Here is a 72,089-nt window from a genome sequence, read left to right on the forward strand (position 1 = left end):
CTTCAAACACTATTTTCTTCAATTTTCTTCAAAACTGTACTATTTGGTATAAATATGTTGTTAGGTAACATCTCAACAATATAATATATGTCATTTTTATATATATTATATTGTTGGGCATTGCACCTAACTACTATATACTAAAGGCTATATCTCCGAAACTTCTGCACATATTTCAACGAATTAAATCTCAAATTGAAGAGCATTGCCCCCTTTATGATGTGAGTGCAAGCAGAGTCCTCTACCGTAGAAGGGAAGTTACCTTGTATATATCATATTTGGTACTTTCTAACTGTTTTTTGCAGAATATAACAGATTTTATACCATAATATGTCTCATTGCCTCATAACAATATGGCTGACGAATGAGAACCGAGGGGTAAGAACATGTACCATTCAGAACTACATACAGCGCACTCGGTATATGGTGCATTTTCTTCATTTCTTGATGAAAAAACAATAATTTTATACTATTAAGGGTTGAAGTTTTGGATCACCCTGTATATTTTTTCAACACAACTACCAAATATACTACCTAAGTGTTGCACACATGACGAAGGGGAAAGAAAATCTATAGATTACAACAAAAAATGTAAAAAATGAAGTTAGTACCTGTTGTTATACTTGAAGCCCTTGCGGGATTGATGAGACCACCTGACACTCATCTTAAGTCGAAAAAGTATGTCTTCAAACACTATTTTCTTTAATTTTCTTCAAAACTGTACTATTTGGTATAAATATGTTGTTAGGTAACATCTCAACAATATAACATATGTCATTTTTATATATATTATATTGTTGTGCATTGCACCTAACAACTATATACTAAAGGCTATATCTCCGAAACTTCTGCACATATTTTAACGAAATAAAGCTCAAATTGGAGAGCATTGCCCCTTTATGATGTGAGTGCAAGCAGAGTCCTCTACCGTAGAAGGGAAGTTACCTTGTATATATCATATTTGGTACTTTCTAACTGTTTTTTGCAGAATATAACAGATTTTATACCATAATATGTCTCATTGCCTCATAACAATATGGCTGACGAATGAGAACCGAGGGGTAAGAACATGTACCATTCAGAACTACATACAGCGCACTCGGTATATGGTGCATTTTCTTTATTTCTTGATGAAAAAACAATAATTTTATACTATCAGGGGTTGAAGTTTTGGATCACCCTGTATATTTTTTCTACACAACTACCAAATATACTACCTAAGTGTTGCACACATGATAAAGGGGAAAGAAAATCTATAGATTACAACAAAAAATGTAAAAAATGAAGTTAGTACCTGTTGTTATACTTGAAGCAATTTAACCCTTGCAGGATTGATGAGACCACGTGACACTCATCTTAAGTCGAAAAAGTATGTCTTCAAACACTATTTTCTTCAATTTTCTTCAAAACTGTACTATTTGGTATAAATATGTTGTTAGGTAACATCTCAACAATATAATATATGTCATTTTTATATATATTATATTGTTGGGCATTGCACCTAACTACTATATACTAAAGGCTATATCTCCGAAACTTCTGCACATATTTCAACGAATTAAATCTCAAATTGAAGAGCATTGCCCCCTTTATGATGTGAGTGCAAGCAGAGTCCTCTACCGTAGAAGGGAAGTTACCTTGTATATATCATATTTGGGGCTTTCTAACTGTTTTTTTTCAGAATATAACAGATTTTATCCCATAATATGTCTCATTGCCTCATAACAATATGGCTGACGAATGACAACCGAGGGGTAAGAACATGTACCATTCAGAACTACATACAGCGCACTCGGTATATGGTGCATTTTCTTTATTTCTTGATGAAAAAACAATAATTTTATAGTATTAAGGGTTGAAATTTTGCATCACCCTGTATATTTTTTCTACACAACTACCAAATATACTACCTAAGTGTTGCACACATGATGAAGGGGAAAGAAAATCTATAGGTTACAACAAAAAATGTAAAAAATTAAGTTAGTACCTGTTGTTATACTTGAAGCAATTTAACCCTTGCAGGATTGATGAGACCACGTGACACTCATCTTAAGTCGAAAAAGTATGTCTTCAAACACTATTTTCTTCAATTTTCTTCAAAACTGTACTATTTGGTATAAATATGTTGTTAGGTAACATCTCAACAATATAATATATGTCATTTTTATATATATTATATTGTTGGGCATTGCACCTAACTACTATATACTAAAGGCTATATCTCCGAAACTTCTGCACATATTTTAACGAATTAAAGCTCAAATTGAAGAGCATTGCCCAATTTATGATGTGAGTGCAAGCAGAGTCCTCTACCGTAGAAGGGAAGTTACCTTGTATATATCATATTTGGGGCTTTCTAACTGTTTTTTTTTCAGAATATAACAGATTTTATCCCATAATATGTCTCATTGCCTCATAACAATATGGCTGACGAATGACAACCGAGGGGTAAGAACATGTACCATTCAGAACTACATACAGCGCACTCGGTATATGGTGCATTTTCTTTATTTCTTGATGAAAAAACAATAATTTTATAGTATTAAGGGTTGAAATTTTGCATCACCCTGTATATTTTTTCAACACAACTACCAAATATACTACCTAAGTGTTGCACACATGACGAAGGGGAAAGAAAATCTATAGTTTACAACAAAAAATGTAAAAAATGAAGTTAGTACCTGTTGTTATACTTGAAGCAATTTAACCCTTGCAGGATTGATGAGACCACGTGACACTCATCTTAAGTCGAAAAAGTATGTCTTCAAACACTATTTTCTTCAATTTTCTTCAAAACTGTACTATTTGGTATAAATATGTTGTTAGGTAACATCTCAACAATATAACATATGTCATTTTTATATATATTATATTGTTGTGCATTGCACCTAACAACTATATACTAAAGGCTATATCTCCGAAACTTCTGCACATATTTTAACGAAATAAAGCTCAGATTGAAGAGCATTGCCCCCTTTATGATGTGAGTGCAAGCAGAGTCCTCTACCGTAGAAGGGAAGTTACCTTGAATATATCATATTTGGTACTTTCTAACTGTTTTTTTTTCAGAATATAACAGATTTTATCCCATAATATGTCTCATTGCCTCATAACAATATGGCTGACGAATGACAACCGAGGGGTAAGAACATGTACCATTCAGAACTACATACAGCGCACTCGGTATATGGTGCATTTTCTTTATTTCTTGATGAAAAAACAATAATTTTATAGTATTAAGGGTTGAAATTTTGCATCACCCTGTATATTTTTTCAACACAACTACCAAATATACTACCTAAGTGTTGCACACATGACGAAGGGGAAAGAAAATCTATAGATTACAACAAAAAATGTAAAAAATGAAGTTAGTACCTGTTGTTATACTTGAAGCAATTTAACCCTTGCAGGATTGATGAGACCACGTGACACTCATCTTAAGTCGAAAAAGTATGTCTTCAAACACTATTTTCTTCAATTTTCTTCAAAACTGTACTATTTGGTATAAATATGTTGTTAGGTAACATCTCAACAATATAACATATGTCATTTTTATATATATTATATTGTTGTGCATTGCACCTAACAACTATATACTAAAGGCTATATCTCCGAAACTTCTGCACATATTTTAACGAAATAAAGCTCAAATTGGAGAGCATTGCCCCCTTTATGATGTGAGTGCAAGCAGAGTCCTCTACCGTAGAAGGGAAGTTACCTTGTATATATCATATTTGGTACTTTCTAACTGTTTTTTGCAGAATATAACAGATTTTATACCATAATATGTCTCATTGCCTCATAACAATATGGCTGACGAATGAGAACCGAGGGGTAAGAACATGTACCATTCAGAACTACATACAGCGCACTCGGTATATGGTGCATTTTCTTTATTTCTTGATGAAAAAACAATAATTTTATACTATTAAGGGTAGAAGTTTTGGATCACCCTGTATATTTTTTCTACACAACTACCAAATATACTACCTAAGTGTTGCACACATGATGAAGGGGAAAGAAAATCTATAGGTTACAACAAAAAATGTAAAAAATTAAGTTAGTACCTGTTGTTATACTTGAAGCAATTTAACCCTTGCAGGATTGATGAGACCACGTGACACTCATCTTAAGTCGAAAAAGTATGTCTTCAAACACTATTTTCTTCAATTTTCTTCAAAACTGTACTATTTGGTATAAATATGTTGTTAGGTAACATCTCAACAATATAATATATGTCATTTTTATATATATTATATTGTTGGGCATTGCACCTAACTACTATATACTAAAGGCTATATCTCCAAAACTTCTGCACATATTTTAACGAATTAAAGCTCAAATTGAAGAGCATTGCCCCCTTTATGATGTGAGTGCAAGCAGAGTCCACTACCGTAGAAGGGAAGTTACCTTGTATATATCATATTTGGGGCTTTCTAACTGTTTTTTTTTTCAGAATATAACAGATTTTATCCCATAATATGTCTCATTGCCTCATAACAATATGGCTGACGAATGAGAACCGAGGGGTAAGAACATGTACCATTCAGAACTACATACAGCGCACTCGGTATATGGTGCATTTTCTTTATTTCTTGATGAAAAACAATAATTTTATAGTATTAAGGGTTGAAATTTTGCATCACCCTGTATATTTTTTCAACACAACTACCAAATATACTACCTAAGTGTTGCACACATGACGAAGGGGAAAGAAAATCTATAGATTACAACAAAAAATGTAAAAAATGAAGTTAGTACCTGTTGTTATACTTGAAGCAATTTAACCCTTGCAGGATTGATGAGACCACGTGACACTCATCTTAAGTCGAAAAAGTATGTCTTCAAACACTATTTTCTTCAATTTTCTTCAAAACTGTACTATTTGGTATAAATATGTTGTTAGGTAACATCTCAACAATATAACATATGTCATTTTTATATATATTATATTGTTGTGCATTGCACCTAACAACTATATACTAAAGGCTATATCTCCGAAACTTCTGCACATATTTTAACGAAATAAAGCTCAAATTGGAGAGCATTGCCCCCTTTATGATGTGAGTGCAAGCAGAGTCCTCTACCGTAGAAGGGAAGTTACCTTGTATATATCATATTTGGTACTTTCTAACTGTTTTTTGCAGAATATAACAGATTTTATACCATAATATGTCTCATTGCCTCATAACAATATGGCTGACGAATGAGAACCGAGGGGTAAGAACATGTACCATTCAGAACTACATACAGCGCACTCGGTATATGGTGCATTTTCTTTATTTCTTGATGAAAAAACAATAATTTTATACTATTAAGGGTAGAAGTTTTGGATCACCCTGTATATTTTTTCTACACAACTACCAAATATACTACCTAAGTGTTGCACACATGATGAAGGGGAAAGAAAATCTATAGGTTACAACAAAAAATGTAAAAAATTAAGTTAGTACCTGTTGTTATACTTGAAGCAATTTAACCCTTGCAGGATTGATGAGACCACGTGACACTCATCTTAAGTCGAAAAAGTATGTCTTCAAACACTATTTTCTTCAATTTTCTTCAAAACTGTACTATTTGGTATAAATATGTTGTTAGGTAACATCTCAACAATATAACATATGTCATTTTTATATATATTATATTGTTGTGCATTGCACCTAACAACTATATACTAAAGGCTATATCTCCGAAACTTCTGCACATATTTTAACGAAATAAAGCTCAAATTGGAGAGCATTGCCCCCTTTATGATGTGAGTGCAAGCAGAGTCCTCTACCGTAGACGGGAATTTACCTTGAATATATCACATTTGGTACTTTCTAACTGTTTTTTGCAGAATATAACAGATTTTATACCATAATATGTCTCATTGCCTCATAACAATATGGCTGACGAATGAGAACCGAGGGGTAAGAACATGTACCATTCAGAACTACATACAGCGCACTCGGTATATGGTGCATTTTCTTTATTTCTTGATGAAAAAACAATAATTTTATACTATTAAGGGTTGAAGTTTTGGATCACCCTGTATATTTTTTCAACACAACTACCAAATATACTACCTAAGTGTTGCACACATGATAAAGGGGAAAGAAAATCTATAGATTACAACAAAAAATGTAAAAAATGAAGTTAGTACCTGTTGTTATACTTGAAGCCCTTGCAGGATTGATGAGACCACCTGACACTCATCTTAAGTCGAAAAAGTATGTCTTCAAACACTATTTTCTTCAATTTTCTTCAAAACTGTACTATTTGGTATAAATATGTTGTTAGGTAACATCTCAACAATATAATATATGTAATTTTTATATATATTATATTGTTGGGCATTGCACCTAACTACTATATACTAAAGGCTATATCTCCGAAACTTCTGCACATATTTTAACGAATTAAAGCTCAAATTGAAGAGCATTGCCCCCTTTATGATGTGAGTGCAAGCAGAGTCCACTACCGTAGAAGGGAAGTTACCTTGTATATATCATATTTGGGGCTTTCTAACTGTTTTTTTTTCAGAATATAACAGATTTTATCCCATAATATGTCTCATTGCCTCATAACAATATGGCTGACGAATGACAACCGAGGGATAAGAACATGTACCATTCAGAACTACATACAGCGCACTCGGTATATGGTGCATTTTCTTTATTTCTTGATGAAAAAACAATAATTTTATAGTATTAAGGGTTGAAATTTTGCATCACCCTGTATATTTTTTCAACACAACTACCAAATATACTACCTAAGTGTTGCACACATGACGAAGGGGAAAGAAAATCTATAGATTACAACAAAAAATGTAAAAAATGAAGTTAGTACCTGTTGTTATACTTGAAGCAATTTAACCCTTGCAGGATTGATGAGACCACGTGACACTCATCTTAAGTCGAAAAAGTATGTCTTCAAACACTATTTTCTTCAATTTTCTTCAAAACTGTACTATTTGGTATAAATATGTTGTTAGGTAACATCTCAACAATATAACATATGTCATTTTTATATATATTATATTGTTGTGCATTGCACCTAACAACTATATACTAAAGGCTATATCTCCGAAACTTCTGCACATATTTTAACGAAATAAAGCTCAAATTGGAGAGCATTGCCCCCTTTATGATGTGAGTGCAAGCAGAGTCCTCTACCGTAGAAGGGAAGTTACCTTGTATATATTATATTTGGTACTTTCTAACTGTTTTTTGCAGAATATAACAGATTTTATACCATAATATGTCTCATTGCCTCATAACAATATGGCTGACGAATGAGAACCGAGGGGTAAGAACATGTACCATTCAGAACTACATACAGCGCACTCGGTATATGGTGCATTTTCTTTATTTCTTGATGAAAAAACAATAATTTTATACTATTAAGGGTTGAAGTTTTGGATCACCCTGTATATTTTTTCTACACAACTACCAAATATACTACCTAAGTGTTGCACACATGATAAAGGGGAAAGAAAATCTATAGATTACAACAAAAAATGTAAAAAATGAAGTTAGTACCTGTTGTTATACTTGAAGCAATTTAACCCTTGCAGGATTGATGAGACCACGTGACACTCATCTTAAGTCGAAAAAGTATGTCTTCAAACACTATTTTCTTCAATTTTCTTCAAAACTGTACTATTTGGTATAAATATGTTGTTAGGTAACATCTCAACAATATAATATATGTCATTTTTATATATATTATATTGTTGGGCATTGCACCTAACTACTATATACTAAAGGCTATATCTCCGAAACTTCTGCACATATTTCAACGAATTAAATCTCAAATTGAAGAGCATTGCCCCCTTTATGATGTGAGTGCAAGCAGAGTCCTCTACCGTAGAAGGGAAGTTACCTTGTATATATCATATTTGGGGCTTTCTAACTGTTTTTTTTTTCAGAATATAACAGATTTTATCCCATAATATGTCTCATTGCCTCATAACAATATGGCTGACGAATGACATCCGAGGGGTAAGAATATGTACCATTCAGAACTACATACAGCGCACTCGGTATATAATGCATTTTCTTTATTTCTTGATGAAAAAACAATAATTTTATAGTATTAAGGGTTGAAATTTTGCATCACCCTGTATATTTTTTCTACACAACTACCAAATATACTACCTAAGTGTTGCACACATGATGAAGGGGAAAGAAAATCTATAGGTTACAACAAAAAATGTAAAAAATTAAGTTAGTACCTGTTGTTATACTTGAAGCAATTTAACCCTTGCAGGATTGATGAGACCACGTGACACTCATCTTAAGTCGAAAAAGTATGTCTTCAAACACTATTTTCTTCAATTTTCTTCAAAACTGTACTATTTGGTATAAATATGTTGTTAGGTAACATCTCAACAATATAATATATGTCATTTTTATATATATTATATTGTTGGGCATTGCACCTAACTACTATATACTAAAGGCTATATCTCCGAAACTTCTGCACATATTTTAACGAATTAAAGCTCAAATTGAAGAGCATTGCCCAATTTATGATGTGAGTGCAAGCAGAGTCCTCTACCGTAGAAGGGAAGTTACCTTGTATATATCATATTTGGTACTTTCTAACTGTTTTTTTTTCAGAATATAACAGATTTTATCCCATAATATGTCTCATTGCCTCATAACAATATGGCTGACGAATAACAACCGAGGGGTAAGAACATGTACCATTCAGAACTACATACAGCGCACTCGGTATATGGTGCATTTTCTTTATTTCTTGATGAAAAAACAATAATTTTATAGTATTAAGGGTTGAAATTTTGCATCACCCTGTATATTTTTTCAACACAACTACCAAATATACTACCTAAGTGTTGCACACATGACGAAGGGGAAAGAAAATCTATAGTTTACAACAAAAAATGTAAAAAATGAAGTTAGTACCTGTTGTTATACTTGAAGCAATTTAACCCTTGCAGGATTGATGAGACCACGTGACACTCATCTTAAGTCGAAAAAGTATGTCTTCAAACACTATTTTCTTCAATTTTCTTCAAAACTGTACTATTTGGTATAAATATGTTGTTAGGTAACATCTCAACAATATAACATATGTCATTTTTATATATATTATATTGTTGTGCATTGCACCTAACAACTATATACTAAAGGCTATATCTCCGAAACTTCTGCACATATTTTAACGAAATAAAGCTCAGATTGAAGAGCATTGCCCCCTTTATGATGTGAGTGCAAGCAGAGTCCTCTACCGTAGAAGGGAAGTTACCTTGAATATATCATATTTGGTACTTTCTAACTGTTTTTTTTTCAGAATATAACAGATTTTATCCCATAATATGTCTCATTGCCTCATAACAATATGGCTGACGAATGACAACCGAGGGGTAAGAACATGTACCATTCAGAACTACATACAGCGCACTCGGTATATGGTGCATTTTCTTTATTTCTTGATGAAAAAACAATAATTTTATACTATTAAGGGTTGAAGTTTTGGATCACCCTGTATATTTTTTCTACACAACTACCAAATATACTACCTAAGTGTTGCACACATGATAAAGGAGAAAGAAAAACTATAGATTACAACAAAAAATGTAAAAAATGAAGTTAGTACCTGTTGTTATACTTGAAGCAATTTAACCCTTGCAGGATTGATGAGACCACGTGACACTCATCTTAAGTCGAAAAAGTATGTCTTCAAACACTATTTTCTTCAATTTTCTTCAAAACTGTACTATTTGGTATAAATATGTTGTTAGGTAACATCTCAACAATATAACATATGTCATTTTTATATATATATTATATTATTGGGCATTGCACCTAACTACTATATACTAAAGGCTATATCTCCGAAACTTCTGCACATATTTTAACGAATTAAAGCTCAAATTGAAGAGCATTGCCCCCTTTATGATGTGAGTGCAAGCAGAGTCCTCTACCGTAGAAGGGAAGTTACCTTGTATATATCATATTTGGGGCTTTCTAACTGTTTTTTTTTTCAGAATATAACAGATTTTATCCCATAATATGTCTCATTGCCTCATAACAATATGGCTGACGAATGAGAACCGAGGGGTAAGAACATGTACCATTCAGAACTACATACAGCGCACTCGGTATATGGTGCATTTTCTTTATTTCTTGATGAAAAAACAATAATTTTATACTATTAAGGGTTGAAGTTTTGGATCACCCTGTATATTTTTTCTACACAACTACCAAATATACTACCTAAGTGTTGCACACATGATAAAGGAGAAAGAAAATCTATAGATTACAACAAAAAATGTAAAAAATGAAGTTAGTACCTGTTGTTATACTTGAAGCAATTTAACCCTTGCAGGATTGATGAGACCACGTGACACTCATCTTAAGTCGAAAAAGTATGTCTTCAAACACTATTTTCTTCAATTTTCTTCAAAACTGTACTATTTGGTATAAATATGTTGTTAGGTAACATCTCAACAATATAACATATGTCATTTTTATATATATTATATTGTTGTGCATTGCACCTAACAACTATATACTAAAGGCTATATCTCCGAAACTTCTGCACATATTTTAACGAAATAAAGCTCAAATTGGAGAGCATTGCCCCCTTTATGATGTGAGTGCAAGCAGAGTCCTCTACCGTAGAAGGGAAGTTACCTTGTATATATTATATTTGGTACTTTCTAACTGTTTTTTGCAGAATATAACAGATTTTATACCATAATATGTCTCATTGCCTCATAACAATATGGCTGACGAATGAGAACCGAGGGGTAAGAACATGTACCATTCAGAACTACATACAGCGCACTCGGTATATGGTGCATTTTCTTTATTTCTTGATGAAAAAACAATAATTTTATACTATTAAGGGTTGAAGTTTTGGATCACCCTGTATATTTTTTCTACACAACTACCAAATATACTACCTAAGTGTTGCACACATGATAAAGGGGAAAGAAAATCTATAGATTACAACAAAAAATGTAAAAAATGAAGTTAGTACCTGTTGTTATACTTGAAGCAATTTAACCCTTGCAGGATTGATGAGACCACGTGACACTCATCTTAAGTCGAAAAAGTATGTCTTCAAACACTATTTTCTTCAATTTTCTTCAAAACTGTACTATTTGGTATAAATATGTTGTTAGGTAACATCTCAACAATATAATATATGTCATTTTTATATATATTATATTGTTGGGCATTGCACCTAACTACTATATACTAAAGGCTATATCTCCGAAACTTCTGCACATATTTCAACGAATTAAATCTCAAATTGAAGAGCATTGCCCCCTTTATGATGTGAGTGCAAGCAGAGTCCTCTACCGTAGAAGGGAAGTTACCTTGTATATATCATATTTGGGGCTTTCTAACTGTTTTTTTTTCAGAATATAACAGATTTTATCCCATAATATGTCTCATTGCCTCATAACAATATGGCTGACGAATGACAACCGAGGGGTAAGAATATGTACCATTCAGAACTACATACAGCGCACTCGGTATATGGTGCATTTTCTTTATTTCTTGATGAAAAAACAATAATTTTATAGTATTAAGGGTTGAAATTTTGCATCACCCTGTATATTTTTTCTACACAACTACCAAATATACTACCTAAGTGTTGCACACATGATGAAGGGGAAAGAAAATCTATAGGTTACAACAAAAAATGTAAAAAATTAAGTTAGTACCTGTTGTTATACTTGAAGCAATTTAACCCTTGCAGGATTGATGAGACCACGTGACACTCATCTTAAGTCGAAAAAGTATGTCTTCAAACACTATTTTCTTCAATTTTCTTCAAAACTGTACTATTTGGTATAAATATGTTGTTAGGTAACATCTCAACAATATAATATATGTCATTTTTATATATATTATATTGTTGTGCATTGCACCTAACTACTATATACTAAAGGCTATATCTCCGAAACTTCTGCACATATTTTAACGAATTAAAGCTCAAATTGAAGAGCATTGCCCAATTTATGATGTGAGTGCAAGCAGAGTCCTCTACCGTAGAAGGGAAGTTACCTTGTATATATCATATTTGGGGCTTTCTAACTGTTTTTTTTTTCAGAATATAACAGATTTTATCCCATAATATGTCTCATTGCCTCATAACAATATGGCTGACGAATAACAACCGAGGGGTAAGAACATGTACCATTCAGAACTACATACAGCGCACTCGGTATATGGTGCATTTTCTTTATTTCTTGATGAAAAAACAATAATTTTATAGTATTAAGGGTTGAAATTTTGCATCACCCTGTATATTTTTTCAACACAACTACCAAATATACTACCTAAGTGTTGCACACATGACGAAGGGGAAAGAAAATCTATAGTTTACAACAAAAAATGTAAAAAATGAAGTTAGTACCTGTTGTTATACTTGAAGCAATTTAACCCTTGCAGGATTGATGAGACCACGTGACACTCATCTTAAGTCGAAAAAGTATGTCTTCAAACACTATTTTCTTCAATTTTCTTCAAAACTGTACTATTTGGTATAAATATGTTGTTAGGTAACATCTCAACAATATAACATATGTCATTTTTATATATATTATATTGTTGTGCATTGCACCTAACAACTATATACTAAAGGCTATATCTCCGAAACTTCTGCACATATTTTAACGAAATAAAGCTCAAATTGGAGAGCATTGCCCCCTTTATGATGTGAGTGCAAGCAGAGTCCTCTACCGTAGAAGGGAAGTTACCTTGTATATATTATATTTGGTACTTTCTAACTGTTTTTTGCAGAATATAACAGATTTTATACCATAATATGTCTCATTGCCTCATAACAATATGGCTGACGAATGAGAACCGAGGGGTAAGAACATGTACCATTCAGAACTACATACAGCGCACTCGGTATATGGTGCATTTTCTTTATTTCTTGATGAAAAAACAATAATTTTATACTATTAAGGGTTGAAGTTTTGGATCACCCTGTATATTTTTTCTACACAACTACCAAATATACTACCTAAGTGTTGCACACATGATAAAGGGGAAAGAAAATCTATAGATTACAACAAAAAATGTAAAAAATGAAGTTAGTACCTGTTGTTATACTTGAAGCAATTTAACCCTTGCAGGATTGATGAGACCACGTGACACTCATCTTAAGTCGAAAAAGTATGTCTTCAAACACTATTTTCTTCAATTTTCTTCAAAACTGTACTATTTGGTATAAATATGTTGTTAGGTAACATCTCAACAATATAATATATGTCATTTTTATATATATTATATTGTTGGGCATTGCACCTAACTACTATATACTAAAGGCTATATCTCCGAAACTTCTGCACATATTTCAACGAATTAAATCTCAAATTGAAGAGCATTGCCCCCTTTATGATGTGAGTGCAAGCAGAGTCCTCTACCGTAGAAGGGAAGTTACCTTGTATATATCATATTTGGGGCTTTCTAACTGTTTTTTTTTTTCAGAATATAACAGATTTTATCCCATAATATGTCTCATTGCCTCATAACAATATGGCTGACGAATGACAACCGAGGGGTAAGAATATGTACCATTCAGAACTACATACAGCGCACTCGGTATATGGTGCATTTTCTTTATTTCTTGATGAAAAAACAATAATTTTATAGTATTAAGGGTTGAAATTTTGCATCACCCTGTATATTTTTTCTACACAACTACCAAATATACTACCTAAGTGTTGCACACATGATGAAGGGGAAAGAAAATCTATAGGTTACAACAAAAAATGTAAAAAATTAAGTTAGTACCTGTTGTTATACTTGAAGCAATTTAACCCTTGCAGGATTGATGAGACCACGTGACACTCATCTTAAGTCGAAAAAGTATGTCTTCAAACACTATTTTCTTCAATTTTCTTCAAAACTGTACTATTTGGTATAAATATGTTGTTAGGTAACATCTCAACAATATAATATATGTCATTTTTATATATATTATATTGTTGTGCATTGCACCTAACTACTATATACTAAAGGCTATATCTCCGAAACTTCTGCACATATTTTAACGAATTAAAGCTCAAATTGAAGAGCATTGCCCAATTTATGATGTGAGTGCAAGCAGAGTCCTCTACCGTAGAAGGGAAGTTACCTTGTATATATCATATTTGGGGCTTTCTAACTGTTTTTTTTTTCAGAATATAACAGATTTTATCCCATAATATGTCTCATTGCCTCATAACAATATGGCTGACGAATAACAACCGAGGGGTAAGAACATGTACCATTCAGAACTACATACAGCGCACTCGGTATATGGTGCATTTTCTTTATTTCTTGATGAAAAAACAATAATTTTATAGTATTAAGGGTTGAAATTTTGCATCACCCTGTATATTTTTTCAACACAACTACCAAATATACTACCTAAGTGTTGCACACATGACGAAGGGGAAAGAAAATCTATAGTTTACAACAAAAAATGTAAAAAATGAAGTTAGTACCTGTTGTTATACTTGAAGCAATTTAACCCTTGCAGGATTGATGAGACCACGTGACACTCATCTTAAGTCGAAAAAGTATGTCTTCAAACACTATTTTCTTCAATTTTCTTCAAAACTGTACTATTTGGTATAAATATGTTGTTAGGTAACATCTCAACAATATAACATATGTCATTTTTATATATATTATATTGTTGTGCATTGCACCTAACAACTATATACTAAAGGCTATATCTCCGAAACTTCTGCACATATTTTAACGAAATAAAGCTCAGATTGAAGAGCATTGCCCCCTTTATGATGTGAGTGCAAGCAGAGTCCTCTACCGTAGAAGGGAAGTTACCTTGAATATATCATATTTGGTACTTTCTAACTGTTTTTTTTCAGAATATAACAGATTTTATCCCATAATATGTCTCATTGCCTCATAACAATATGGCTGACGAATGACAACCGAGGGGTAAGAACATGTACCATTCAGAACTACATACAGCGCACTCGGTATATGGTGCATTTTCTTTATTTCTTGATGAAAAAACAATAATTTTATACTATTAAGGGTTGAAGTTTTGGATCACCCTGTAAATTTTTTCAACACAACTACCAAATATACTACCTAAGTGTTGCACACATGACGAAGGGGAAAGAAAATCTATAGATTACAACAAAAAATGTAAAAAATGAAGTTAGTACCTGTTGTTATACTTGAAGCCCTTGCAGGATTGATGAGACCACGTGACACTCATCTTAAGTCGAAAAAGTATATCTTCAAACACTATTTTCTTCAATTTTCTTCAAAACTGTACTATTTGGTATAAATATGTTGTTAGGTAACACCTCAACAATATAACATATGTCATTTTTATATATATTATATTGTTGGGCATTGCACCTAACAACTATATACTAAAGGCTATATCTCCGAAACTTCTGCACATATTTTAACGAATTAAAGCTCAAATTGAAGAGCATTGCCCCCTTTATGATGTGAGTGCAAGCAGAGTCCACTACCGTAGAAGGGAAGTTACCTTGTATATATCATATTTGGGGCTTTCTAACTGTTTTTTTTTCAGAATATAACAGATTTTATCCCATAATATGTCTCATTGCCTCATAACAATATGGCTGACGAATGACAACCGAGGGGTAAGAACATGTACCATTCAGAACTACATACAGCGCACTCGGTATATGGTGCATTTTCTTTATTTCTTGATGAAAAAACAATAATTTTATAGTATTAAGGGTTGAAATTTTGCATCACCCTGTATATTTTTTCAACACAACTACCAAATATACTACCTAAGTGTTGCACACATGACGAAGGGGAAAGAAAATCTATAGATTACAACAAAAAATGTAAAAAATGAAGTTAGTACCTGTTGTTATACTTGAAGCAATTTAACCCTTGCAGGATTGATGAGACCACGTGACACTCATCTTAAGTCGAAAAAGTATGTCTTCAAACACTATTTTCTTCAATTTTCTTCAAAACTGTACTATTTGGTATAAATATGTTGTTAGGTAACATCTCAACAATATAACATATGTCATTTTTATATATATTATATTGTTGGGCATTGCACCTAACAACTATATACTAAAGGCTATATCTCCGAAACTTCTGCACATATTTTAACGAAATAAAGCTCAAATTGGAGAGCATTGCCCCCTTTATGATGTGAGTGCAAGCAGAGTCCTCTACCGTAGACGGGAATTTACCTTGAATATATCATATTTGGTACTTTCTAACTGTTTTTTGCAGAATATAACAGATTTTATACCATAATATGTCTCATTGCCTCATAACAATATGGCTGACGAATGAGAACCGAGGGGTAAGAACATGTACCATTCAGAACTACATACAGCGCACTCGGTATATGGTGCATTTTCTTTATTTCTTGATGAAAAAACAATAATTTTATACTATTAAGGGTTGAAGTTTTGGATCACCCTGTATATTTTTTCAACACAACTACCAAATATACTACCTAAGTGTTGCACACATGACGAAGGGGAAAGAAAATCTATAGATTACAACAAAAAATGTAAAAAATGAAGTTAGTACCTGTTGTTATACTTGAAGCAATTTAACCCTTGCAGGATTGATGAGACCACGTGACACTCATCTTAAGTCGAAAAAGTATGTCTTCAAACACTATTTTCTTCAATTTTCTTCAAAACTGTACTATTTGGTATAAATATGTTGTTAGGTAACATCTCAACAATATAACATATGTCATTTTTATATATATTATATTATTGGGCATTGCACCTAACTACTATATACTAAAGGCTATATCTCCGAAACTTCTGCACATATTTTAACGAATTAAAGCTCAAATTGAAGACCATTGCCCCCTTTATGACGTGAGTGCAAGCAGAGTCCTCTACCGTAGAAGGGAAGTTACCTTGTATATATCATATTTGGGGCTTTCTAACTGTTTTTTTTTTTCAGAATATAACAGATTTTATCCCATAATATGTCTCATTGCCTCATAACAATATGGCTGACGAATGACAACCGAGGGGTAAGAACATGTACCATTCAGAACTACATACAGCGCACTCGGTATATGGTGCATTTTCTTTATTTCTTGATGAAAAAACAATAATTTTATAGTATTAAGGGTTGAAATTTTGCATCACCCTGTATATTTTTTCAACACAACTACCAAATATACTACCTAAGTGTTGCACACATGACGAAGGGGAAAGAAAATCTATAGATTACAACAAAAAATGTAAAAAATGAAGTTAGTACCTGTTGTTATACTTGAAGCAATTTAACCCTTGCAGGATTGATGAGACCACGTGACACTCATCTTAAGTCGAAAAAGTATGTCTTCAAACACTATTTTCTTCAATTTTCTTCAAAACTGTACTATTTGGTATAAATATGTTGTTAGGTAACATCTCAACAATATAACATATGTCATTTTTATATATATTATATTGTTGGGCATTGCACCTAACTACTATATACTAAAGGCTATATCTCCGAAACTTCTGCACATATTTTAACGAAATAAAGCTCAAATTGGAGAGCATTGCCCCCTTTATGATGTGAGTGCAAGCAGAGTCCTCTACCGTAGAAGGGAAGTTACCTTGTATATATCATATTTGGTACTTTCTAACTGTTTTTTGCAGAATATAACAGATTTTATACCATAATATGTCTCATTGCCTCATAACAATATGGCTGACGAATGAGAACCGAGGGGTAAGAACATGTACCATTCAGAACTACATACAGCGCACTCGGTATATGGTGCATTTTCTTTATTTCTTGATGAAAAAACAATAATTTTATACTATTAAGGGTAGAAGTTTTGGATCACCCTGTATATTTTTTCTACACAACTACCAAATATACTACCTAAGTGTTGCACACATGATGAAGGGGAAAGAAAATCTATAGGTTACAACAAAAAATGTAAAAAATTAAGTTAGTACCTGTTGTTATACTTGAAGCAATTTAACCCTTGCAGGATTGATGAGACCACGTGACACTCATCTTAAGTCGAAAAAGTATGTCTTCAAACACTATTTTCTTCAATTTTCTTCAAAACTGTACTATTTGGTATAAATATGTTGTTAGGTAACATCTCAACAATATAATATATGTCATTTTTATATATATTATATTGTTGGGCATTGCACCTAACTACTATATACTAAAGGCTATATCTCCGAAACTTCTGCACATATTTTAACGAATTAAAGCTCAAATTGAAGAGCATTGCCCCCTTTATGATGTGAGTGCAAGCAGAGTCCACTACCGTAGAAGGGAAGTTACCTTGTATATATCATATTTGGGGCTTTCTAACTGTTTTTTTTTCAGAATATAACAGATTTTATCCCATAATATGTCTCATTGCCTCATAACAATATGGCTGACGAATGACAACCGATGGGTAAGAACATGTACCATTCAGAACTACATACAGCGCACTCGGTATATGGTGCATTTTCTTTATTTCTTGATGAAAAAACAATAATTTTATAGTATTAAGGGTTGAAATTTTGCATCACCCTGTATATTTTTTCAACACAACTACCAAATATACTACCTAAGTGTTGCACACATCACGAAGGGGAAAGAAAATCTATAGATTACAACAAAAAATGTAAAAAATGAAGTTAGTACCTGTTGTTATACTTGAAGCAATTTAACCCTTGCAGGATTGATGAGACCACGTGACACTCATCTTAAGTCGAAAAAGTATGTCTTCAAACACTATTTTCTTCAATTTTCTTCAAAACTGTACTATTTGGTATAAATATGTTGTTAGGTAACATCTCAACAATATAACATATGTCATTTTTATATATATTATATTGTTGTGCATTGCACCTAACAACTATATACTAAAGGCTATATCTCCGAAACTTCTGCACATATTTTAACGAAATAAAGCTCAAATTGAAGAGCATTGCCCCCTTTATGATGTGAGTGCAAGCAGAGTCCTCTACCGTAGAAGGGAAGTTACCTTGTATATATCATATTTGGGGCTTTCTAACTGTTTTTTTTTTTCAGAATATAACAGATTTTATACCATAATATGTCTCATTGCCTCATAACAATATGGCTGACGAATGAGAACCGAGGGGTAAGAACATGTACCATTCAGAACTACATACAGCGCACTCGGTATATGGTGCATTTTCTTTATTTCTTGATGAAAAAACAATAATTTTATACTATTAAGGGTTGAAGTTTTGGATCACCCTGTATATTTTTTCTACACAACTACCAAATATACTACCTAAGTGTTGCACACATGATAAAGGAGAAAGAAAATCTATAGATTACAACAAAAAATGTAAAAAATGAAGTTAGTACCTGTTGTTATACTTGAAGCAATTTAACCCTTGCAGGATTGATGAGACCACGTGACACTCATCTTAAGTCGAAAAAGTATGTCTTCAAACACTATTTTCTTCAATTTTCTTCAAAACTGTACTATTTGGTATAAATATGTTGTTAGGTAACATCTCAACAATATAACATATGTCATTTTTATATATATTATATTATTGGGCATTGCACCTAACTACTATATACTAAAGGCTATATCTCCGAAACTTCTGCACATATTTTAACGAATTAAAGCTCAAATTGAAGACCATTGCCCCCTTTATGATGTGAGTGCAAGCAGAGTCCTCTACCGTAGAAGGGAAGTTACCTTGTATATATCATATTTGGGGCTTTCTAACTGTTTTTTTTTTCAGAATATAACAGATTTTATCCCATAATATGTCTCATTGCCTCATAACAATATGGCTGACGAATGACAACCGAGGGGTAAGAACATGTACCATTCAGAACTACATACAGCGCACTCGGTATATGGTGCATTTTCTTTATTTCTTGATGAAAAAACAATAATTTTATAGTATTAAGGGTTGAAATTTTGCATCACCCTGTATATTTTTTCAACACAACTACCAAATATACTACCTAAGTGTTGCACACATGACGAAGGGGAAAGAAAATCTATAGATTACAACAAAAAATGTAAAAAATGAAGTTAGTACCTGTTGTTATACTTGAAGCAATTTAACCCTTGCAGGATTGATGAGACCACGTGACACTCATCTTAAGTCGAAAAAGTATGTCTTCAAACACTATTTTCTTCAATTTTCTTCAAAACTGTACTATTTGGTATAAATATGTTGTTAGGTAACATCTCAACAATATAACATATGTCATTTTTATATATATTATATTGTTGTGCATTGCACCTAACAACTATATACTAAAGGCTATATCTCCGAAACTTCTGCACATATTTTAACGAAATAAAGCTCAAATTGGAGAGCATTGCCCCCTTTATGATGTGAGTGCAAGCAGAGTCCTCTACCGTAGAAGGGAAGTTACCTTGTATATATCATATTTGGTACTTTCTAACTGTTTTTTGCAGAATATAACAGATTTTATACCATAATATGTCTCATTGCCTCATAACAATATGGCTGACGAATGAGAACCGAGGGGTAAGAACATGTACCATTCAGAACTACATACAGCGCACTCGGTATATGGTGCATTTTCTTTATTTCTTGATGAAAAAACAATAATTTTATACTATTAAGGGTAGAAGTTTTGGATCACCCTGTATATTTTTTCTACACAACTACCAAATATACTACCTAAGTGTTGCACACATGATGAAGGGGAAAGAAAATCTATAGGTTACAACAAAAAATGTAAAAAATTAAGTTAGTACCTGTTGTTATACTTGAAGCAATTTAACCCTTGCAGGATTGATGAGACCACGTGACACTCATCTTAAGTCGAAAAAGTATGTCTTCAAACACTATTTTCTTCAATTTTCTTCAAAACTGTACTATTTGGTATAAATATGTTGTTAGGTAACATCTCAACAATATAATATATGTTATTTTTATATATATTATATTGTTGGGCATTGCACCTAACTACTATATACTAAAGGCTATATCTCCGAAACTTCTGCACATATTTTAACGAATTAAAGCTCAAATTGAAGAGCATTGCCCCCTTTATGATGTGAGTGCAAGCAGAGTCCACTACCGTAGAAGGGAAGTTACCTTGTATATATCATATTTGGGGCTTTCTAACTGTTTTTTTTTTCAGAATATAACAGATTTTATCCCATAATATGTCTCATTGCCTCATAACAATATGGCTGACGAATGACAACCGAGGGGTAAGAACATGTACCATTCAGAACTACATACAGCGCACTCGGTATATGGTGCATTTTCTTTATTTCTTGATGAAAAAACAATAATTTTATAGTATTAAGGGTTGATATTTTGCATCACCCTGTATATTTTTTCAACACAACTACCAAATATACTACCTAAGTGTTGCACACATCACGAAGGGGAAAGAAAATCTATAGATTACAACAAAAAATGTAAAAAATGAAGTTAGTACCTGTTGTTATACTTGAAGCAATTTAACCCTTGCAGGATTGATGAGACCACGTGACACTCATCTTAAGTCGAAAAAGTATGTCTTCAAACACTATTTTCTTCAATTTTCTTCAAAACTGTACTATTTGGTATAAATATGTTGTTAGGTAACATCTCAACAATATAACATATGTCATTTTTATATATATTATATTGTTGTGCATTGCACCTAACAACTATATACTAAAGGCTATATCTCGGAAACTTCTGCACATATTTTAACGAAATAAAGCTCAAATTGGAGAGCATTGCCCCCTTTATGATGTGAGTGCAAGCAGAGTCCTCTACCGTAGAAGGGAAGTTACCTTGTATATATCATATTTGGTACTTTCTAACTGTTTTTTGCAGAATATAACAGATTTTATACCATAATATGTCTCATTGCCTCATAACAATATGGCTGACGAATGACAACCGAGGGGTAAGAACATGTACCATTCAGAACTACATACAGCGCACTCGGTATATGGTGCATTTTCTTTATTTCTTGATGAAAAAACAATAATTTTATACTATTAAGGGTTGAAGTTTTGGATCACCCTGTATATTTTTTCTACACAACTACCAAATATACTACCTAAGTGTTGCACACATGATAAAGGAGAAAGAAAATCTATAGATTACAACAAAAAATGTAAAAAATGAAGTTAGTACCTGTTGTTATACTTGAAGCAATTTAACCCTTGCAGGATTGATGAGACCACGTGACACTCATCTTAAGTCGAAAAAGTATGTCTTCAAACACTATTTTCTTCAATTTTCTTCAAAACTGTACTATTTGGTATAAATATGTTGTTAGGTAACATCTCAACAATATAACATATGTCATTTTTATATATATTATATTATTGGGCATTGCACCTAACTACTATATACTAAAGGCTATATCTCCGAAACTTCTGCACATATTTTAACGAATTAAAGCTCAAATTGAAGACCATTGCCCCCTTTATGATGTGAGTGCAAGCAGAGTCCTCTACCGTAGAAGGGAAGTTACCTTGTATATATCATATTTGGGGCTTTCTAACTGTTTTTTTTTTTCAGAATATAACAGATTTTATCCCATAATATGTCTCATTGCCTCATAACAATATGGCTGACGAATGACAACCGAGGGGTAAGAACATGTACCATTCAGAACTACATACAGCGCACTCGGTATATGGTGCATTTTCTTTATTTCTTGATGAAAAAACAATAATTTTATAGTATTAAGGGTTGATATTTTGCATCACCCTGTATATTTTTTCAACACAACTACCAAATATACTACCTAAGTGTTGCACACATCACGAAGGGGAAAGAAAATCTATAGATTACAACAAAAAATGTAAAAAATGAAGTTAGTACCTGTTGTTATACTTGAAGCAATTTAACCCTTGCAGGATTGATGAGACCACGTGACACTCATCTTAAGTCGAAAAAGTATGTCTTCAAACACTATTTTCTTCAATTTTCTTCAAAACTGTACTATTTGGTATAAATATGTTGTTAGGTAACATCTCAACAATATAACATATGTCATTTTTATATATATTATATTGTTGTGCATTGCACCTAACAACTATATACTAAAGGCTATATCTCCGAAACTTCTGCACATATTTTAACGAAATAAAGCTCAAATTGAAGAGCATTGCCCCCTTTATGATGTGAGTGCAAGCAGAGTCCTCTACCGTAGAAGGGAAGTTACCTTGTATATATCATATTTGGGGCTTTCTAACTGTTTTTTTTTTTCAGTATATAACAGATTTTATACCATAATATGTCTCATTGCCTCATAACAATATGGCTGACGAATGAGAACCGAGGGGTAAGAACATGTACCATTCAGAACTACATACAGCGCACTCGGTATATGGTGCATTTTCTTTATTTCTTGATGAAAAAACAATAATTTTATACTATTAAGGGTTGAAGTTTTGGATCACCCTGTATATTTTTTCTACACAACTACCAAATATACTACCTAAGTGTTGCACACATGATAAAGGAGAAAGAAAATCTATAGATTACAACAAAAAATGTAAAAAATGAAGTTAGTACCTGTTGTTATACTTGAAGCAATTTAACCCTTGCAGGATTGATGAGACCACGTGACACTCATCTTAAGTCGAAAAAGTATGTCTTCAAACACTATTTTCTTCAATTTTCTTCAAAACTGTACTATTTGGTATAAATATGTTGTTAGGTAACATCTCAACAATATAACATATGTCATTTTTATATATATTATATTATTGGGCATTGCACCTAACTACTATATACTAAAGGCTATATCTCCGAAACTTCTGCACATATTTTAACGAATTAAAGCTCAAATTGAAGACCATTGCCCCCTTTATGATGTGAGTGCAAGCAGAGTCCTCTACCGTAGAAGGGAAGTTACCTTGTATATATCATATTTGGGGCTTTCTAACTGTTTTTTTTTCAGAATATAACAGATTTTATCCCATAATATGTCTCATTGCCTCATAACAATATGGCTGACGAATGACAACCGAGGGGTAAGAACATGTACCATTCAGAACTACATACAGCGCACTCGGTATATGGTGCATTTTCTTTATTTCTTGATGAAAAAACAATAATTTTATAGTATTAAGGGTTGAAATTTTGCATCACCCTGTATATTTTTTCAACACAACTACCAAATATACTACCTAAGTGTTGCACACATGACGAAGGGGAAAGAAAATCTATAGATTACAACAAAAAATGTAAAAAATGAAGTTAGTACCTGTTGTTATACTTGAAGCAATTTAACCCTTGCAGGATTGATGAGACCACGTGACACTCATCTTAAGTCGAAAAAGTATGTCTTCAAACACTATTTTCTTCAATTTTCTTCAAAACTGTACTATTTGGTATAAATATGTTGTTAGGTAACATCTCAACAATATAACATATGTCATTTTTATATATATTATATTGTTGTGCATTGCACCTAACAACTATATACTAAAGGCTATATCTCCGAAACTTCTGCACATATTTTAACGAAATAAAGCTCAAATTGGAGAGCATTGCCCCCTTTATGATGTGAGTGCAAGCAGAGTCCTCTACCGTAGAAGGGAAGTTACCTTGTATATATCATATTTGGTACTTTCTAACTGTTTTTTGCAGAATATAACAGATTTTATACCATAATATGTCTCATTGCCTCATAACAATATGGCTGACGAATGAGAACCGAGGGGTAAGAACATGTACCATTCAGAACTACATACAGCGCACTCGGTATATGGTGCATTTTCTTTATTTCTTGATGAAAAAACAATAATTTTATACTATTAAGGGTAGAAGTTTTGGATCACCCTGTATATTTTTTCTACACAACTACCAAATATACTACCTAAGTGTTGCACACATGATGAAGGGGAAAGAAAATCTATAGGTTACAACAAAAAATGTAAAAAATTAAGTTAGTACCTGTTGTTATACTTGAAGCAATTTAACCCTTGCAGGATTGATGAGACCACGTGACACTCATCTTAAGTCGAAAAAGTATGTCTTCAAACACTATTTTCTTCAATTTTCTTCAAAACTGTACTATTTGGTATAAATATGTTGTTAGGTAACATCTCAACAATATAATATATGTCATTTTTATATATATTATATTGTTGGGCATTGCACCTAACTACTATATACTAAAGGCTATATCTCCGAAACTTCTGCACATATTTTAACGAATTAAAGCTCAAATTGAAGAGCATTGCCCCCTTTATGATGTGAGTGCAAGCAGAGTCCACTACCGTAGAAGGGAAGTTACCTTGTATATATCATATTTGGGGCTTTCTAACTGTTTTTTTTTTCAGAATATAACAGATTTTATCCCATAATATGTCTCATTGCCTCATAACAATATGGCTGACGAATGACAACCGAGGGGTAAGAACATGTACCATTCAGAACTACATACAGCGCACTCGGTATATGGTGCATTTTCTTTATTTCTTGATGAAAAAACAATAATTTTATAGTATTAAGGGTTGATATTTTGCATCACCCTGTATATTTTTTCAACACAACTACCAAATATACTACCTAAGTGTTGCACACATCACGAAGGGGAAAGAAAATCTATAGATTACAACAAAAAATGTAAAAAATGAAGTTAGTACCTGTTGTTATACTTGAAGCAATTTAACCCTTGCAGGATTGATGAGACCACGTGACACTCATCTTAAGTCGAAAAAGTATGTCTTCAAACACTATTTTCTTCAATTTTCTTCAAAACTGTACTATTTGGTATAAATATGTTGTTAGGTAACATCTCAACAATATAACATATGTCATTTTTATATATATTATATTGTTGTGCATTGCACCTAACAACTATATACTAAAGGCTATATCTCGGAAACTTCTGCACATATTTTAACGAAATAAAGCTCAAATTGGAGAGCATTGCCCCCTTTATGATGTGAGTGCAAGCAGAGTCCTCTACCGTAGAAGGGAAGTTACCTTGTATATATCATATTTGGTACTTTCTAACTGTTTTTTGCAGAATATAACAGATTTTATACCATAATATGTCTCATTGCCTCATAACAATATGGCTGACGAATGACAACCGAGGGGTAAGAACATGTACCATTCAGAACTACATACAGCGCACTCGGTATATGGTGCATTTTCTTTATTTCTTGATGAAAAAACAATAATTTTATACTATTAAGGGTAGAAGTTTTGGATCACTTTGTATATTTTTTCTACACAACTACCAAATATACTACCTAAGTGTTGCACACATGATGAAGGGGAAAGAAAATCTATAGGTTACAACAAAAAATGTAAAAAATTAAGTTAGTACCTTTTGTTATACTTGAAGCAATTTAACCCTTGCAGGATTGATGAGACCACGTGACACTCATCTTAAGTCGAAAAAGTATGTCTTCAAACACTATTTTCTTCAATTTTCTTCAAAACTGTACTATTTGGTATAAATATGTTGTTAGGTAACATCTCAACAATATAACATATGTCATTTTTATATATATTATATTGTTGTGCATTGCACCTAACAACTATATACTAAAGGCTATATCTCCGAAACTTCTGCACATATTTTAACGAAATAAAGCTCAAATTGGAGAGCATTGCCCCCTTTATGATGTGAGTGCAAGCAGAGTCCTCTACCGTAGACGGGAATTTACCTTGAATATATCATATTTGGTACTTTCTAACTGTTTTTTGCAGAATATAACAGATTTTATACCATAATATGTCTCATTGCCTCATAACAATATGGCTGACGAATGAGAACCGAGGGGTAAGAACATGTACCATTCAGAACTACATACAGCGCACTCGGTATATGGTGCATTTTCTTTATTTCTTGATGAAAAAACAATAATTTTATACTATTAAGGGTTGAAGTTTTGGATCACCCTGTATATTTTTTCAACACAACTACCAAATATACTACCTAATTGTTGCACACATGACGAAGGGGAAAGAAAATCTATAGATTACAACAAAAAATGTAAAAAATGAAGTTAGTACCTGTTGTTATACTTGAAGCCCTTGCAGGATTGATGAGACCACCTGACACTCATCTTAAGTCGAAAAAGTATGTCTTCAAACACTATTTTCTTCAATTTTCTTCAAAACTGTACTATTTGGTATAAATATGTTGTTAGGTAACATCTCAACAATATAATATATGTAATTTTTATATATATTATATTGTTGGGCATTGCACCTAACTACTATATACTAAAGGCTATATCTCCGAAACTTCTGCACATATTTTAACGAAATAAAGCTCAAATTGAAGAGCATTGCCCCCTTTATGATGTGAGTGCAAGCAGAGTCCACTACCGTAGAAGGGAAGTTACCTTGTATATATCATATTTGGGGCTTTCTAACTGTTTTTTTTTCAGAATATAACAGATTTTATCCCATAATATGTCTCATTGCCTCATAACAATATGGCTGACGAATGACAACCGAGGGATAAGAACATGTACCATTCAGAACTACATACAGCGCACTCGGTATATGGTGCATTTTCTTTATTTCTTGATGAAAAAACAATAATTTTATAGTATTAAGGGTTGAAATTTTGCATCACCCTGTATATTTTTTCAACACAACTACCAAATATACTACCTAAGTGTTGCACACATGACGAAGGGGAAAGAAAATCTATAGATTACAACAAAAAATGTAAAAAATGAAGTTAGTACCTGTTGTTATACTTGAAGCAATTTAACCCTTGCAGGATTGATGAGACCACGTGACACTCATCTTAAGTCGAAAAAGTATGTCTTCAAACACTATTTTCTTCAATTTTCTTCAAAACTGTACTATTTGGTATAAATATGTTGTTAGGTAACATCTCAACAATATAACATATGTCATTTTTATATATATTATATTGTTGTGCATTGCACCTAACAACAATATACTAAAGGCTATATCTCCGAAACTTCTGCACATATTTTAACGAAATAAAGCTCAAATTGGAGAGCATTGCCCCCTTTATGATGTGAGTGCAAGCAGAGTCCTCTACCGTAGAAGGGAAGTTACCTTGTATATATCATATTTGGTACTTTCTAACTGTTTTTTTTTTCAGAATATAACAGATTTTATCCCATAATATGTCTCATTGCCTCATAACAATATGGCTGACGAATGAGAACCGAGGGGTAAGAACATGTACTATTCAGAACTACATACAGCGCACTCGGTATATGGTGCATTTTCTTTATTTCTTGATGAAAAAACAATAATTTTATACTATTAAGGGTAGAAGTTTTGGATCACCCTGTATATTTTTTCTACACAACTACCAAATATACTACCTAAGTGTTGCACACATGATGAAGGGGAAACAAAATCTATAGGTTACAACAAAAAATGTAAAAAATGAAGTTAGTACCTGTTGTTATACTTGAAGCAATTTAACCCTTGCAGGATTGATGAGACCACGTGACACTCATCTTAAGTCGAAAAAGTATGTCTTCAAACACTATTTTCTTCAATTTTCTTCAAAACTGTACTATTTGGTATAAATATGTTGTTAGGTAACATCTCAACAATATAACATATGTCATTTTTATATATATTATATTGTTGTGCATTGCACCTAACAACTATATACTAAAGGCTATATCTCCGAAACTTCTGCACATATTTTAACGAAATAAAGCTCAAATTGGAGAGCATTGCCCCCTTTATGATGTGAGTGCAAGCAGAGTCCTCTACCGTAGAAGGGAAGTTACCTTGTATATATCATATTTGGTACTTTCTAACTGTTTTTTGCAGAATATAACAGATTTTATACCATAATATGTCTCATTGCCTCATAACAATATGGCTGACGAATGACAACCGAGGGGTAAGAACATGTACCATTCAGAACTACATACAGCGCACTCGGTATATGGTGCATTTTCTTTATTTGTTGATGAAAAAACAATAATTTTATACTATTAAGGGTAGAAGTTTTGGATCACCCTGTATATTTTTTCTACACAACTACCAAATATACTACCTAAGTGTTGCACACATGATGAAGGGGAAAGAAAATCTATAGGTTACAACAAAAAATGTAAAAAATTAAGTTAGTACCTGTTGTTATACTTGAAGCAATTTAACCCTTGCAGGATTGATGAGACCACGTGACACTCATCTTAAGTCGAAAAAGTATGTCTTCAAACACTATTTTCTTCAATTTTCTTCAAAACTGTACTATTTGGTATAAATATGTTGTTAGGTAACATCTCAACAATATAACATATGTCATTTTTATATATATTATATTGTTGTGCATTGCACCTAACAACTATATACTAAAGGCTATATCTCCGAAACTTCTGCACATATTTTAACGAAATAAAGCTCAAATTGGAGAGCATTGCCCCCTTTATGATGTGAGTGCAAGCAGAGTCCTCTACCGTAGACGGGAATTTACCTTGAATATATCATATTTGGTACTTTCTAACTGTTTTTTGCAGAATATAACAGATTTTATACCATAATATGTCTCATTGCCTCATAACAATATGGCTGACGAATGAGAACCGAGGGGTAAGAACATGTACCATTCAGAACTACATACAGCGCACTCGGTATATGGTGCATTTTCTTTATTTCTTGATGAAAAAACAATAATTTTATACTATTAAGGGTTGAAGTTTTGGATCACCCTGTATATTTTTTCAACACAACTACCAAATATACTACCTAAGTGTTGCACACATGACGAAGGGGAAAGAAAATCTATAGATTACAACAAAAAATGTAAAAAATGAAGTTAGTACCTGTTGTTATACTTGAAGCCCTTGCAGGATTGATGAGACCACGTGACACTCATCTTAAGTCGAAAAAGTATGTCTTCAAACACTATTTTCTTCAATTTTCTTCAAAACTGTACTATTTGGTATAAATATGTTGTTAGGTAACATCTCAACAATATAATATATGTCATTTTTATATATATTATATTGTTGGGCATTGCACCTAACTACTATATACTAAAGGCTATATCTCCGAAACTTCTGCACATATTTTAACGAATTAAAGCTCAAATTGAAGAGCATTGCCCCCTTTATGATGTGAGTGCAAGCAGAGTCCACTACCGTAGAAGGGAAGTTACCTTGTATATATCATATTTGGGGCTTTCTAACTGTTTTTTTTTTCAGAATATAACAGATTTTATCCCATAATATGTCTCATTGCCTCATAACAATATGGCTGACGAATGACAACCGAGGGGTAAGAACATGTACCATTCAGAACTACATACAGCGCACTCGGTATATGGTGCATTTTCTTTATTTCTTGATGAAAAAACAATAATTTTATAGTATTAAGGGTTGAAATTTTGCATCACCCTGTATATTTTTTCAACACAACTACCAAATATACTACCTAAGTGTTGCACACATGACGAAGGGGAAAGAAAATCTATAGATTACAACAAAAAATGTAAAAAATGAAGTTAGTACCTGTTGTTATACTTGAAGCAATTTAACCCTTGCAGGATTGATGAGACCACGTGACACTCATCTTAAGTCGAAAAAGTATGTCTTCAAACACTATTTTCTTCAATTTTCTTCAAAACTGTACTATTTGGTATAAATATGTTGTTAGGTAACATCTCAACAATATAACATATGTCATTTTTATATATATTATATTGTTGTGCATTGCACCTAACAACTATATACTAAAGGCTATATCTCCGAAACTTCTGCACATATTTTAACGAAATAAAGCTCAAATTGGAGAGCATTGCCCCCTTTATGATGTGAGTGCAAGCAGAGTCCTCTACCGTAGACGGGAATTTACCTTGAATATATCATATTTGGTACTTTCTAACTGTTTTTTGCAGAATATAACAGATTTTATACCATAATATGTCTCATTGCCTCATAACAATATGGCTGACGAATGAGAACCGAGGGGTAAGAACATGTACCATTCAGAACTACATACAGCGCACTCGGTATATGGTGCATTTTCTTTATTTCTTGATGAAAAAACAATAATTTTATACTCTTAAGGGTTGAAGTTTTGGATCACCCTGTATATTTTTTCAACACAACTACCAAATATACTACCTAATTGTTGCACACATGACGAAGGGGAAAGAAAATCTATAGATTACAACAAAAAATGTAAAAAATGAAGTTAGTACCTGTTGTTATACTTGAAGCCCTTGCAGGATTGATGAGACCACCTGACACTCATCTTAAGTCGAAAAAGTATGTCTTCAAACACTATTTTCTTCAATTTTCTTCAAAACTGTACTATTTGGTATAAATATGTTGTTAGGTAACATCTCAACAATATAATATATGTCATTTTTATATATATTATATTGTTGGGCATTGCACCTAACTACTATATACTAAAGGCTATATCTCCGAAACTTCTGCACATATTTTAACGAATTAAAGCTCAAATTGAAGAGCATTGCCCCCTTTATGATGTGAGTGCAAGCAGAGTCCACTACCGTAGAAGGGAAGTTACCTTGTATATATCATATTTGGGGCTTTCTAACTGTTTTTTTTTTCAGAATATAACAGATTTTATCCCATAATATGTCTCATTGCCTCATAACAATATGGCTGACGAATGACAACCGAGGGATAAGAACATGTACCATTCAGAACTACATACAGCGCACTCGGTATATGGTGCATTTTCTTTATTTCTTGATGAAAAAACAATAATTTTATAGTATTAAGGGTTGAAATTTTGCATCACCCTGTATATTTTTTCAACACAACTACCAAATATACTACCTAAGTGTTGCACACATGACGAAGGGGAAAGAAAATCTATAGATTACAACAAAAAATGTAAAAAATGAAGTTAGTACCTGTTGTTATACTTGAAGCAATTTAACCCTTGCAGGATTGATGAGACCACGTGACACTCATCTTAAGTCGAAAAAGTATGTCTTCAAACACTATTTTCTTCAATTTTCTTCAAAACTGTACTATTTGGTATAAATATGTTGTTAGGTAACATCTCAACAATATAACATATGTCATTTTTATATATATTATATTGTTGTGCATTGCACCTAACAACTATATACTAAAGGCTATATCTCCGAAACTTCTGCACATATTTTAACGAAATAAAGCTCAAATTGGAGAGCATTGCCCCCTTTATGATGTGAGTGCAAGCAGAGTCCTCTACCGTAGAAGGGAAGTTACCTTGTATATATCATATTTGGTACTTTCTAACTGTTTTTTGCAGAATATAACAGATTTTATACCATAATATGTCTCATTGCCTCATAACAATATGGCTGACGAATGAGAACCGAGGGGTAAGAACATGTACCATTCAGAACTACATACAGCGCACTCGGTATATGGTGCATTTTCTTTATTTCTTGATGAAAAAACAATAATTTTATACTATTAAGGGTAGAAGTTTTGGATCACCCTGTATATTTTTTCTACACAACTACCAAATATACTACCTAAGTGTTGCACACATGATGAAGGGGAAAGAAAATCTATAGGTTACAACAAAAAATGTAAAAAATGAAGTTAGTACCTGTTGTTATACTTGAAGCAATTTAACCCTTGCAGGATTGATGAGACCACGTGACACTCATCTTAAGTCGAAAAAGTATGTCTTCAAACACTATTTTCTTCAATTTTCTTCAAAACTGTACTATTTGGTATAAATATGTTGTTAGGTAACATCTCAACAATATAACATATGTCATTTTTATATATATTATATTGTTGTGCATTGCACCTAACAACTATATACTAAAGGCTATATCTCCGAAACTTCTGCACATATTTTAACGAAATAAAGCTGAAATTGGAGAGCATTGCCCCCTTTATGATGTGAGTGCAAGCAGAGTCCTCTACCGTAGAAGGGAAGTTACCTTGTATATATCATATTTGGTACTTTCTAACTGTTTTTTGCAGAATATAACAGATTTTATACCATAATATGTCTCATTGCCTCATAACAATATGGCTGACGAATGACAACCGAGGGGTAAGAACATGTACCATTCAGAACTACATACAGCGCACTCGGTATATGGTGCATTTTCTTTATTTCTTGATGAAAAAACAATAATTTTATACTATTAAGGGTAGAAGTTTTGGATCACCCTGTATATTTTTTCTACACAACTACCAAATATACTACCTAAGTGTTGCACACATGATGAAGGGGAAAGAAAATCTATAGGTTACAACAAAAAATGTAAAAAATTAAGTTAGTACCTGTTGTTATACTTGAAGCAATTTAACCCTTGCAGGATTGATGAGACCACGTGACACTCATCTTAAGTCGAAAAAGTATGTCTTCAAACACTATTTTCTTCAATTTTCTTCAAAACTGTACTATTTGGTATAAATATGTTGTTAGGTAACATCTCAACAATATAACATATGTCATTTTTATATATATTATATTGTTGTGCATTGCACCTAACAACTATATACTAAAGGCTATATCTCCGAAACTTCTGCACATATTTTAACGAAATAAAGCTCAAATTGGAGAGCATTGCCCCCTTTATGATGTGAGTGCAAGCAGAGTCCTCTACCGTAGACGGGAATTTACCTTGAATATATCATATTTGGTACTTTCTAACTGTTTTTTGCAGAATATAACAGATTTTATACCATAATATGTCTCATTGCCTCATAACAATATGGCTGACGAATGAGAACCGAGGGGTAAGAACATGTACCATTCAGAACTACATACAGCGCACTCGGTATATGGTGCATTTTCTTTATTTCTTGATGAAAAAACAATAATTTTATACTATTAAGGGTTGAAGTTTTGGATCACCCTGTATATTTTTTCAACACAACTACCAAATATACTACCTAAGTGTTGCACACATGACGAAGGGGAAAGAAAATCTATAGATTACAACAAAAAATGTAAAAAATGAAGTTAGTACCTGTTGTTATACTTGAAGCCCTTGCAGGATTGATGAGACCACCTGACACTCATCTTAAGTCGAAAAAGTATGTCTTCAAACACTATTTTCTTCAATTTTCTTCAAAACTGTACTATTTGGTATAAATATGTTGTTAGGTAACATCTCAACAATATAATATATGTCATTTTTATATATATTATATTGTTGGGCATTGCACCTAACTACTATATACTAAAGGCTATATCTCCGAAACTTCTGCACATATTTTAACGAATTAAAGCTCAAATTGAAGAGCATTGCCCCCTTTATGATGTGAGTGCAAGCAGAGTCCACTACCGTAGAAGGGAAGTTACCTTGTATATATCATATTTGAGGCTTTCTAACTGTTTTTTTTTTTCAGAATATAACAGATTTTATCCCATAATATGTCTCATTGCCTCATAACAATATGGCTGACGAATGACAACCGAGGGGTAAGAACATGTACCATTCAGAACTACATACAGCGCACTCGGTATATGGTGCATTTTCTTTATTTCTTGATGAAAAAACAATAATTTTATAGTATTAAGGGTTGAAATTTTGCATCACCCTGTATATTTTTTCAACACAACTACCAAATATACTACCTAAGTGTTGCACACATGACGAAGGGGAAAGAAAATCTATAGATTACAACAAAAAATGTAAAAAATGAAGTTAGTACCTGTTGTTATACTTGAAGCAATTTAACCCTTGCAGGATTGATGAGACCACGTGACACTCATCTTAAGTCGAAAAAGTATGTCTTCAAACACTATTTTCTTCAATTTTCTTCAAAACTGTACTATTTGGTATAAATATGTTGTTAGGTAACATCTCAACAATATAACATATGTCATTTTTATATATATTATATTGTTGTGCATTGCACCTAACAACAATATACTAAAGGCTATATCTCCGAAACTTCTGCACATATTTTAACGAAATAAAGCTCAAATTGGAGAGCATTGCCCCCTTTATGATGTGAGTGCAAGCAGAGTCCTCTACCGTAGAAGGGAAGTTACCTTGTATATATCATATTTGGTACTTTCTAACTGTTTTTTTTTCAGAATATAACAGATTTTATCCCATAATATGTCTCATTGCCTCATAACAATATGGCTGACGAATGAGAACCGAGGGGTAAGAACATGTACTATTCAGAACTACATACAGCGCACTCGGTATATGGTGCATTTTCTTTATTTCTTGATGAAAAAACAATAATTTTATACTATTAAGGGTTGAAGTTTTGGATCACCCTGTATATTTTTTCTACACAACTACCAAATATACTACCTAAGTGTTGCACACATGATAAAGGGGAAAGAAAATCTATAGATTACAACAAAAAATGTAAAAAATGAAGTTAGTACCTGTTGTTATACTTGAAGCAATTTAACCCTTGCAGGATTGATGAGACCACGTGACACTCATCTTAAGTCGAAAAAGTATGTCTTCAAACACTATTTTCTTCAATTTTCTTCAAAACTGTACTATTTGGTATAAATATGTTGTTAGGTAACATCTCAACAATATAATATATGTCATTTTTATATATATTATATTGTTGGGCATTGCACCTAACTACTATATACTAAAGGCTATATCTCCGAAACTTCTGCACATATTTCAACGAATTAAATCTCAAATTGAAGAGCATTGCCCCCTTTATGATGTGAGTGCAAGCAGAGTCCTCTACCGTAGAAGGGAAGTTACCTTGTATATATCATATTTGGGGCTTTCTAACTGTTTTTTTTTCAGAATATAACAGATTTTATCCCATAATATGTCTCATTGCCTCATAACAATATGGCTGACGAATGACAACCGAGGGGTAAGAATATGTACCATTCAGAACTACATACAGCGCACTCGGTATATGGTGCATTTTCTTTATTTCTTGATGAAAAAACAATAATTTTATAGTATTAAGGGTTGAAATTTTGCATCACCCTGTATATTTTTTCTACACAACTACCAAATATACTACCTAAGTGTTGCACACATGATGAAGGGGAAAGAAAATCTATAGGTTACAACAAAAAATGTAAAAAATTAAGTTAGTACCTGTTGTTATACTTGAAGCAATTTAACCCTTGCAGGATTGATGAGACCACGTGACACTCATCTTAAGTCGAAAAAGTATGTCTTCAAACACTATTTTCTTCAATTTTCTTCAAAACTGTACTATTTGGTATAAATATGTTGTTAGGTAACATCTCAACAATATAATATATGTCATTTTTATATATATTATATTGTTGTGCATTGCACCTAACTACTATATACTAAAGGCTATATCTCCGAAACTTCTGCACATATTTTAACGAATTAAAGCTCAAATTGAAGAGCATTGCCCAATTTATGATGTGAGTGCAAGCAGAGTCCTCTACCGTAGAAGGGAAGTTACCTTGTATATATCATATTTGGGGCTTTCTAACTGTTTTTTTTTTTCAGAATATAACAGATTTTATCCCATAATATGTCTCATTGCCTCATAACAATATGGCTGACGAATAACAACCGAGGGGTAAGAACATGTACCATTCAGAACTACATACAGCGCACTCGGTATATGGTGCATTTTCTTTATTTCTTGATGAAAAAACAATAATTTTATAGTATTACGGGTTGAAATTTTGCATCACCCTGTATATTTTTTCAACACAACTACCAAATATACTACCTAAGTGTTGCACACATGACGAAGGGGAAAGAAAATCTATAGTTTACAACAAAAAATGTAAAAAATGAAGTTAGTACCTGTTGTTATACTTGAAGCAATTTAACCCTTGCAGGATTGATGAGACCACGTGACACTCATCTTAAGTCGAAAAAGTATGTCTTCAAACACTATTTTCTTCAATTTTCTTCAAAACTGTACTATTTGGTATAAATATGTTGTTAGGTAACATCTCAACAATATAACATATGTCATTTTTATATATATTATATTGTTGTGCATTGCACCTAACAACTATATACTAAAGGCTATATCTCCGAAACTTCTGCACATATTTTAACGAAATAAAGCTCAAATTGGAGAGCATTGCCCCCTTTATGATGTGAGTGCAAGCAGAGTCCTCTACCGTAGAAGGGAAGTTACCTTGTATATATTATATTTGGTACTTTCTAACTGTTTTTTGCAGAATATAACAGATTTTATACCATAATATGTCTCATTGCCTCATAACAATATGGCTGACGAATGAGAACCGAGGGGTAAGAACATGTACCATTCAGAACTACATACAGCGCACTCGGTATATGGTGCATTTTCTTTATTTCTTGATGAAAAAACAATAATTTTATACTATTAAGGGTTGAAGTTTTGGATCACCCTGTATATTTTTTCTACACAACTACCAAATATACTACCTAAGTGTTGCACACATGATAAAGGGGAAAGAAAATCTATAGATTACAACAAAAAATGTAAAAAATGAAGTTAGTACCTGTTGTTATACTTGAAGCAATTTAACCCTTGCAGGATTGATGAGACCACGTGACACTCATCTTAAGTCGAAAAAGTATGTCTTCAAACACTATTTTCTTCAATTTTCTTCAAAACTGTACTATTTGGTATAAATATGTTGTTAGGTAACATCTCAACAATATAATATATGTCATTTTTATATATATTATATTGTTGGGCATTGCACCTAACTACTATATACTAAAGGCTATATCTCCGAAACTTCTGCACATATTTCAACGAATTAAATCTCAAATTGAAGAGCATTGCCCCCTTTATGATGTGAGTGCAAGCAGAGTCCTCTACCGTAGAAGGGAAGTTACCTTGTATATATCATATTTGGGGCTTTCTAACTGTTTTTTTTTTCAGAATATAACAGATTTTATCCCATAATATGTCTCATTGCCTCATAACAATATGGCTGACGAATAACAACCGAGGGGTAAGAACATGTACCATTCAGAACTACATACAGCGCACTCGGTATATGGTGCATTTTCTTTATTTCTTGATGAAAAAACAATAATTTTATAGTATTAAGGGTTGAAATTTTGCATCACCCTGTATATTTTTTCAACACAACTACCAAATATACTACCTAAGTGTTGCACACATGACGAAGGGGAAAGAAAATCTATAGTTTACAACAAAAAATGTAAAAAATGAAGTTAGTACCTGTTGTTATACTTGAAGCAATTTAACCCTTGCAGGATTGATGAGACCACGTGACACTCATCTTAAGTCGAAAAAGTATGTCTTCAAACACTATTTTCTTCAATTTTCTTCAAAACTGTACTATTTGGTATAAATATGTTGTTAGGTAACATCTCAACAATATAACATATGTCATTTTTATATATATTATATTGTTGTGCATTGCACCTAACAACTATATACTAAAGGCTATATCTCCGAAACTTCTGCACATATTTTAACGAAATAAAGCTCAGATTGAAGAGCATTGCCCCCTTTATGATGTGAGTGCAAGCAGAGTCCTCTACCGTAGAAGGGAAGTTACCTTGAATATATCATATTTGGTACTTTCTAACTGTTTTTTTTCAGAATATAACAGATTTTATCCCATAATATGTCTCATTGCCTCATAACAATATGGCTGACGAATGACAACCGAGGGGTAAGAACATGTACCATTCAGAACTACATACAGCGCACTCGGTATATGGTGCATTTTCTTTATTTCTTGATGAAAAAACAATAATTTTATACTATTAAGGGTTGAAGTTTTGGATCACCCTGTAAATTTTTTCAACACAACTACCAAATATACTACCTAAGTGTTGCACACATGACGAAGGGGAAAGAAAATCTATAGATTACAACAAAAAATGTAAAAAATGAAGTTAGTACCTGTTGTTATACTTGAAGCCCTTGCAGGATTGATGAGACCACGTGACACTCATCTTAAGTCGAAAAAGTATATCTTCAAACACTATTTTCTTCAATTTTCTTCAAAACTGTACTATTTGGTATAAATATGTTGTTAGGTAACACCTCAACAATATAACATATGTCATTTTTATATATATTATATTGTTGGGCATTGCACCTAACAACTATATACTAAAGGCTATATCTCCGAAACTTCTGCACATATTTTAACGAATTAAAGCTCAAATTGAAGAGCATTGCCCCCTTTATGATGTGAGTGCAAGCAGAGTCCACTACCGTAGAAGGGAAGTTACCTTGTATATATCATAAAATTGGGGCTTTCTAACTGTTTTTTTTTCAGAATATAACAGATTTTATCCCATAATATGTCTCATTGCCTCATAACAATATGGCTGACGAATGACAACCGAGGGGTAAGAACATGTACCATTCAGAACTACATACAGCGCACTCGGTATATGGTGCATTTTCTTTATTTCTTGATGAAAAAACAATAATTTTATAGTATTAAGGGTTGAAATTTTGCATCACCCTGTATATTTTTTCAACACAACTACCAAATATACTACCTAAGTGTTGCACACATGACGAAGGGGAAAGAAAATCTATAGATTACAACAAAAAATGTAAAAAATGAAGTTAGTACCTGTTGTTATACTTGAAGCAATTTAACCCTTGCAGGATTGATGAGACCACGTGACACTCATCTTAAGTCGAAAAAGTATGTCTTCAAACACTATTTTCTTCAATTTTCTTCAAAACTGTACTATTTGGTATAAATATGTTGTTAGGTAACATCTCAACAATATAACATATGTCATTTTTATATATATTATATTGTTGGGCATTGCACCTAACAACTATATACTAAAGGCTATATCTCCGAAACTTCTGCACATATTTTAACGAAATAAAGCTCAAATTGGAGAGCATTGCCCCCTTTATGATGTGAGTGCAAGCAGAGTCCTCTACCGTAGACGGGAATTTACCTTGAATATATCATATTTGGTACTTTCTAACTGTTTTTTGCAGAATATAACAGATTTTATACCATAATATGTCTCATTGCCTCATAACAATATGGCTGACGAATGAGAACCGAGGGGTAAGAACATGTACCATTCAGAACTACATACAGCGCACTCGGTATATGGTGCATTTTCTTTATTTCTTGATGAAAAAACAATAATTTTATACTATTAAGGGTTGAAGTTTTGGATCACCCTGTATATTTTTTCAACACAACTACCAAATATACTACCTAAGTGTTGCACACATGACGAAGGGGAAAGAAAATCTATAGATTACAACAAAAAATGTAAAAAATGAAGTTAGTACCTGTTGTTATACTTGAAGCAATTTAACCCTTGCAGGATTGATGAGACCACGTGACACTCATCTTAAGTCGAAAAAGTATGTCTTCAAACACTATTTTCTTCAATTTTCTTCAAAACTGTACTATTTGGTATAAATATGTTGTTAGGTAACATCTCAACAATATAACATATGTCATTTTTATATATATTATATTATTGGGCATTGCACCTAACTACTATATACTAAAGGCTATATCTCCGAAACTTCTGCACATATTTTAACGAATTAAAGCTCAAATTGAAGACCATTGCCCCCTTTATGATGTGAGTGCAAGCAGAGTCCTCTACCGTAGAAGGGAAGTTACCTTGTATATATCATATTTGGGGCTTTCTAACTGTTTTTTTTTTTCAGAATATAACAGATTTTATCCCATAATATGTCTCATTGCCTCATAACAATATGGCTGACGAATGACAACCGAGGGGTAAGAACATGTACCATTCAGAACTACATACAGCGCACTCGGTATATGGTGCATTTTCTTTATTTCTTGATGAAAAAACAATAATTTTATAGTATTAAGGGTTGAAATTTTGCATCACCCTGTATATTTTTTCAACACAACTACCAAATATACTACCTAAGTGTTGCACACATGACGAAGGGGAAAGAAAATCTATAGATTACAACAAAAAATGTAAAAAATGAAGTTAGTACCTGTTGTTATACTTGAAGCAATTTAACCCTTGCAGGATTGATGAGACCACGTGACACTCATCTTAAGTCGAAAAAGTATGTCTTCAAACACTATTTTCTTCAATTTTCTTCAAAACTGTACTATTTGGTATAAATATGTTGTTAGGTAACATCTCAACAATATAACATATGTCATTTTTATATATATTATATTGTTGTGCATTGCACCTAACAACTATATACTAAAGGCTATATCTCGGAAACTTCTGCACATATTTTAACGAAATAAAGCTCAAATTGGAGAGCATTGCCCCCTTTATGATGTGAGTGCAAGCAGAGTCCTCTACCGTAGAAGGGAAGTTACCTTGTATATATCATATTTGGTACTTTCTAACTGTTTTTTGCAGAATATAACAGATTTTATACCATAATATGTCTCATTGCCTCATAACAATATGGCTGACGAATGACAACCGAGGGGTAAGAACATGTACCATTCAGAACTACATACAGCGCACTCGGTATATGGTGCATTTTCTTTATTTCTTGATGAAAAAACAATAATTTTATACTATTAAGGGTAGAAGTTTTGGATCACTTTGTATATTTTTTCTACACAACTACCAAATATACTACCTAAGTGTTGCACACATGATGAAGGGGAAAGAAAATCTATAGGTTACAACAAAAAATGTAAAAAATTAAGTTAGTACCTTTTGTTATACTTGAAGCAATTTAACCCTTGCAGGATTGATGAGACCACGTGACACTCATCTTAAGTCGAAAAAGTATGTCTTCAAACACTATTTTCTTCAATTTTCTTCAAAACTGTACTATTTGGTATAAATATGTTGTTAGGTAACATCTCAACAATATAACATATGTCATTTTTATATATATTATATTGTTGTGCATTGCACCTAACAACTATATACTAAAGGCTATATCTCCGAAACTTCTGCACATATTTTAACGAAATAAAGCTCAAATTGGAGAGCATTGCCCCCTTTATGATGTGAGTGCAAGCAGAGTCCTCTACCGTAGACGGGAATTTACCTTGAATATATCATATTTGGTACTTTCTAACTGTTTTTTGCAGAATATAACAGATTTTATACCATAATATGTCTCATTGCCTCATAACAATATGGCTGACGAATGAGAACCGAGGGGTAAGAACATGTACCATTCAGAACTACATACAGCGCACTCGGTATATGGTGCATTTTCTTTATTTCTTGATGAAAAAACAATAATTTTATACTATTAAGGGTTGAAGTTTTGGATCACCCTGTATATTTTTTCAACACAACTACCAAATATACTACCTAAGTGTTGCACACATGACGAAGGGGAAAGAAAATCTATAGATTACAACAAAAAATGTAAAAAATGAAGTTAGTACCTGTTGTTATACTTGAAGCCCTTGCAGGATTGATGAGACCACCTGACACTCATCTTAAGTCGAAAAAGTATGTCTTCAAACACTATTTTCTTCAATTTTCTTCAAAACTGTACTATTTGGTATAAATATGTTGTTAGGTAACATCTCAACAATATAATATATGTAATTTTTATATATATTATATTGTTGGGCATTGCACCTAACTACTATATACTAAAGGCTATATCTCCGAAACTTCTGCACATATTTTAACGAAATAAAGCTCAAATTGAAGAGCATTGCCCCCTTTATGATGTGAGTGCAAGCAGAGTCCACTACCGTAGAAGGGAAGTTACCTTGTATATATCATATTTGGGGCTTTCTAACTGTTTTTTTTTCAGAATATAACAGATTTTATCCCATAATATGTCTCATTGCCTCATAACAATATGGCTGACGAATGACAACCGAGGGATAAGAACATGTACCATTCAGAACTACATACAGCGCACTCGGTATATGGTGCATTTTCTTTATTTCTTGATGAAAAAACAATAATTTTATAGTATTAAGGGTTGAAATTTTGCATCACCCTGTATATTTTTTCAACACAACTACCAAATATACTACCTAAGTGTTGCACACATGACGAAGGGGAAAGAAAATCTATAGATTACAACAAAAAATGTAAAAAATGAAGTTAGTACCTGTTGTTATACTTGAAGCAATTTAACCCTTGCAGGATTGATGAGACCACGTGACACTCATCTTAAGTCGAAAAAGTATGTCTTCAAACACTATTTTCTTCAATTTTCTTCAAAACTGTACTATTTGGTATAAATATGTTGTTAGGTAACATCTCAACAATATAACATATGTCATTTTTATATATATTATATTGTTGTGCATTGCACCTAACAACAATATACTAAAGGCTATATCTCCGAAACTTCTGCACATATTTTAACGAAATAAAGCTCAAATTGGAGAGCATTGCCCCCTTTATGATGTGAGTGCAAGCAGAGTCCTCTACCGTAGAAGGGAAGTTACCTTGTATATATCATATTTGGTACTTTCTAACTGTTTTTTTTTTCAGAATATAACAGATTTTATCCCATAATATGTCTCATTGCCTCATAACAATATGGCTGACGAATGAGAACCGAGGGGTAAGAACATGTACTATTCAGAACTACATACAGCGCACTCGGTATATGGTGCATTTTCTTTATTTCTTGATGAAAAAACAATAATTTTATACTATTAAGGGTAGAAGTTTTCGATCACCCTGTATATTTTTTCTACACAACTACCAAATATACTACCTAAGTGTTGCACACATGATGAAGGGGAAAGAAAATCTATAGGTTACAACAAAAAATGTAAAAAATGAAGTTAGTACCTGTTGTTATACTTGAAGCAATTTAACCCTTGCAGGATTGATGAGACCACGTGACACTCATCTTAAGTCGAAAAAGTATGTCTTCAAACACTATTTTCTTCAATTTTCTTCAAAACTGTACTATTTGGTATAAATATGTTGTTAGGTAACATCTCAACAATATAACATATGTCATTTTTATATATATTATATTGTTGTGCATTGCACCTAACAACTATATACTAAAGGCTATATCTCCGAAACTTCTGCACATATTTTAACGAAATAAAGCTCAAATTGGAGAGCATTGCCCCCTTTATGATGTGAGTGCAAGCAGAGTCCTCTACCGTAGAAGGGAAGTTACCTTGTATATATCATATTTGGTACTTTCTAACTGTTTTTTGCAGAATATAACAGATTTTATACCATAATATGTCTCATTGCCTCATAACAATATGGCTGACGAATGACAACCGAGGGGTAAGAACATGTACCATTCAGAACTACATACAGCGCACTCGGTATATGGTGCATTTTCTTTATTTGTTGATGAAAAAACAATAATTTTATACTATTAAGGGTAGAAGTTTTGGATCACCCTGTATATTTTTTCTACACAACTACCAAATATACTACCTAAGTGTTGCACACATGATGAAGGGGAAAGAAAATCTATAGGTTACAACAAAAAATGTAAAAAATTAAGTTAGTACCTGTTGTTATACTTGAAGCAATTTAACCCTTGCAGGATTGATGAGACCACGTGACACTCATCTTAAGTCGAAAAAGTATGTCTTCAAACACTATTTTCTTCAATTTTCTTCAAAACTGTACTATTTGGTATAAATATGTTGTTAGGTAACATCTCAACAATATAACATATGTCATTTTTATATATATTATATTGTTGTGCATTGCACCTAACAACTATATACTAAAGGCTATATCTCCGAAACTTCTGCACATATTTTAACGAAATAAAGCTCAAATTGGAGAGCATTGCCCCCTTTATGATGTGAGTGCAAGCAGAGTCCTCTACCGTAGACGGGAATTTACCTTGAATATATCATATTTGGTACTTTCTAACTGTTTTTTGCAGAATATAACAGATTTTATACCATAATATGTCTCATTGCCTCATAACAATATGGCTGACGAATGAGAACCGAGGGGTAAGAACATGTACCATTCAGAACTACATACAGCGCACTCGGTATATGGTGCATTTTCTTTATTTCTTGATGAAAAAACAATAATTTTATACTATTAAGGGTTGAAGTTTTGGATCACCCTGTATATTTTTTCAACACAACTACCAAATATACTACCTAAGTGTTGCACACATGACGAAGGGGAAAGAAAATCTATAGATTACAACAAAAAATGTAAAAAATGAAGTTAGTACCTGTTGTTATACTTGAAGCCCTTGCAGGATTGATGAGACCACCTGACACTCATCTTAAGTCGAAAAAGTATGTCTTCAAACACTATTTTCTTCAATTTTCTTCAAAACTGTACTATTTGGTATAAATATGTTGTTAGGTAACATCTCAACAATATAATATATGTCATTTTTATATATATTATATTGTTGGGCATTGCACCTAACTACTATATACTAAAGGCTATATCTCCGAAACTTCTGCACATATTTTAACGAATTAAAGCTCAAATTGAAGAGCATTGCCCCCTTTATGATGTGAGTGCAAGCAGAGTCCACTACCGTAGAAGGGAAGTTACCTTGTATATATCATATTTGGGGCTTTCTAACTGTTTTTTTTTTTCAGAATATAACAGATTTTATCCCATAATATGTCTCATTGCCTCATAACAATATGGCTGACGAATGACAACCGAGGGGTAAGAACATGTACCATTCAGAACTACATACAGCGCACTCGGTATATGGTGCATTTTCTTTATTTCTTGATGAAAAAACAATAATTTTATAGTATTAAGGGTTGAAATTTTGCATCACCCTGTATATTTTTTCAACACAACTACCAAATATACTACCTAAGTGTTGCACACATGACGAAGGGGAAAGAAAATCTATAGATTACAACAAAAAATGTAAAAAATGAAGTTAGTACCTGTTGTTATACTTGAAGCAATTTAACCCTTGCAGGATTGATGAGACCACGTGACACTCATCTTAAGTCGAAAAAGTATGTCTTCAAACACTATTTTCTTCAATTTTCTTCAAAACTGTACTATTTGGTATAAATATGTTGTTAGGTAACATCTCAACAATATAACATATGTCATTTTTATATATATTATATTGTTGTGCATTGCACCTAACAACTATAAACTAAAGGCTATATCTCCGAAACTTCTGCACATATTTTAACGAAATAAAGCTCAAATTGGAGAGCATTGCCCCCTTTATGATGTGAGTGCAAGCAGAGTCCTCTACCGTAGACGGGAATTTACCTTGAATATATCATATTTGGTACTTTCTAACTGTTTTTTGCAGAATATAACAGATTTTATACCATAATATGTCTCATTGCCTCATAACAATATGGCTGACGAATGAGAACCGAGGGGTAAGAACATGTACCATTCAGAACTACATACAGCGCACTCGGTATATGGTGCATTTTCTTTATTTCTTGATGAAAAAACAATAATTTTATACTATTAAGGGTTGAAGTTTTGGATCACCCTGTATATTTTTTCAACACAACTACCAAATATACTACCTAATTGTTGCACACATGACGAAGGGGAAAGAAAATCTATAGATTACAACAAAAAATGTAAAAAATGAAGTTAGTACCTGTTGTTATACTTGAAGCCCTTGCAGGATTGATGAGACCACCTGACACTCATCTTAAGTCGAAAAAGTATGTCTTCAAACACTATTTTCTTCAATTTTCTTCAAAACTGTACTATTTGGTATAAATATGTTGTTAGGTAACATCTCAACAATATAATATATGTCATTTTTATATATATTATATTGTTGGGCATTGCACCTAACTACTATATACTAAAGGCTATATCTCCGAAACTTCTGCACATATTTTAACGAATTAAAGCTCAAATTGAAGAGCATTGCCCCCTTTATGATGTGAGTGCAAGCAGAGTCCACTACCGTAGAAGGGAAGTTACCTTGTATATATCATATTTGGGGCTTTCTAACTGTTTTTTTTTTCAGAATATAACAGATTTTATCCCATAATATGTCTCATTGCCTCATAACAATATGGCTGACGAATGACAACCGAGGGATAAGAACATGTACCATTCAGAACTACATACAGCGCACTCGGTATATGGTGCATTTTCTTTATTTCTTGATGAAAAAACAATAATTTTATAGTATTAAGGGTTGAAATTTTGCATCACCCTGTATATTTTTTCAACACAACTACCAAATATACTACCTAAGTGTTGCACACATGACGAAGGGGAAAGAAAATCTATAGATTACAACAAAAAATGTAAAAAATGAAGTTAGTACCTGTTGTTATACTTGAAGCAATTTAACCCTTGCAGGATTGATGAGACCACGTGACACTCATCTTAAGTCGAAAAAGTATGTCTTCAAACACTATTTTCTTCAATTTTCTTCAAAACTGTACTATTTGGTATAAATATGTTGTTAGGTAACATCTCAACAATATAACATATGTCATTTTTATATATATTATATTGTTGTGCATTGCACCTAACAACTATATACTAAAGGCTATATCTCCGAAACTTCTGCACATATTTTAACGAAATAAAGCTCAAATTGGAGAGCATTGCCCCCTTTATGATGTGAGTGCAAGCAGAGTCCTCTACCGTAGAAGGGAAGTTACCTTGTATATATCATATTTGGTACTTTCTAACTGTTTTTTGCAGAATATAACAGATTTTATACCATAATATGTCTCATTGCCTCATAACAATATGGCTGACGAATGAGAACCGAGGGGTAAGAACATGTACCATTCAGAACTACATACAGCGCACTCGGTATATGGTGCATTTTCTTTATTTCTTGATGAAAAAACAATAATTTTATACTATTAAGGGTAGAAGTTTTGGATCACCCTGTATATTTTTTCTACACAACTACCAAATATACTACCTAAGTGTTGCACACATGATGAAGGGGAAAGAAAATCTATAGGTTACAACAAAAAATGTAAAAAATGAAGTTAGTACCTGTTGTTATACTTGAAGCAATTTAACCCTTGCAGGATTGATGAGACCACGTGACACTCATCTTAAGTCGAAAAAGTATGTCTTCAAACACTATTTTCTTCAATTTTCTTCAAAACTGTACTATTTGGTATAAATATGTTGTTAGGTAACATCTCAACAATATAACATATGTCATTTTTATATATATTATATTGTTGTGCATTGCACCTAACAACTATATACTAAAGGCTATATCTCCGAAACTTCTGCACATATTTTAACGAAATAAAGCTGAAATTGGAGAGCATTGCCCCCTTTATGATGTGAGTGCAAGCAGAGTCCTCTACCGTAGAAGGGAAGTTACCTTGTATATATCATATTTGGTACTTTCTAACTGTTTTTTGCAGAATATAACAGATTTTATACCATAATATGTCTCATTGCCTCATAACAATATGGCTGACGAATGACAACCGAGGGGTAAGAACATGTACCATTCAGAACTACATACAGCGCACTCGGTATATGGTGCATTTTCTTTATTTCTTGATGAAAAAACAATAATTTTATACTATTAAGGGTAGAAGTTTTGGATCACCCTGTATATTTTTTCTACACAACTACCAAATATACTACCTAAGTGTTGCACACATGATGAAGGGGAAAGAAAATCTATAGGTTACAACAAAAAATGTAAAAAATTAAGTTAGTACCTGTTGTTATACTTGAAGCAATTTAACCCTTGCAGGATTGATGAGACCACGTGACACTCATCTTAAGTCGAAAAAGTATGTCTTCAAACACTATTTTCTTCAATTTTCTTCAAAACTGTACTATTTGGTATAAATATGTTGTTAGGTAACATCTCAACAATATAACATATGTCATTTTTATATATATTATATTGTTGTGCATTGCACCTAACAACTATATACTAAAGGCTATATCTCCGAAACTTCTGCACATATTTTAACGAAATAAAGCTCAAATTGGAGAGCATTGCCCCCTTTATGATGTGAGTGCAAGCAGAGTCCTCTACCGTAGACGGGAATTTACCTTGAATATATCATATTTGGTACTTTCTAACTGTTTTTTGCAGAATATAACAGATTTTATACCATAATATGTCTCATTGCCTCATAACAATATGGCTGACGAATGAGAACCGAGGGGTAAGAACATGTACCATTCAGAACTACATACAGCGCACTCGGTACATATTGCATTTTCTTTATTTCTTGATGAAAAAACAATAATTTTATACTATTAAGGGTTGAAGTTTTGGATCACCCTGTATATTTTTTCAACACAACTACCAAATATACTACCTAAGTGTTGCACACATGACGAAGGGGAAAGAAAATCTATAGATTACAACAAAAAATGTAAAAAATGAAGTTAGTACCTGTTGTTATACTTGAAGCCCTTGCAGGATTGATGAGACCACCTGACACTCATCTTAAGTCGAAAAAGTATGTCTTCAAACACTATTTTCTTCAATTTTCTTCAAAACTGTACTATTTGGTATAAATATGTTGTTAGGTAACATCTCAACAATATAATATATGTCATTTTTATATATATTATATTGTTGGGCATTGCACCTAACTACTATATACTAAAGGCTATATCTCCGAAACTTCTGCACATATTTTAACGAATTAAAGCTCAAATTGAAGAGCATTGCCCCCTTTATGATGTGAGTGCAAGCAGAGTCCACTACCGTAGAAGGGAAGTTACCTTGTATATATCATATTTGGGGCTTTCTAACTGTTTTTTTTTTCAGAATATAACAGATTTTATCCCATAATATGTCTCATTGCCTCATAACAATATGGCTGACGAATGACAACCGAGGGGTAAGAACATGTACCATTCAGAACTACATACAGCGCACTCGGTATATGGTGCATTTTCTTTATTTCTTGATGAAAAAACAATAATTTTATAGTATTAAGGGTTGAAATTTTGCATCACCCTGTATATTTTTTCAACACAACTACCAAATATACTACCTAAGTGTTGCACACATGACGAAGGGGAAAGAAAATCTATAGATTACAACAAAAAATGTAAAAAATGAAGTTAGTACCTGTTGTTATACTTGAAGCAATTTAACCCTTGCAGGATTGATGAGACCACGTGACACTCATCTTAAGTCGAAAAAGTATGTCTTCAAACACTATTTTCTTCAATTTTCTTCAAAACTGTACTATTTGGTATAAATATGTTGTTAGGTAACATCTCAACAATATAACATATGTCATTTTTATATATATTATATTGTTGTGCATTGCACCTAACAACTATATACTAAAGGCTATATCTCCGAAACTTCTGCACATATTTTAACGAAATAAAGCTCAAATTGGAGAGCATTGCCCCCTTTATGATGTGAGTGCAAGCAGAGTCCTCTACCGTAGACGGGAATTTACCTTGAATATATCATATTTGGTACTTTCTAACTGTTTTTTGCAGAATATAACAGATTTTATACCATAATATGTCTCATTGCCTCATAACAATATGGCTGACGAATGAGAACCGAGGGGTAAGAACATGTACCATTCAGAACTACATACAGCGCACTCGGTATATGGTGCATTTTCTTTATTTCTTGATGAAAAAACAATAATTTTATACTATTAAGGGTTGAAGTTTTGGATCACCCTGTATATTTTTTCAACACAACTACCAAATATACTACCTAATTGTTGCACACATGACGAAGGGGAAAGAAAATCTATAGATTACAACAAAAAATGTAAAAAATGAAGTTAGTACCTGTTGTTATACTTGAAGCCCTTGCAGGATTGATGAGACCACCTGACACTCATCTTAAGTCGAAAAAGTATGTCTTCAAACACTATTTTCTTCAATTTTCTTCAAAACTGTACTATTTGGTATAAATATATTGTTAGGTAACATCTCAACAATATAATATATGTCATTTTTATATATATTATATTGTTGGGCATTGCACCTAACTACTATATACTAAAGGCTATATCTCCGAAACTTCTGCACATATTTTAACGAATTAAAGCTCAAATTGAAGAGCATTGCCCCCTTTATGATGTGAGTGCAAGCAGAGTCCTCTACCGTAGAAGGGAAGTTACCTTGTATATATCATATTTGGGGCTTTCTAACTGTTTTTTTTTTCAGAATATAACAGATTTTATCCCATAATATGTCTCATTGCCTCATAACAATATGGCTGACGAATGACAACCGAGGGATAAGAACATGTACCATTCAGAACTACATACAGCGCACTCGGTATATGGTGCATTTTCTTTATTTCTTGATGAAAAAACAATAATTTTATAGTATTAAGGGTTGAAATTTTGCATCACCCTGTATATTTTTTCAACACAACTACCAAATATACTACCTAAGTGTTGCACACATGACGAAGGGGAAAGAAAATCTATAGATTACAACAAAAAATGTAAAAAATGAAGTTAGTACCTGTTGTTATACTTGAAGCAATTTAACCCTTGCAGGATTGATGAGACCACGTGACACTCATCTTAAGTCGAAAAAGTATGTCTTCAAACACTATTTTCTTCAATTTTCTTCAAAACTGTACTATTTGGTATAAATATGTTGTTAGGTAACATCTCAACAATATAACATATGTCATTTTTATATATATTATATTGTTGTGCATTGCACCTAACAACTATATACTAAAGGCTATATCTCCGAAACTTCTGCACATATTTTAACGAAATAAAGCTCAAATTGGAGAGCATTGCCCCCTTTATGATGTGAGTGCAAGCAGAGTCCTCTACCGTAGAAGGGAAGTTACCTTGTATATATCATATTTGGTACTTTCTAACTGTTTTTTGCAGAATATAACAGATTTTATACCATAATATGTCTCATTGCCTCATAACAATATGGCTGACGAATGAGAACCGAGGGGTAAGAACATGTACCATTCAGAACTACATACAGCGCACTCGGTATATGGTGCATTTTCTTTATTTCTTGATGAAAAAACAATAATTTTATACTATTAAGGGTAGAAGTTTTGGATCACCCTGTATATTTTTTCTACACAACTACCAAATATACTACCTAAGTGTTGCACACATGATGAAGGGGAAAGAAAATCTATAGGTTACAACAAAAAATGTAAAAAATGAAGTTAGTACCTGTTGTTATACTTGAAGCAATTTAACCCTTGCAGGATTGATGAGACCACGTGACACTCATCTTAAGTCGAAAAAGTATGTCTTCAAACACTATTTTCTTCAATTTTCTTCAAAACTGTACTATTTGGTATAAATATGTTGTTAGGTAACATCTCAACAATATAACATATGTCATTTTTATATATATTATATTGTTGTGCATTGCACCTAACAACTATATACTAAAGGCTATATCTCCGAAACTTCTGCACATATTTTAACGAAATAAAGCTGAAATTGGAGAGCATTGCCCCCTTTATGATGTGAGTGCAAGCAGAGTCCTCTACCGTAGAAGGGAAGTTACCTTGTATATATCATATTTGGTACTTTCTAACTGTTTTTTGCAGAATATAACAGATTTTATACCATAATATGTCTCATTGCCTCATAACAATATGGCTGACGAATGACAACCGAGGGGTAAGAACATGTACCATTCAGAACTACATACAGCGCACTCGGTATATGGTGCATTTTCTTTATTTCTTGATGAAAAAACAATAATTTTATACTATTAAGGGTAGAAGTTTTGGATCACCCTGTATATTTTTTCTACACAACTACCAAATATACTACCTAAGTGTTGCACACATGATGAAGGGGAAAGAAAATCTATAGGTTACAACAAAAAATGTAAAAAATTAAGTTAGTACCTGTTGTTATACTTGAAGCAATTTAACCCTTGCAGGATTGATGAGACCACGTGACACTCATCTTAAGTCGAAAAAGTATGTCTTCAAACACTATTTTCTTCAATTTTCTTCAAAACTGTACTATTTGGTATAAATATGTTGTTAGGTAACATCTCAACAATATAACATATGTCATTTTTATATATATTATATTGTTGTGCATTGCACCTAACAACTATATACTAAAGGCTATATCTCCGAAACTTCTGCACATATTTTAACGAAATAAAGCTCAAATTGGAGAGCATTGCCCCCTTTATGATGTGAGTGCAAGCAGAGTCCTCTACCGTAGACGGGAATTTACCTTGAATATATCATATTTGGTACTTTCTAACTGTTTTTTGCAGAATATAACAGATTTTATACCATAATATGTCTCATTGCCTCATAACAATATGGCTGACGAATGAGAACCGAGGGGTAAGAACATGTACCATTCAGAACTACATACAGCGCACTCGGTATATGGTGCATTTTCTTTATTTCTTGATGAAAAAACAATAATTTTATACTATTAAGGGTTGAAGTTTTGGATCACCCTGTATATTTTTTCAACACAACTACCAAATATACTACCTAAGTGTTGCACACATGACGAAGGGGAAAGAAAATCTATAGATTACAACAAAAAATGTAAAAAATGAAGTTAGTACCTGTTGTTATACTTGAAGCCCTTGCAGGATTGATGAGACCACCTGACACTCATCTTAAGTCGAAAAAGTATGTCTTCAAACACTATTTTCTTCAATTTTCTTCAAAACTGTACTATTTGGTATAAATATGTTGTTAGGTAACATCTCAACAATATAATATATGTCATTTTTATATATATTATATTGTTGGGCATTGCACCTAACTACTATATACTAAAGGCTATATCTCCGAAACTTCTGCACATATTTTAACGAATTAAAGCTCAAATTGAAGAGCATTGCCCCCTTTATGATGTGAGTGCAAGCAGAGTCCACTACCGTAGAAGGGAAGTTACCTTGTATATATCATATTTGGGGCTTTCTAACTGTTTTTTTTTTTCAGAATATAACAGATTTTATCCCATAATATGTCTCATTGCCTCATAACAATATGGCTGACGAATGACAACCGAGGGGTAAGAACATGTACCATTCAGAACTACATACAGCGCACTCGGTATATGGTGCATTTTCTTTATTTCTTGATGAAAAAACAATAATTTTATACTATTAAGGGTTGAAGTTTTGGATCACCCTGTATATTTTTTCAACACAACTACCAAATATACTACCTAATTGTTGCACACATGACGAAGGGGAAAGAAAATCTATAGATTACAACAAAAAATGTAAAAAATGAAGTTAGTACCTGTTGTTATACTTGAAGCCCTTGCAGGATTGATGAGACCACGTGACACTCATCTTAAGTCGAAAAAGTATGTCTTCAAACACTATTTTCTTCAATTTTCTTCAAAACTGTACTATTTGGTATAAATATGTTGTTAGGTAACATCTCAACAATATAACATATGTCATTTTTATATATATTATATTGTTGTGCATTGCACCTAACAACTATATACTAAAGGCTATATCTCCGAAACTTCTGCACATATTTTAACGAAATAAAGCTCAAATTGGAGAGCATTGCCCCCTTTATGATGTGAGTGCAAGCAGAGTCCTCTACCGTAGAAGGGAAGTTACCTTGTATATATCATATTTGGTACTTTCTAACTGTTTTTTGCAGAATATAACAGATTTTATACCATAATATGTCTCATTGCCTCATAACAATATGGCTGACGAATGACAACCGAGGGGTAAGAACATGTACCATTCAGAACTACATACAGCGCACTCGGTATATGGTGCATTTTCTTTATTTCTTGATGAAAAAACAATAATTTTATACTATTAAGGGTAGAAGTTTTGGATCACCCTGTATATTTTTTCTACACAACTACCAAATATACTACCTAAGTGTTGCACACATGATGAAGGGGAAAGAAAATCTATAGGTTACAACAAAAAATGTAAAAAATTAAGTTAGTACCTGTTGTTATACTTGAAGCAATTTAACCCTTGCAGGATTGATGAGACCACGTGACACTCATCTTAAGTCGAAAAAGTATGTCTTCAAACACTATTTTCTTCAATTTTCTTCAAAACTGTACTATTTGGTATAAATATGTTGTTAGGTAACATCTCAACAATATAACATATGTCATTTTTATATATATTATATTGTTGTGCATTGCACCTAACAACTATATACTAAAGGCTATATCTCCGAAACTTCTGCACATATTTTAACGAAATAAAGCTCAAATTGGAGAGCATTGCCCCCTTTATGATGTGAGTGCAAGCAGAGTCCTCTACCGTAGACGGGAATTTACCTTGAATATATCATATTTGGTACTTTCTAACTGTTTTTTGCAGAATATAACAGATTTTATACCATAATATGTCTCATTGCCTCATAACAATATGGCTGACGAATGAGAACCGAGGGGTAAGAACATGTACCATTCAGAACTACATACAGCGCACTCGGTATATGGTGCATTTTCTTTATTTCTTGATGAAAAAACAATAATTTTATACTATTAAGGGTTGAAGTTTTGGATCACCCTGTATATTTTTTCAACACAACTACCAAATATACTACCTAAGTGTTGCACACATGACGAAGGGGAAAGAAAATCTATAGATTACAACAAAAAATGTAAAAAATGAAGTTAGTACCTGTTGTTATACTTGAAGCCCTTGCAGGATTGATGAGACCACCTGACACTCATCTTAAGTCGAAAAAGTATGTCTTCAAACACTATTTTCTTCAATTTTCTTCAAAACTGTACTATTTGGTATAAATATGTTGTTAGGTAACATCTCAACAATATAATATATGTCATTTTTATATATATTATATTGTTGGGCATTGCACCTAACTACTATATACTAAAGGCTATATCTCCGAAACTTCTGCACATATTTTAACGAATTAAAGCTCAAATTGAAGAGCATTGCCCCCTTTATGATGTGAGTGCAAGCAGAGTCCACTACCGTAGAAGGGAAGTTACCTTGTATATATCATATTTGGGGCTTTCTAACTGTTTTTTTTTTCAGAATATAACAGATTTTATCCCATAATATGTCTCATTGCCTCATAACAATATGGCTGACGAATGACAACCGAGGGGTAAGAACATGTACCATTCAGAACTACATACAGCGCACTCGGTATATGGTGCATTTTCTTTATTTCTTGATGAAAAAACAATAATTTTATAGTATTAAGGGTTGAAATTTTGCATCACCCTGTATATTTTTTCAACACAACTACCAAATATACTACCTAAGTGTTGCACACATGACGAAGGGGAAAGAAAATCTATAGATTACAACAAAAAATGTAAAAAATGAAGTTAGTACCTGTTGTTATACTTGAAGCAATTTAACCCTTGCAGGATTGATGAGACCACGTGACACTCATCTTAAGTCGAAAAAGTATGTCTTCAAACACTATTTTCTTCAATTTTCTTCAAAACTGTACTATTTGGTATAAATATGTTGTTAGGTAACATCTCAACAATATAACATATGTCATTTTTATATATATTATATTGTTGTGCATTGCACCTAACAACTATATACTAAAGGCTATATCTCCGAAACTTCTGCACATATTTTAACGAAATAAAGCTCAAATTGGAGAGCATTGCCCCCTTTATGATGTGAGTGCAAGCAGAGTCCTCTACCGTAGACGGGAATTTACCTTGAATATATCATATTTGGTACTTTCTAACTGTTTTTTGCAGAATATAACAGATTTTATACCATAATATGTCTCATTGCCTCATAACAATATGGCTGACGAATGAGAACCGAGGGGTAAGAACATGTACCATTCAGAACTACATACAGCGCACTCGGTATATGGTGCATTTTCTTTATTTCTTGATGAAAAAACAATAATTTTATACTATTAAGGGTTGAAGTTTTGGATCACCCTGTATATTTTTTCAACACAACTACCAAATATACTACCTAATTGTTGCACACATGACGAAGGGGAAAGAAAATCTATAGATTACAACAAAAAATGTAAAAAATGAAGTTAGTACCTGTTGTTATACTTGAAGCCCTTGCAGGATTGATGAGACCACCTGACACTCATCTTAAGTCGAAAAAGTATGTCTTCAAACACTATTTTCTTCAATTTTCTTCAAAACTGTACTATTTGGTATAAATATGTTGTTAGGTAACATCTCAACAATATAATATATGTCATTTTTATATATATTATATTGTTGGGCATTGCACCTAACTACTATATACTAAAGGCTATATCTCCGAAACTTCTGCACATATTTTAACGAATTAAAGCTCAAATTGAAGAGCATTGCCCCCTTTATGATGTGAGTGCAAGCAGAGTCCACTACCGTAGAAGGGAAGTTACCTTGTATATATCATATTTGGGGCTTTCTAACTGTTTTTTTTTTCAGAATATAACAGATTTTATCCCATAATATGTCTCATTGCCTCATAACAATATGGCTGACGAATGACAACCGAGGGGTAAGAACATGTACCATTCAGAACTACATACAGCGCACTCGGTATATGGTGCATTTTCTTTATTTCTTGATGAAAAAACAATAATTTTATACTATTAAGGGTAGAAGTTTTGGATCACCCTGTATATTTTTTCTACACAACTACCAAATATACTACCTAAGTGTTGCACACATGATGAAGGGGAAAGAAAATCTATAGGTTACAACAAAAAATGTAAAAAATGAAGTTAGTACCTGTTGTTATACTTGAAGCAATTTAACCCTTGCAGGATTGATGAGACCACGTGACACTCATCTTAAGTCGAAAAAGTATGTCTTCAAACACTATTTTCTTCAATTTTCTTCAAAACTGTACTATTTGGTATAAATATGTTGTTAGGTAACATCTCAACAATATAACATATGTCATTTTTATATATATTATATTGTTGTGCATTGCACCTAACAACTATATACTAAAGGCTATATCTCCGAAACTTCTGCACATATTTTAACGAAATAAAGCTCAAATTGGAGAGCATTGCCCCCTTTATGATGTGAGTGCAAGCAGAGTCCTCTACCGTAGAAGGGAAGTTACCTTGTATATATCATATTTGGTACTTTCTAACTGTTTTTTGCAGAATATAACAGATTTTATACCATAATATGTCTCATTGCCTCATAACAATATGGCTGACGAATGACAACCGAGGGGTAAGAACATGTACCATTCAGAACTACATACAGCGCACTCGGTATATGGTGCATTTTCTTTATTTCTTGATGAAAAAACAATAATTTTATACTATTAAGGGTAGAAGTTTTGGATCACCCTGTATATTTTTTCTACACAACTACCAAATATACTACCTAAGTGTTGCACACATGATGAAGGGGAAAGAAAATCTATAGGTTACAACAAAAAATGTAAAAAATTAAGTTAGTACCTGTTGTTATACTTGAAGCAATTTAACCCTTGCAGGATTGATGAGACCACGTGACACTCATCTTAAGTCGAAAAAGTATGTCTTCAAACACTATTTTCTTCAATTTTCTTCAAAACTGTACTATTTGGTATAAATATGTTGTTAGGTAACATCTCAACAATATAACATATGTCATTTTTATATATATTATATTGTTGTGCATTGCACCTAACAACTATATACTAAAGGCTATATCTCCGAAACTTCTGCACATATTTTAACGAAATAAAGCTCAAATTGGAGAGCATTGCCCCCTTTATGATGTGAGTGCAAGCAGAGTCCTCTACCGTAGACGGGAATTTACCTTGAATATATCATATTTGGTACTTTCTAACTGTTTTTTGCAGAATATAACAGATTTTATACCATAATATGTCTCATTGCCTCATAACAATATGGCTGACGAATGAGAACCGAGGGGTAAGAACATGTACCATTCAGAACTACATACAGCGCACTCGGTATATGGTGCATTTTCTTTATTTCTTGATGAAAAAACAATAATTTTATAGTATTAAGGGTTGAAATTTTGCATCACCCTGTATATTTTTTCAACACAACTACCAAATATACTACCTAAGTGTTGCACACATGACGAAGGGGAAAGAAAATCTATAGATTACAACAAAAAATGTAAAAAATGAAGTTAGTACCTGTTGTTATACTTGAAGCAATTTAACCCTTGCAGGATTGATGAGACCACGTGACACTCATCTTAAGTCGAAAAAGTATGTCTTCAAACACTATTTTCTTCAATTTTCTTCAAAACTGTACTATTTGGTATAAATATGTTGTTAGGTAACATCTCAACAATATAACATATGTCATTTTTATATATATTATATTGTTGTGCATTGCACCTAACAACTATATACTAAAGGCTATATCTCCGAAACTTCTGCACATATTTTAACGAAATAAAGCTCAAATTGGAGAGCATTGCCCCCTTTATGATGTGAGTGCAAGCAGAGTCCTCTACCGTAGACGGGAATTTACCTTGAATATATCATATTTGGTACTTTCTAACTGTTTTTTGCAGAATATAACAGATTTTATACCATAATATGTCTCATTGCCTCATAACAATATGGCTGACGAATGAGAACCGAGGGGTAAGAACATGTACCATTCTGAACTACATACAGCGCACTCGGTATATGGTGCATTTTCTTTATTTCTTGATGAAAAAACAATAATTTTATACTATTAAGGGTTGAAGTTTTGGATCACCCTGTATATTTTTTCAACACAACTACCAAATATACTACCTAATTGTTGCACACATGACGAAGGGGAAAGAAAATCTATAGATTACAACAAAAAATGTAAAAAATGAAGTTAGTACCTGTTGTTATACTTGAAGCCCTTGCAGGATTGATGAGACCACCTGACACTCATCTTAAGTCGAAAAAGTATGTCTTCAAACACTATTTTCTTCAATTTTCTTCAAAACTGTACTATTTGGTATAAATATGTTGTTAGGTAACATCTCAACAATATAATATATGTCATTTTTATATATATTATATTGTTGGGCATTGCACCTAACTACTATATACTAAAGGCTATATCTCCGAAACTTCTGCACATATTTTAACGAATTAAAGCTCAAATTGAAGAGCATTGCCCCCTTTATGATGTGAGTGCAAGCAGAGTCCACTACCGTAGAAGGGAAGTTACCTTGTATATATCATATTTGGGGCTTTCTAACTGTTTTTTTTTTCAGAATATAACAGATTTTATCCCATAATATGTCTCATTGCCTCATAACAATATGGCTGACGAATGACAACCGAGGGGTAAGAACATGTACCATTCAGAACTACATACAGCGCACTCGGTATATGGTGCATTTTCTTTATTTCTTGATGAAAAAACAATAATTTTATAGTATTAAGGGTTGAAATTTTGCATCACCCTGTATATTTTTTCAACACAACTACCAAATATACTACCTAAGTGTTGCACACATGACGAAGGGGAAAGAAAATCTATAGATTACAACAAAAAATGTAAAAAATGAAGTTAGTACCTGTTGTTATACTTGAAGCAATTTAACCCTTGCAGGATTGATGAGACCACGTGACACTCATCTTAAGTCGAAAAAGTATGTCTTCAAACACTATTTTCTTCAATTTTCTTCAAAACTGTACTATTTGGTATAAATATGTTGTTAGGTAACATCTCAACAATATAACATATGTCATTTTTATATATATTATATTGTTGTGCATTGCACCTAACAACTATATACTAAAGGCTATATCTCCGAAACTTCTGCACATATTTTAACGAAATAAAGCTCAAATTGGAGAGCCTTGCCCCCTTTATGATGTGAGTGCAAGCAGAGTCCTCTACCGTAGAAGGGAAGTTACCTTGTATATATTATATTTGGTACTTTCTAACTGTTTTTTGCAGAATATAACAGATTTTATACCATAATATGTCTCATTGCCTCATAACAATATGGCTGACGAATGAGAACCGAGGGGTAAGAACATGTACCATTCAGAACTACATACAGCGCACTCGGTATATGGTGCATTTTCTTTATTTCTTGATGAAAAAACAATAATTTTATACTATTAAGGGTAGAAGTTTTGGATCACCCTGTATATTTTTTCTACACAACTACCAAATATACTACCTAAGTGTTGCACACATGATGAAGGGGAAAGAAAATCTATAGGTTACAACAAAAAATGTAAAAAATGAAGTTAGTACCTGTTGTTATACTTGAAGCAATTTAACCCTTGCAGGATTGATGAGACCACGTGACACTCATCTTAAGTCGAAAAAGTATGTCTTCAAACACTATTTTCTTCAATTTTCTTCAAAACTGTACTATTTGGTATAAATATGTTGTTAGGTAACATCTCAACAATATAACATATGTCATTTTTATATATATTATATTGTTGTGCATTGCACCTAACAACTATATACTAAAGGCTATATCTCCGAAACTTCTGCACATATTTTAACGAAATAAAGCTCAAATTGGAGAGCATTGCCCCCTTTATGATGTGAGTGCAAGCAGAGTCCTCTACCGTAGAAGGGAAGTTACCTTGTATATATCATATTTGGTACTTTCTAACTGTTTTTTGCAGAATATAACAGATTTTATACCATAATATGTCTCATTGCCTCATAACAATATGGCTGACGAATGACAACCGAGGGGTAAGAACATGTACCATTCAGAACTACATACAGCGCACTCGGTATATGGTGCATTTTCTTTATTTCTTGATGAAAAAACAATAATTTTATACTATTAAGGGTAGAAGTTTTGGATCACCCTGTATATTTTTTCTACACAACTACCAAATATACTACCTAAGTGTTGCACACATGATGAAGGGGAAAGAAAATCTATAGGTTACAACAAAAAATGTAAAAAATTAAGTTAGTACCTGTTGTTATACTTGAAGCAATTTAACCCTTGCAGGATTGATGAGACCACGTGACACTCATCTTAAGTCGAAAAAGTATGTCTTCAAACACTATTTTCTTCAATTTTCTTCAAAACTGTACTATTTGGTATAAATATGTTGTTAGGTAACATCTCAACAATATAACATATGTCATTTTTATATATATTATATTGTTGTGCATTGCACCTAACAACTATATACTAAAGGCTATATCTCCGAAACTTCTGCACATATTTTAACGAAATAAAGCTCAAATTGGAGAGCATTGCCCCCTTTATGATGTGAGTGCAAGCAGAGTCCTCTACCGTAGACGGGAATTTACCTTGAATATATCATATTTGGTACTTTCTAACTGTTTTTTGCAGAATATAACAGATTTTATACCATAATATGTCTCATTGCCTCATAACAATATGGCTGACGAATGAGAACCGAGGGGTAAGAACATGTACCATTCAGAACTACATACAGCGCACTCGGTATATGGTGCATTTTCTTTATTTCTTGATGAAAAAACAATAATTTTATACTATTAAGGGTTGAAGTTTTGGATCACCCTGTATATTTTTTCAACACAACTACCAAATATACTACCTAAGTGTTGCACACATGACGAAGGGGAAAGAAAATCTATAGATTACAACAAAAAATGTAAAAAATGAAGTTAGTACCTGTTGTTATACTTGAAGCCCTTGCAGGATTGATGAGACCACCTGACACTCATCTTAAGTCGAAAAAGTATGTCTTCAAACACTATTTTCTTCAATTTTCTTCAAAACTGTACTATTTGGTATAAATATGTTGTTAGGTAACATCTCAACAATATAATATATGTCATTTTTATATATATTATATTGTTGGGCATTGCACCTAACTACTATATACTAAAGGCTATATCTCCGAAACTTCTGCACATATTTTAACGAATTAAAGCTCAAATTGAAGAGCATTGCCCCCTTTATGATGTGAGTGCAAGCAGAGTCCACTACCGTAGAAGGGAAGTTACCTTGTATATATCATATTTGGGGCTTTCTAACTGTTTTTTTTTTCAGAATATAACAGATTTTATCCCATAATATGTCTCATTGCCTCATAACAATATGGCTGACGAATGACAACCGAGGGGTAAGAACATGTACCATTCAGAACTACATACAGCGCACTCGGTATATGGTGCATTTTCTTTATTTCTTGATGAAAAAACAATAATTTTATAGTATTAAGGGTTGAAATTTTGCATCACCCTGTATATTTTTTCAACACAACTACCAAATATACTACCTAAGTGTTGCACACATGACGAAGGGGAAAGAAAATCTATAGATTACAACAAAAAATGTAAAAAATGAAGTTAGTACCTGTTGTTATACTTGAAGCAATTTAACCCTTGCAGGATTGATGAGACCACGTGACACTCATCTTAAGTCGAAAAAGTATGTCTTCAAACACTATTTTCTTCAATTTTCTTCAAAACTGTACTATTTGGTATAAATATGTTGTTAGGTAACATCTCAACAATATAACATATGTCATTTTTATATATATTATATTGTTGTGCATTGCACCTAACAACTATATACTAAAGGCTATATCTCCGAAACTTCTGCACATATTTTAACGAAATAAAGCTCAAATTGGAGAGCATTGCCCCCTTTATGATGTGAGTGCAAGCAGAGTCCTCTACCGTAGACGGGAATTTACCTTGAATATATCATATTTGGTACTTTCTAACTGTTTTTTGCAGAATATAACAGATTTTATACCATAATATGTCTCATTGCCTCATAACAATATGGCTGACGAATGAGAACCGAGGGGTAAGAACATGTACCATTCTGAACTACATACAGCGCACTCGGTATATGGTGCATTTTCTTTATTTCTTGATGAAAAAACAATAATTTTATACTATTAAGGGTTGAAGTTTTGGATCACCCTGTATATTTTTTCAACACAACTACCAAATATACTACCTAATTGTTGCACACATGACGAAGGGGAAAGAAAATCTATAGATTACAACAAAAAATGTAAAAAATGAAGTTAGTACCTGTTGTTATACTTGAAGCCCTTGCAGGATTGATGAGACCACGTGACACTCATCTTAAGTCGAAAAAGTATGTCTTCAAACACTATTTTCTTCAATTTTCTTCAAAACTGTACTATTTGGTATAAATATGTTGTTAGGTAACATCTCAACAATATAATATATGTCATTTTTATATATATTATATTGTTGGGCATTGCACCTAACTACTATATACTAAAGGCTATATCTCCGAAACTTCTGCACATATTTTAACGAATTAAAGCTCAAATTGAAGAGCATTGCCCCCTTTATGATGTGAGTGCAAGCAGAGTCCACTACCGTAGAAGGGAAGTTACCTTGTATATATCATATTTGGGGCTTTCTAACTGTTTTTTTTTTTCAGAATATAACAGATTTTATCCCATAATATGTCTCATTGCCTCATAACAATATGGCTGACGAATGACAACCGAGGGGTAAGAACATGTACCATTCAGAACTACATACAGCGCACTCGGTATATGGTGCATTTTCTTTATTTCTTGATGAAAAAACAATAATTTTATAGTATTAAGGGTTGAAATTTTGCATCACCCTGTATATTTTTTCAACACAACTACCAAATATACTACCTAAGTGTTGCACACATGACGAAGGGGAAAGAAAATCTATAGATTACAACAAAAAATGTAAAAAATGAAGTTAGTACCTGTTGTTATACTTGAAGCAATTTAACCCTTGCAGGATTGATGAGACCACGTGACACTCATCTTAAGTCGAAAAAGTATGTCTTCAAACACTATTTTCTTCAATTTTCTTCAAAACTGTACTATTTGGTATAAATATGTTGTTAGGTAACATCTCAACAATATAACATATGTCATTTTTATATATATTATATTGTTGTGCATTGCACCTAACAACTATATACTAAAGGCTATATCTCCGAAACTTCTGCACATATTTTAACGAAATAAAGCTCAAATTGGAGAGCCTTGCCCCCTTTATGATGTGAGTGCAAGCAGAGTCCTCTACCGTAGAAGGGAAGTTACCTTGTATATATTATATTTGGTACTTTCTAACTGTTTTTTGCAGAATATAACAGATTTTATACCATAATATGTCTCATTGCCTCATAACAATATGGCTGACGAATGAGAACCGAGGGGTAAGAACATGTACCATTCTGAACTACATACAGCGCACTCGGTATATGGTGCATTTTCTTTATTTCTTGATGAAAAAACAATAATTTTATACTATTAAGGGTAGAAGTTTTGGATCACCCTGTATATTTTTTCTACACAACTACCAAATATACTACCTAAGTGTTGCACACATGATGAAGGGGAAAGAAAATCTATAGGTTACAACAAAAAATGTAAAAAATGAAGTTAGTACCTGTTGTTATACTTGAAGCAATTTAACCCTTGCAGGATTGATGAGACCACGTGACACTCATCTTAAGTCGAAAAAGTATGTCTTCAAACACTATTTTCTTCAATTTTCTTCAAAACTGTACTATTTGGTATAAATATGTTGTTAGGTAACATCTCAACAATATAACATATGTCATTTTTATATATATTATATTGTTGTGCATTGCACCTAACAACTATATACTAAAGGCTATATCTCCGAAACTTCTGCACATATTTTAACGAAATAAAGCTCAAATTGGAGAGCATTGCCCCCTTTATGATGTGAGTGCAAGCAGAGTCCTCTACCGTAGAAGGGAAGTTACCTTGTATATATCATATTTGGTACTTTCTAACTGTTTTTTGCAGAATATAACAGATTTTATACCATAATATGTCTCATTGCCTCATAACAATATGGCTGACGAATGACAACCGAGGGGTAAGAACATGTACCATTCAGAACTACATACAGCGCACTCGGTATATGGTGCATTTTCTTTATTTCTTGATGAAAAAACAATAATTTTATACTATTAAGGGTAGAAGTTTTGGATCACCCTGTATATTTTTTCTACACAACTACCAAATATACTACCTAAGTGTTGCACACATGATGAAGGGGAAAGAAAATCTATAGGTTACAACAAAAAATGTAAAAAATTAAGTTAGTACCTGTTGTTATACTTGAAGCAATTTAACCCTTGCAGGATTGATGAGACCACGTGACACTCATCTTAAGTCGAAAAAGTATGTCTTCAAACACTATTTTCTTCAATTTTCTTCAAAACTGTACTATTTGGTATAAATATGTTGTTAGGTAACATCTCAACAATATAACATATGTCATTTTTATATATATTATATTGTTGTGCATTGCACCTAACAACTATATACTAAAGGCTATATCTCCGAAACTTCTGCACATATTTTAACGAAATAAAGCTCAAATTGGAGAGCATTGCCCCCTTTATGATGTGAGTGCAAGCAGAGTCCTCTACCGTAGACGGGAATTTACCTTGAATATATCATATTTGGTACTTTCTAACTGTTTTTTGCAGAATATAACAGATTTTATACCATAATATGTCTCATTGCCTCATAACAATATGGCTGACGAATGAGAACCGAGGGGTAAGAACATGTACCATTCAGAACTACATACAGCGCACTCGGTATATGGTGCATTTTCTTTATTTCTTGATGAAAAAACAATAATTTTATACTATTAAGGGTTGAAGTTTTGGATCACCCTGTATATTTTTTCAACACAACTACCAAATATACTACCTAAGTGTTGCACACATGACGAAGGGGAAAGAAAATCTATAGATTACAACAAAAAATGTAAAAAATGAAGTTAGTACCTGTTGTTATACTTGAAGCCCTTGCAGGATTGATGAGACCACCTGACACTCATCTTAAGTCGAAAAAGTATGTCTTCAAACACTATTTTCTTCAATTTTCTTCAAAACTGTACTATTTGGTATAAATATGTTGTTAGGTAACATCTCAACAATATAATATATGTCATTTTTATATATATTATATTGTTGGGCATTGCACCTAACTACTATATACTAAAGGCTATATCTCCGAAACTTCTGCACATATTTTAACGAATTAAAGCTCAAATTGAAGAGCATTGCCCCCTTTATGATGTGAGTGCAAGCAGAGTCCACTACCGTAGAAGGGAAGTTACCTTGTATATATCATATTTGGGGCTTTCTAACTGTTTTTTTTTTCAGAATATAACAGATTTTATCCCATAATATGTCTCATTGCCTCATAACAATATGGCTGACGAATGACAACCGAGGGGTAAGAACATGTACCATTCAGAACTACATACAGCGCACTCGGTATATGGTGCATTTTCTTTATTTCTTGATGAAAAAACAATAATTTTATAGTATTAAGGGTTGAAATTTTGCATCACCCTGTATATTTTTTCAACACAACTACCAAATATACTACCTAAGTGTTGCACACATGACGAAGGGGAAAGAAAATCTATAGATTACAACAAAAAATGTAAAAAATGAAGTTAGTACCTGTTGTTATACTTGAAGCAATTTAACCCTTGCAGGATTGATGAGACCACGTGACACTCATCTTAAGTCGAAAAAGTATGTCTTCAAACACTATTTTCTTCAATTTTCTTCAAAACTGTACTATTTGGTATAAATATGTTGTTAGGTAACATCTCAACAATATAACATATGTCATTTTTATATATATTATATTGTTGTGCATTGCACCTAACAACTATATACTAAAGGCTATATCTCCGAAACTTCTGCACATATTTTAACGAAATAAAGCTCAAATTGGAGAGCATTGCCCCCTTTATGATGTGAGTGCAAGCAGAGTCCTCTACCGTAGACGGGAATTTACCTTGAATATATCATATTTGGTACTTTCTAACTGTTTTTTGCAGAATATAACAGATTTTATACCATAATATGTCTCATTGCCTCATAACAATATGGCTGACGAATGAGAACCGAGGGGTAAGAACATGTACCATTCAGAACTACATACAGCGCACTCGGTATATGGTGCATTTTCTTTATTTCTTGATGAAAAAACAATAATTTTATACTATTAAGGGTTGAAGTTTTGGATCACCCTGTATATTTTTTCAACACAACTACCAAATATACTACCTAATTGTTGCACACATGACGAAGGGGAAAGAAAATCTATAGATTACAACAAAAAATGTAAAAAATGAAGTTAGTACCTGTTGTTATACTTGAAGCCCTTGCAGGATTGATGAGACCACCTGACACTCATCTTAAGTCGAAAAAGTATGTCTTCAAACACTATTTTCTTCAATTTTCTTCAAAACTGTACTATTTGGTATAAATATGTTGTTAGGTAACATCTCAACAATATAATATATGTCATTTTTATATATATTATATTGTTGGGCATTGCACCTAACTACTATATACTAAAGGCTATATCTCCGAAACTTCTGCACATATTTTAACGAATTAAAGCTCAAATTGAAGAGCATTGCCCCCTTTATGATGTGAGTGCAAGCAGAGTCCACTACCGTAGAAGGGAAGTTACCTTGTATATATCATATTTGGGGCTTTCTAACTGTTTTTTTTTTCAGAATATAACAGATTTTATCCCATAATATGTCTCATTGCCTCATAACAATATGGCTGACGAATGACAACCGAGGGGTAAGAACATGTACCATTCAGAACTACATACAGCGCACTCGGTATATGGTGCATTTTCTTTATTTCTTGATGAAAAAACAATAATTTTATACTATTAAGGGTAGAAGTTTTGGATCACCCTGTATATTTTTTCTACACAACTACCAAATATACTACCTAAGTGTTGCACACATGATGAAGGGGAAAGAAAATCTATAGGTTACAACAAAAAATGTAAAAAATGAAGTTAGTACCTGTTGTTATTCTTGAAGCAATTTAACCCTTGCAGGATTGATGAGACCACGTGACACTCATCTTAAGTCGAAAAAGTATGTCTTCAAACACTATTTTCTTCAATTTTCTTCAAAACTGTACTATTTGGTATAAATATGTTGTTAGGTAACATCTCAACAATATAACATATGTCATTTTTATATATATTATATTGTTGTGCATTGCACCTAACAACTATATACTAAAGGCTATATCTCCGAAACTTCTGCACATATTTTAACGAAATAAAGCTCAAATTGGAGAGCATTGCCCCCTTTATGATGTGAGTGCAAGCAGAGTCCTCTACCGTAGAAGGGAAGTTACCTTGTATATGTCATATTTGGTACTTTCTAACTGTTTTTTGCAGAATATAACAGATTTTATACCATAATATGTCTCATTGCCTCATAACAATATGGCTGACGAATGACAACCGAGGGGTAAGAACATGTACCATTCAGAACTACATACAGCGCACTCGGTATATGGTGCATTTTCTTTATTTCTTGATGAAAAAACAATAATTTTATACTATTAAGGGTAGAAGTTTTGGATCACCCTGTATATTTTTTCTACACAACTACCAAATATACTACCTAAGTGTTGCACACATGACGAAGGGGAAAGAAAATCTATAGATTACAACAAAAAATGTAAAAAATGAAGTTAGTACCTGTTGTTATACTTGAAGCAATTTAACCCTTGCAGGATTGATGAGACCACGTGACACTCATCTTAAGTCGAAAAAGTATGTCTTCAAACACTATTTTCTTCAATTTTCTTCAAAACTGTACTATTTGGTATAAATATGTTGTTAGGTAACATCTCAACAATATAACATATGTCATTTTTATATATATTATATTGTTGTGCATTGCACCTAACAACTATATACTAAAGGCTATATCTCCGAAACTTCTGCACATATTTTAACGAAATAAAGCTCAAATTGGAGAGCATTGCCCCCTTTATGATGTGAGTGCAAGCAGAGTCCTCTACCGTAGACGGGAATTTACCTTGAATATATCATATTTGGTACTTTCTAACTGTTTTTTGCAGAATATAACAGATTTTATACCATAATATGTCTCATTGCCTCATAACAATATGGCTGACGAATGAGAACCGAGGGGTAAGAACATGTACCATTCAGAACTACATACAGCGCACTCGGTATATGGTGCATTTTCTTTATTTCTTGATGAAAAAACAATAATTTTATACTATTAAGGGTTGAAGTTTTGGATCACCCTGTATATTTTTTCAACACAACTACCAAATATACTACCTAATTGTTGCACACATGACGAAGGGGAAAGAAAATCTATAGATTACAACAAAAAATGTAAAAAATGAAGTTAGTACCTGTTGTTATACTTGAAGCCCTTGCAGGATTGATGAGACCACCTGACACTCATCTTAAGTCGAAAAAGTATGTCTTCAAACACTATTTTCTTCAATTTTCTTCAAAACTGTACTATTTGGTATAAATATGTTGTTAGGTAACATCTCAACAATATAATATATGTCATTTTTATATATATTATATTGTTGGGCATTGCACCTAACTACTATATACTAAAGGCTATATCTCCGAAACTTCTGCACATATTTTAACGAATTAAAGCTCAAATTGAAGAGCATTGCCCCCTTTATGATGTGAGTGCAAGCAGAGTCCACTACCGTAGAAGGGAAGTTACCTTGTATATATCATATTTGGGGCTTTCTAACTGTTTTTTTTTTCAGAATATAACAGATTTTATCCCATAATATGTCTCATTGCCTCATAACAATATGGCTGACGAATGACAACCGAGGGGTAAGAACATGTACCATTCAGAACTACATACAGCGCACTCGGTATATGGTGCATTTTCTTTATTTCTTGATGAAAAAACAATAATTTTATACTATTAAGGGTAGAAGTTTTGGATCACCCTGTATATTTTTTCTACACAACTACCAAATATACTACCTAAGTGTTGCACACATGATGAAGGGGAAAGAAAATCTATAGGTTACAACAAAAAATGTAAAAAATGAAGTTAGTACCTGTTGTTATACTTGAAGCAATTTAACCCTTGCAGGATTGATGAGACCACGTGACACTCATCTTAAGTCGAAAAAGTATGTCTTCAAACACTATTTTCTTCAATTTTCTTCAAAACTGTACTATTTGGTATAAATATGTTGTTAGGTAACATCTCAACAATATAACATATGTCATTTTTATATATATTATATTGTTGTGCATTGCACCTAACAACTATATACTAAAGGCTATATCTCCGAAACTTCTGCACATATTTTAACGAAATAAAGCTCAAATTGGAGAGCATTGCCCCCTTTATGATGTGAGTGCAAGCAGAGTCCTCTACCGTAGACGGGAATTTACCTTGAATATATCATATTTGGTACTTTCTAACTGTTTTTTGCAGAATATAACAGATTTTATACCATAATATGTCTCATTGCCTCATAACAATATGGCTGACGAATGAGAACCGAGGGGTAAGAACATGTACCATTCAGAACTACATACAGCGCACTCGGTATATGGTGCATTTTCTTTATTTCTTGATGAAAAAACAATAATTTTATAGTATTAAGGGTTGAAATTTTGCATCACCCTGTATATTTTTTCAACACAACTACCAAATATACTACCTAAGTGTTGCACACATGACGAAGGGGAAAGAAAATCTATAGATTACAACAAAAAATGTAAAAAATGAAGTTAGTACCTGTTGTTATACTTGAAGCAATTTAACCCTTGCAGGATTGATGAGACCACGTGACACTCATCTTAAGTCGAAAAAGTATGTCTTCAAACACTATTTTCTTCAATTTTCTTCAAAACTGTACTATTTGGTATAAATATGTTGTTAGGTAACATCTCAACAATATAACATATGTCATTTTTATATATATTATATTGTTGTGCATTGCACCTAACAACTATATACTAAAGGCTATATCTCCGAAACTTCTGCACATATTTTAACGAAATAAAGCTCAAATTGGAGAGCATTGCCCCCTTTATGATGTGAGTGCAAGCAGAGTCCTCTACCGTAGACGGGAATTTACCTTGAATATATCATATTTGGTACTTTCTAACTGTTTTTTGCAGAATATAACAGATTTTATACCATAATATGTCTCATTGCCTCATAACAATATGGCTGACGAATGAGAACCGAGGGGTAAGAACATGTACCATTCTGAACTACATACAGCGCACTCGGTATATGGTGCATTTTCTTTATTTCTTGATGAAAAAACAATAATTTTATACTATTAAGGGTTGAAGTTTTGGATCACCCTGTATATTTTTTCAACACAACTACCAAATATACTACCTAATTGTTGCACACATGACGAAGGGGAAAGAAAATCTATAGATTACAACAAAAAATGTAAAAAATGAAGTTAGTACCTGTTGTTATACTTGAAGCCCTTGCAGGATTGATGAGACCACCTGACACTCATCTTAAGTCGAAAAAGTATGTCTTCAAACACTATTTTCTTCAATTTTCTTCAAAACTGTACTATTTGGTATAAATATGTTGTTAGGTAACATCTCAACAATATAATATATGTCATTTTTATATATATTATATTGTTGGGCATTGCACCTAACTACTATATACTAAAGGCTATATCTCCGAAACTTCTG

Source organism: Thermobia domestica, chromosome 18 (assembly GCF_964235325.1).
Source record: "Thermobia domestica chromosome 18, izTheDome1.hap1.1, whole genome shotgun sequence".
Lineage (NCBI taxonomy): Eukaryota > Metazoa > Arthropoda > Insecta > Zygentoma > Lepismatidae > Thermobia > Thermobia domestica.